General features: G+C 42.5%; 5 protein-coding genes and 2 long non-coding RNA genes across 9 annotated transcripts; 3 read left to right on the forward strand and 4 right to left on the reverse strand.

Moving 5' to 3' along the window:
* Nucleotides 1-12,623: 12,623 nt before the first annotated feature.
* On the reverse strand, nt 12,624-17,919 carry LOC138980648 (uncharacterized). Its single transcript, XM_070353556.1, has 2 exons — nt 17,781-17,919; nt 12,624-14,801 (listed from the first exon to the last, which is right to left on the reverse strand). The coding sequence occupies exon 2, from the start codon at nt 14,799-14,801 to the stop codon at nt 12,624-12,626; it is 2,178 nt and encodes a 725-aa protein (XP_070209657.1). The 5' UTR covers nt 17,781-17,919.
* A 3,948-nt stretch (nt 17,920-21,867) lies between these two features.
* On the forward strand, nt 21,868-24,541 carry LOC138979387 (uncharacterized). Its single transcript, XR_011460009.1, has 2 exons — nt 21,868-22,706; nt 23,083-24,541. It is a non-coding gene; the product is annotated as an uncharacterized lncRNA (long non-coding RNA).
* LOC138979386 (uncharacterized) lies at nt 23,807-28,759 on the reverse strand. Its single transcript, XR_011460008.1, has 2 exons — nt 27,688-28,759; nt 23,807-26,806 (listed from the first exon to the last, which is right to left on the reverse strand). It is a non-coding gene; the product is annotated as an uncharacterized lncRNA (long non-coding RNA).
* Nucleotides 28,760-30,207: 1,448 nt separating this feature from the next.
* LOC138979388 (gamma-interferon-inducible lysosomal thiol reductase-like) lies at nt 30,208-38,006 on the reverse strand. The gene is made up of 8 exons (XM_070352098.1): nt 37,710-38,006; nt 35,660-35,845; nt 34,019-34,093; nt 32,858-32,953; nt 31,989-32,135; nt 31,482-31,550; nt 30,666-30,760; nt 30,208-30,581 (listed from the first exon to the last, which is right to left on the reverse strand). The coding sequence occupies exons 1-7, from the start codon at nt 37,812-37,814 to the stop codon at nt 30,692-30,694; spliced, it is 747 nt and encodes a 248-aa protein (XP_070208199.1). The 5' UTR covers nt 37,815-38,006; the 3' UTR covers nt 30,208-30,581; nt 30,666-30,691.
* Nucleotides 38,007-38,989: 983 nt separating this feature from the next.
* LOC138979390 (ras-related protein Rab-20-like) lies at nt 38,990-49,963 on the reverse strand. 3 transcript variants are annotated; one of them, XR_011460010.1, is made up of 6 exons: nt 49,815-49,963; nt 49,036-49,129; nt 47,307-47,363; nt 45,182-45,294; nt 40,639-44,663; nt 38,990-40,514 (listed from the first exon to the last, which is right to left on the reverse strand). XR_011460010.1 is itself a non-coding variant. In XM_070352100.1 (5 exons), exons 1-5 carry the CDS (start codon nt 49,832-49,834, stop codon nt 44,306-44,308), a joined length of 642 nt encoding a protein of 213 aa, XP_070208201.1. In that variant the 5' UTR covers nt 49,835-49,963; the 3' UTR covers nt 38,990-44,305. The 3 variants fall into 3 exon arrangements, 2 of the variants coding, with proteins under 2 accessions (XP_070208201.1, XP_070208202.1); XM_070352100.1 differs by having other exon boundaries at nt 38,990-44,663; XM_070352101.1 differs by lacking the exon at nt 49,815-49,963 and adding an exon at nt 49,257-49,678 and having other exon boundaries at nt 38,990-44,663.
* A 219-nt stretch (nt 49,964-50,182) lies between these two features.
* LOC138979389 (mitochondrial nicotinamide adenine dinucleotide transporter SLC25A51-like) lies at nt 50,183-56,876 on the forward strand. Its single transcript, XM_070352099.1, has 2 exons — nt 50,183-50,306; nt 52,757-56,876. Exon 2 carries the CDS (start codon nt 52,797-52,799, stop codon nt 53,943-53,945), a length of 1,149 nt encoding a protein of 382 aa, XP_070208200.1. The 5' UTR covers nt 50,183-50,306; nt 52,757-52,796; the 3' UTR covers nt 53,946-56,876.
* Nucleotides 56,877-61,554: 4,678 nt separating this feature from the next.
* LOC138979391 (uncharacterized) lies at nt 61,555-69,419 on the forward strand. Its single transcript, XM_070352102.1, has 4 exons — nt 61,555-61,827; nt 62,462-62,543; nt 63,834-64,078; nt 68,643-69,419. Exons 1-4 carry the CDS (start codon nt 61,765-61,767, stop codon nt 68,904-68,906), a joined length of 654 nt encoding a protein of 217 aa, XP_070208203.1. The 5' UTR covers nt 61,555-61,764; the 3' UTR covers nt 68,907-69,419.
* The last annotated feature ends 2,297 nt before the right edge of the window (nt 69,420-71,716 follow it).

A 71,716-nucleotide genomic window follows, 5' to 3' on the forward strand; every position in this document is an offset into this window, starting at 1 on the left:
GAAGCTCTTCTACAACTGGCAAAATACCTTTTTAAATGCTAAACTTGAACAGCATCTCGGGAACCTTAAATTGCCACCCAGACCACATACAGGCCTGTATACCCCTGCCTCATTTTAGAACCTCGTCCCTCTCATTCGCTAGATCCAGCACTGTCTGTCTGTCAATGCATGGCCACGGTCAGTCAAACTAAAAGCTTTAGTTTTCCACATGACCCGGATATAACTGACTTGTTTTCCTTTGAATTACTGCCACGAAAAAGGCCTGGTTTACTAGTCTTCGGAGTCGAAAACATACTTTATACAAGAATGTACGCTTTGAGGGCCCCAAAGGGTTTAAAACCGTGATCGTGATTGGCGTTTTTTGACCTTTCTGTGACCGTGATTGCCGAAATTTCCATTTCTGTGATCGTGATGGGACTTTGCCCGTGATCCGTGATGACAAAAAAATCAAGTCTCGTGATCGTGATCGTCATTTGTTTTCGTGATCGTGATGGGCATTATTGCAAAGCATTTTATTTTCAACGTACATTTTTCACAGCTGTATTACACTCTATGATCCTCTAGTCTATTCGGTAAGGAGCCAACCCCGATTGAAGGGAAGCAACAACACATTCAGAAATATGATTTTGAGAGCGATTGCTTCCCTTTAAAAGAACCAATTACACACTGACAAAAAGAGATCCAATCAGAAGGCAAATTGCAAAAGTCTGCCAAACTTCATCCAATGGAAGGGCTTCGTGCAAAAGTTTTGAGTGCAATTCGAATTCGAAGATCAAAAATGGCGTGCAGCGGTACTGTCATCGAACTTCTGTTATATTTTGTGGATTCAAGCCAGACCAAAACAGGCGGCGAGAATGCCTTCCTTGGTGGAAAGGTCAGGCTACGGGTCGGTCTTTCTGAAGACGAAATATCAAGGTATGTTGATCTATGTTGCTCTATGACTGTTCTGAATGTAGGCAAAGATCTTGAAATTTGTTCAAGATCTTTGAGTTTGAGTGAGATCATTGACATTGTCGACATTGCCACGTCCGGCTGTCACTCGCTCAGTGTGACCTCGACTGGCTCGAGATCGAGTCTGCGTTTAGCCAAAACCGAAACTAGAAATGTGTTTTTCATCCCAGCAACGTGGACACGCTTGGCATAGATTCTAATTGTCGCTTCTTTGCATTAAGCTTGGATTTATTTTAGCGCCTGTAAACTTTAATATCAACAATGGGTTAAATTCAGAAACAATGGCGGGGAGACGCGCCAGTTTGGGTCACTTGATCCTCATGTCAAAGACGATCAAAGTCATGTTCGTTGGGGATTTTGTCAGGCATGCTACTTTTCCGGTAATTGCCGGAAATCCGATAAAGCCGTTTTCAAAATCCGGTAAAGTCAAATTTTTTCCGGTGAAGTTGAAACATTTCCGCAAAAACGATCCGTGTGAATATCGCGCAACGCGACCGGGCGCCGGTCTCAATGAAGCCAGCGCACAGTAGTGTTGTTTTCACCAGTTTGGAGGTGTGTTGAATGGTGGTGGGGGGAGGCTAAAATGGGATTTTTAACAAGATCACAACACTATTACAACCCCTAAAATGATGCCCAGAATGCACCAGATTGCACAGATTTTAACCGTTTTTTGAAAAAAATTCCGGGGGGGCATGCCCCCGGACCCCCCTAGTTGGCTCGCCTGCTTCGCAGGCTCAGGCTTGTGGCTTCGCTACTAGTACTGCGCGCTTCTTTCAGGTAAAATCGTTTTTGGCCTGTAGCATTCCTGTTTTTTATTCAAGGCCATGGAACCAGGCGATGGTGTACCTCAAATTGTACGGCAAAGTTGAAAATAAAGAACCCATCACACATACATGTACTTTAATTTCAATCCACCCAATAGTATTTGAGAAAATGGGTTTACAAGATTTAGCTCTGGAAATGTGAAATTGTGCAAGTATTTATTCATGTGTGTGAGTGAGGGTGTGGGGGTTGAATGTGTATGAGTGTAGAGAGAGAGAGAGAGAGAGAGAGAGAGAGAGAGAGAGAGAGAGAGAGAGAGAGAACGAGAGAGAGAGAGAGAGAGAGAGAGAGAGAGAGAGAGAGAGAGAGAGAGAGAGAGAGAGAGAAACCCCAATGAAAACAACATTCTTGTTACTGATTACAAATCATGATATGTATTTCTATGTGTGTATGAAAGAGAATTCAAAAAATAATTATAAAAAAGTGCAACAGTTGTCACTTTGTGTTGAATAAACAATAGATCCAGAGGAGCGAATTACTGTGTGGTTGTGTTTACTTTGACACGTGCTTTCTGTACATGCAACTTTTACCGTGACCGTGATTTGCCACTGGTGTTCGTGATCGTGAAAACAAAAATCAAGGTAACTGTGATCGTGAAAGCGAAAATTTCCCTTCCCGTGATCGTGATGATACCCCCCCTTTGGGGCCCTCCGCTTTGATCAGAAAATCTATATTTTACCTCAGAATGTAAGGTAAGCTTACCCTACGTCACGTTTTGATAAGAAAATCTATTGGAATCCAAATTTCCGCACGTAACAAGCGAATTTCTCTTTAAATATCGTCAGAAAATGTGAGCAACAAGATATTTTTCCTCGATTTCTCACCTCACATAATGGCATTCGCTTAACAAAATTGCTCCCACCCTCAAAACTTTGCAGTCTACGGTCAAAGGGAAATAACTACAAAGACATCACAAATATAGTCACAAAATGAAAAACAGTACAGTCCCCTGTTTTTGACCAAGAACGATAACCCTGGGTGAATTACGGAAAATACCGAACTTTGAATACGTCAGCCTCGGAAAAAAACCGAGAATTAATTAGTCAAGGGAAGTAACTCCTTTTACTACGGAGATGGCCGAAGTATTGCAAATCTCCTACGTCATCTTCGGCAAAACGAGAATTAATTAGTCAAGGGAAGTAACTCCTTTTACTACGGAGATGGCCGAAGTATTGCAAATCTCCTACGTCATCTTCGGCAAAACGAGAATTAATTAGCAAAGGGGAATAACTCTATGTTGTTTCGGAAATAGCCGAGTCCGAACATTTTAATGGGAAGCAACTCTGTTGATGTAGCTTGTTTTTTTTAATAACGAGTTGTTTCCCGTAGACCGTAAAACAACCCTAAACCCCACCATACTCTTTAGTGCAGAAGTACTTTTCTGTCCTACAGTTTAGCTATGGCAGACGTTCATAATGTCTTGGTCGTTTCGCAGGGATGTGCACGGGAATTGTTGACACTGACCGACAAACAACTATGCGGAATCAATATTAAAAAAAAGTGATGATGTGTCCTTTCTGCGGCATGTATTTCATTGGGAATATTGCAAGATGTAGAGACAGAGAGAGACCGGAAAGAAGACAGACGTGGAAATTCAAAGCACAGCTTGGCCGGAGACATGCGTCTGTCGGTAGGACGTGCCTATCTCACAATAACTCCATACTGTATACTGCCCTTCCCTCCGAAGTGCTTCTGGTGTCACGGTCTAAATCGTGGTGAAAAAAGGTATTTTGAATTAGAAATTTGGGTTAAAATCTATCGAATTTCATCGCAAATCTGCTTCACTTCTAAGAACTTGAATTTCTTTTCTCTAGATAATTGCATCGCTTGAAATTGGAAGCATTCAGTCTGTAGTTTATGTTGGCAGAAGCCCGGCTGATGTCCTACGTATATGCTTAGCGACATGTGCTTGGGAGTAGGCACTGCTGGAGATTAAATAAAGTGATTGCTATGTTGACCAACAAGCCACTAGAAGTAGAATTAAGGACTGCATTGGATCAAAGAAACTACCTTATGTACAGTGTTTGATTGGATCTGCATCAGTGAAGGCAAAGTATCAGCGGACCCAGAACCACAGTAAGTGAGTAACTACAACCAAAACAATTAAGTAGATGTGTACTGCCGGGCAGTACATACCCCAAGCGAAGTCGTCCATCTGTGTGTACATGATTCTCTCTCTCTCTCTCTCTCTCTCTCTCTCTCTCTCTCTGTCTTAAAATGTGTCATCGATGACGTGTTTTCATACTTGCTAATGCGGCAGGCTAATCATGACGTCAAATTGAAACTTCTTGAAGTCTCTCAGAAAGGGACATGAAAACCATGTGGGGGTTACTGGTTTGGGCTGAAAAAAAACCCAACTCCACCTAAAATTCAAGCGCCTATGGGGCTGAATTATGCAGCATAAATTGTGAAACATCAGGATATCTCACACTTTCAATTCTGCCATCATGTCAAATCTGGAAACCTTTATTTTATTTTTTTTTTACTGGAAGAACCTACCCTAAGTGATTGTATGATTGTTGTTCTTGCATGCAGAAAGAATTTTTTTGCACACATGGTTTGAAGACAAATTTTGCCAACGCATATAGGAATGCAACTTTCATTCAAATATGTCTAAAATATTGCTTCACAAATTATCACGAAAAGTATCATGATTTCAATGCAAGTTCACGAAGAAGTTTGTTTTCTTCAGTTGCATTCAAATATAAACGGAGGGATCTTTTAATTTTACGTGCGCCCAAAACACACACACACACACACACACAAACACACCTCCACACACACACACACACACACACACACACACACACACACACACACACACACACACAAATTATCCACCCAAAATGTGCACACATTTTATTCACAATAGTATTATTTCACAATAGCATTATCAACAAAGCATGTCATATCATTTAACATAGCCTAAATTATGATCTCTCTCTCTCTCTCTCTCTCTCTCTCTCTCTCTCTCTCTCTCTCTCTCTCTCTCTCTCTCTCTCAAATAGTCTCGGCGCCCTGACAGTCTCTTAAAATGTTACAATTGGAGTACAGCATGAAGTGTCGTCCAACATCTCATGCCACGAGTTTCACTGTGCACCAAGATTAAAAGTTTATTGGACGTAAAGAGATTCACTGTGAACCAAGATTATCTGATTATTAGAGGTGAATAGTGATGACATATATTCTATGAAATTCAGTACAGGACAACGGATCGACCCACAATCTTTCATAAAGATTGGTGAAGAAATGCCATTTAACTGTTTTTAACTGCCGACATGTAGGGGTTTTTTCTTGACATGTGGGTCATGAGATTCAGTTTTAAAGTACAACGGACATGTTCACAAAATTTCACAAAGATCGGTAAGGAAATGGAATGTAACGGTTTTTAACTGCCAAAATTATGTTTTTCTTCTGGAAAAGTATGGAGTGAAAATCAGTTGGGGACAACGAACCTACCCACAAAATTTCATAAATATCGATGAAGAATTGAGATTTAACGGTTTTTAACTGCCAAAAATAAGGTTTTTTGTCTGGAAAAGTATGTCTTAAAATTCAGTTTGGGACAACGGACCCACCCACTAAATGTCATAAAGATAGGTGAAGAATTGAAATTTAACGTTTTTTAACTGCCAAAATTATGTCTTTCTTCTGGAAAAGTATAGAGTGAAAATCAGTTGGGGACAACGAACCTACCCACAAAATTTCATAAATATCGGTGAAGAATTGAAATTTAACGGTTTTTAACTGCCAAAATTATGTTTTTCTTCTGGAAAAGTATGGAGTGAAAATAAGTTGGGGACAACAAACCTACCTTTAAAATTTCATAAGAATCAGTGAAGAAATAGGATTTAACGATTTTTTAACGGCCTTTAAATCATTGGTGATGTCATCATAACCCAGTCGTTGTAGTTGTCGTCGTAGTTGTTGGTGTTGTTGTTGTCATGTTCGTTGTCGTGATTGTTGTTGTTCTCGTGTTGTTGTTTTTGTTGTTGTTGTTGTTGTTGTTGTTGTTGTTGTTGTTGTCGTCGTCGTCGTCGATGTCATTTGTTGTTGTTGTTGTTATCGTCGTCGTCGTCGTCATCGTCGTCGTTGTCAGAGGTTATTTCTAAAGATTTCATTGATAGTCTTTGTTCTCGTCACCAAGACTTGCTAAGAACAAGCTTGGAACAGCAAGAGTTCCAAGAACAAGATTAGAACAACTCATTACATCATTACCAGTACGTCATTTGTATTTAGAACACACTTTAGAAAAAAACTCTTCAGCTACAAACCAGTCACCCTCACATGTCGGAGGTGTTTGTCTAAACCACTTACTGAAATGTTTTGAGGTTTAATGACCATACACATGTTGAACCGGTGAGTGTCTTCCGCTGCTTAATTCGCAAATAACTATTTTATTAAAGTCCGCTTGAAACGCTCAAAGATGAAATTCCATGTTAAAAAGTGACAAAGGTTTCACATTTTCCCGTTGTAACAGCTTCCGATGATATTATATGAAAATTCTGATCCTCTGAGAGGATTCCCCGAAACAAAATCAGTTTGTACGCCTAATTTTAATAGAATTGTCCAAACAGTGTCGCTAATATTGTGCTAAAAGATGAATTCTAGAACAATGTTCACAGACAGACACCACTTGGCAAAAAAATTTTCAGTGCTGGGAGATGAAAAAAAAAACTACCTCGCTACGCGCGGGCTTCGCCCGCGCTCCGCTTGGATTAAAGTATTATTGATACGAAAAAAACTTGCATAACTGATTATACACTCGGCCGGGTCACTGACGTTTCCTTTCTTTGGACCTTAGACTGTGCACGGTGTGTATCACATCACTGACGTTTCCTTTCTTTGGACCTTAGACTGTGTATCACATCACTGACGTTTCCTTTCTTTGGACCTTAGACTGTGTGTGTATCACATCACTGACGTTTCCTTTCTTTGGACCTTAGACTGTGTGTGTATCACATCACTGACGTTTCCTTTCTTTGGACCTTAGACTGTGTGTGTATCACATCACTGACGTTTCCTTTCTTTGGACCTTAGACTGTGTGTGTATCACATCACTGACGTTTCCTTTCTTTGGACATTAGACTGTGTGTGTATCACATCACTGACGTTTCCTTTCTTTGGACCTTAGACTGTGTGTGTATCACATCACTGACGTTTCCTTTCTTTGGACCTTAGACTGTGTGTGTATCACATCACTGACGTTTCCTTTCTTTGGACCTCAGACTGTGTGTATATCACATCACTGGTCACAGTTGCACTTGAAGCAGATAGTTGATATTGCCATGTTCACACAGTATAAGTTCTACGTGTAAAGAGTATGAGCGAACACACACATAGTAGAAATTGAACGCACACAAGTTGAAACGAATGCATAATAAGAATGAATGAACCCACAAAGATTGGAAAAAGTTTATAAGTGAACACACCAAGAGTATAAGTAAACATACACAAAGTATAATGTGTGTCTGTGTCTGTGTCTGTGTGTGTGTGTGTGTTCCAGAGAGAGAGAGAGGCGTTGCAAACACTCAGTCCAGGACTATTGTTGAAAACACTGAATAAGTACAAATGCCGTTTTATTCACAAACATAATTATCAAAGTTACAAAAATTAATCATAATGAGTGAAATACCTGGAATGTTCAAAATGAGTTAACGGTTGTGGTCACTGAACATACGCCAGGCCGGATTGTCGATCCTGCGTTATGAGCAAAGCGGACACACTTTTGATTTAGGCCCAAAATAATATTAATATTAAAATCATCAACATCAGAATCTGCAAATAATGTATAAAATATGCTTTCCGCATATTGCATACGAATGGAAATATTTACTCTATGATAATAATAATAATGAGGATACTTTGGCGCGAATCCTAAAACAGTTCTAAACATAAATAAATAAATTATTCTGCACACAATTCAAAATTAAATAATAATAAAATCAAAATATACTTTTACACTTTTCAAAGTTTTAACCCACATTATACCAAGTCAAATAATTATACACATCGAAATAAATTCATACACTTTAAGTTAACAAAGTTTTCAATACACATACGTAGCACACAAGTAAAAATATTCAGTTGACATGAATTTCTCAACCACTATCGCTGAAAACACACAAACACACACTTTGACCCATGAAACACACACACACACACACACACACAAACACACACAACCATGAAATACAGACACTCAGACACACACATACACACACCACCACCACCACGACCACCAGAGGAAATGTATGAGCACATACATATGACAAATGTTGCATAGTTTGCTTGAAAGCAATGAAGAGTAAACGTATTTGTAATATGATTGCCTACACTACGAGATTCCGACACAGCCCTGGGAAGTCTTGGGTGTAGACTTCTTTGCAGTGGACAACACCCAACACATCCTCGTCGCTGATTATTACAGCAAGTTCTTCGTCTGCAGGAAACTCCCAAACGACTACACCTGCAAGACCACCATCGCAGTGATGAAGCAGATATTTGCCGAGCACGGAATTCCCAAAACGCTCAAATCGGACAACGGGCCCCAGTTTTCGGCAAAAGCATTTCAAGAGTTCGCCAAGGAGTGGTGTTTTGACCATGTCACTTCTTCCCCCATCTACCCCAAGTCAAATGGCTTCATTGAGAGACAGGTGCAGACAGTAAAGCAAGCTCTCATCAAGGCAAAACAGGACGGCAGTGACCCTGACCTTACCCTATTGTGCCTTCGCACAACTCCAGTTTCCCCCAAAATTCCTAGTCCCTCAGAGCTGATCACCGGAAGAAAACCTCGTGGAAATCTTCCTACTCGACACACCGGAAACCCAACCGACGACCTCATTCGCGAAAGACTACAGCACCGCCAAGACAACCAGAAGTCATACCACGACACCAAGGCTAAGGACTTGCCACAACTGACCCCAGGCCAGCACGTCAGATTCTAAGACCAACCTTCAAGCAAATGGAAGGAAGCGGTGGTCAAAGAGAAATGTCAGGAACCAAGGTCATACCTGATAGAAACACCAACCGGAAGAATAATGAGAAGAAACAGAGTCAACATCAGAAACTCGCCACAGCAACAATTAACTGAAAACACAGACTCGCCGGTTGCTGATAAAACTCCGACTCCAGTCAACACTTCAGTCAACACTTCAGTCAACACCCCAGTCAGAGCCCCAGTAAATAACACAGCATCTCCAACCGTCAACACCCCAGCTGCACCCTCACCAGCAGCAGCACCAGAGCCATCTGCTGTGTTCACTCGTAGTGGTAGAAAGATCAACCAACCTGTTAGATATAAAGAATAAACCCATGGCCTGTGCACAAGTAGACAGCATGTGTAGCTATAGGCTGTTCTATTTGTCTAGTATCTGCCAAAGTATGAGCAGTTGTGTTTAAAGTTGGTAGAAGCATTAGTATGCTTTTAGTTGTGAAATTCATGGCCTGTTATAGGTGAACAGCATGTGTATGTAGGCTGTCACACCTGTATGTAGGACCGTGTAGCAGGTTACACATTATAGTGCATAGCAGCTGGATATTCCATATCTCTTTGTTATCTGACCACAGCGGAACAATCAGACCCCACCTCGAGTACGGCTCCACAGCGTGGTCAACCTCAGCCAAGACAAACCTGCAGACCCTTGACCGTGTGCAAAACCAGGCCCTCCGACTCATCACTGGTGCAATGAAATCCACGCCCATCAAGGAAATGGAGAAGCTTACCACCATCCAACCCCTCTGTCAGAGAAGAGAAGCCAAGACTATGGTACAGGCCGAGAAGCTCAAGTGCCTACCCGACCACCCCATGAAGCACAGACTGAGCAACCTCACCAAGAACCGGCTTAAACGGAGCAGTTTTGTACACGAGAGCAAGAGACTTTCTCGACAGTACAGGGAAGTCCTTCCACAGAACACTCTACCTCTGACTCAAGAAGAAGAGGAAACCCCCAAGGCAACAGAGAAACCAGGCATCCAGATCTGCACAAGTGTTCCACATGTTACCTCAGGAGAAGATCAGAATGACACAGCTCGACAGGCACTCACCTTAGCCCTGATCGACGAACAGTACCCAAAAGAGGCGTGGATCCATGTATACACCGATGGATCAGCAACTAACGCCGTGCTCAATGGAGGTGCAGGCATTCTCATCCAGTTCCCTGGGGGACATACAGCTACATCCAGCGTTGCCACTGGCAAACACTGCACAAACTATAAAGCAGAAGCAGAAGCTCTCATGCAGGCCGCCTCCTTCGTTCAGGACTCCGCAGACCCTTGCTACCAAGTTGTCTTCCTCTCAGACGCCCTTTCAGTCCTTCAGGCCCTAGAGAACGACAAACTCCCACAGCTGGCCAAAGCATTACAGATGGTCAGACAAACCAGAAGAGTTGTCCTCCAGTGGATACCAGCACACTGTGGGATACCAGGAAATGAAAGGGCAGATGAGCTGGCAAAAGAAGGAGCCGTGGAAGACCAACCTGAAAACAGTGTCAGCTCTAGTGAGCAGAAGACAATCATCAAGGCATTGATGAGGCCAAGGACAAACAGAGATGACTACCACACAATGTCCAGAGAGCAGCAAGTCAACCTCATCAGGCTGCGTACTGGCCACAACAGGCTCAATGCTCACATGAACCGAAAGTTCAAGCTGGCGCCATCACCAACCTGTGCCTGCGGTCAAGAGGACCAAACAGCGGAACACATCTTACAGCGATGTCCCTTACTAGATGAGGAACGAAAAGAAGTGTGGCCGTCACCAACTCCCTTGCAGACCAAACTATACGGCAGTCGACAGGAGTTGGAGAAAACGACAACATTTATCACCAGTGCTGGACTGATTGTGTAACCTCTGCGAACGCCAAGAAGAAGAAGAAGATCTGACCACAGCCAGCTGAACAATCCAAAGACAGTTCCAGAAGATGTCATCATATGTGCCAAAGACAATTTTAGTCAAATCGTGTTTCCAGCATTTTTACCTGAAGCAACTATGTAATGTTAATAATACAAACTTGTAACATGAACACTCCAAAGCTGAAAACAGACTCAGAAATGTTCAACAATATTGTGTGCTCTTGATGTATGAACATTGAAATAGGAAAGACATTTGTTTGAAACAATCCAGCATAACTCCCTGTATGGAATTTTTATCTTGGAAAGGGAGATGTAATATGATTGCCTACACTACGATCGAGTATACGAAACCATAACATAAGTAAACCTAAATGTCGCATAGCTCTGTATCGTATAATGCACGCGCATGCGCTATGCCTTCCTACGCTTGCGGCTTCCTGAATAAACCACTGAAAACATGAACAACATGTTTTGCCTTTGTGTCAACAAATAACATTATAGTATTGATTTTCAGTTAAGTCTTAACAGAAGTGAAAGATGGAGCATGTCTGATGGGAGACGGGGGGGGGGGGGGGGGGGGGGGGGAATTCCAGATCACGGCAGCAAAGAATGAGAAAGAGCGACAGCCTCGGGTCTTGCATTTGTATGTTGGAATAGTGAGAGTGAGGGGATAATCAGAGGAGCGTATGCCAAACGAGTTAAATGCCCGATGACAGTTTGTTTGTTTGCTTAACGCCCAGTCCGCCACGAAGAGTGATATCAGGGCGGCAGTGCTGCTTTGACAGTTAACGTGCGCCACACACAAGACAGAAGTCGCAGCACAGGCTTCATGTCTCACCCAGTCACATTATTCTGACACCGGATCAACCAGTCCCAGCACTAACCCCCATAATGCCAGACGCCAGGCGGAGCAGCGACTAGATTGCCAATTTTAAAGTCTTATGTATGACCCGGCCGGGGTTCGAACCCACGACCTCCCGATGACAGTGCTGCTGCAGTAGGAGGACGAGGTCTGGTCCGACTGTCAGTGAGCGAGTTTTAGCGTCAACTAAGGTGACTCGAGTCGAACCGGAGGTCGCAAAAACTCGGTCCGGTACGACTGGAGTGACGTCACCGGTTAACCAACTTTCAACCTTGCTTCCTGCGTAGGGTCTCTCCAGTTCCAAGATGGCTGCCAAGGCGAGGTGAGAAACTTCTGCAAATATTTTTTGACAAAGTTACGGATTGTGAGAAGACATTTGTTGTAAATCACTTAGCCTTTCAAAAATTAAGGATACTGGGTTGGATACTGTCTTGGTTTTAATGCATTTTATTTTAGCAGTGATGTTTATTTTGGGAAGAAATGAGGTCAACAGGAGTTTGGGTGCGATTTCGGCTCAAATGTACTTTAGCGCCCTGAACTTTTATCCGGCTGTTTTGCGCTCGATTTTCACGCTCACTTCTTCATTGACGTTCGAATCGATAGTTCGATGTTTTGGCATTACATTCACATCAACAATAAAACAGTACTGCTTGTTCATCATCGTCGTCCATCAACTCTCCACAACAGTAAATCCGTAACGCGCTTGTCGCCATCTTGTTGCAAGGGACGCGACTGGACACAACCCAACAGCGTTTCCGCGAAGAAAAAAACCAGACATGCGCAGTGACCCTACCGTAGCTCAACCCTGTTCCTCGCGAAAACTCGCTCAACGTGACCAACGCCAGTCCATCAAACCGGTCTCTGTTCCATCTCTCCAGGTCGACCGGAACCGGCCAGCCAGGACATACAAGTCTCGGTGAAGAATGGCCAAGTTCAGTTCCGTTTCCGTCTTTTAACCAGATAAATGGAATATATTTCTTAGTATAATCGCTTTCGTCAACTTGCTTATAAATCTTAAATTCCTCAAGCATCGATCTTTACTAACGGAGGAAAATAAAACAAATGTGAACCGCCTGCCTTGCTCATAGCGTATCAACACTTTACGTCCCAAATAGTCACTAGACAGAAATATCAAATATCAATAGTCAGTCGTCCTCCTTCTCTTGGGTCGTTGATCACGTGTGTAAGTTGTTTCATCGGTTGAAACATCGTTGTCGTCCGACTGAGTGGTTTGGTCGGCCACACTCACCCCTAATTCGTTTACATTATGAATATTGTTGTCGTCATGAATTTCTTCGCCCGTGCCAGCCGGCGTCCTGTCCGCACGCAAAGGAATTATGCCTGTGGTGGCATGCATTCCACCAGTATTCTCTGTAGAGTTGCCTTGAGGTGTTTGTTGTCTGTCGTCAGTCACTGGCAGTGTAGAGTTGCCTTGAGGTGTTTGTTGTCTGTCGTCAGTCACTGGCAGTGTAGAGTTGCCTTGAGGTGTTTGTTGTCTGTCGTCAGTCACTGGCAGTGTAGAGTTGCCTTGAGATGTTTGTTGTCTGTCGTCAGTCATTGGCACTGTAGAGTTGCCTTGAGGTGTTTGTTGTCTGTCGTCAGTCACTGGCAGTGTAGAGTTGCCTTGAGGTGTTTGTTGTCTGTCGTCAGTCACTGGCAGTGTAGAGTTGCCTTGAGGTGTTTGTTGTCTGTCGTCAGTCACTGGCAGTGTAGAGTTGCCTTGAGGTGTTTGTTGTCTGTCGTCAGTCACTGGCAGTGTAGAGTTGCCTTGAGGTGTTTGTTGTCTGTCGTCAGTCACTGGCAGTGTAGAGTTGCCTTGAGGTGTTTGTTGTCTGTCGTCAGTCACTGGCAGTGTAGAGTTGCCTTGAGGTGTTTGTTGTCTGTCGTCAGTCACTGGCAGTGTAGAGTTGCCTTGAGGTGTTTGTTGTCTGTCGTCAGTCACTGGCAGTGTAGAGTTGCCTTGAGGTGTTTGATGTCTGACATCAGTCACTGGTATTGGAGAGTAACCTTGGGATGTTTGATGTCTGACATCAGTCACTGGTATTGGAGAGTAACCTTGGGATGTTTGATGTCTGACATCAGTCACTGGTATTGGAGAGTAACCTTGGGATGTTTGATGTCTGACATCAGTCACTGGTATTGGAGAGTAACCTTGGGATGTTTGATGTCTGACATCAGTCACTGGTATTGGAGAGTAACCTTGGGATGTTTGATGTCTGACATCAGTCACTGGTATTGGAGAGTAACCTTGGGATGTTTGATGTCTGACATCAGTCATGGAAGCGTTGTCTCTGAGACGTCGGAGTTTCCAGAAGACGAAACAACAAACTAACACAACAATAATCAGCAGGAAAGATACGATCCCAAGACCCACGGAGAGTCCTACTACAAGACCGGTGCTAACACAATTGCAATCACTATCTTCTGGAGTTGCCATGTGACTTTTGGATTCTCTGTTGCAATCATTGCCGGACACTTGGCACGAATACCTCCAGAGTGGGGAACTGAGCGTGTCCTTCTTCACGACCAGTCGGACTTTACTCAGTCCTGTAGTGTCTGGACCGGACTTGGTGACCAAAAGTGTTCCGTGGTTTTCATACTGCACGGGTTTGTCTTTGACTGTCCTGAAAAGAATGTATGAAGCTTCATTGTCCAACGGCTGTCCTTCTTTGTCCACAAAGGTCCGCTCCACGCTTACCTCCCCTGATCCAGAGCTCTGCATGAGCCTGTCATTCCACGTGATGTTAACTTCGTCAGCTCTGATGCTTTTCACTGCCAGAGTGCCGTTCACCTGCGTTAGAGAACTCGCAACGAATTGTTCATCCACAAGAGTTGTGTAGATAGCACGACTGTTCTTGCCCGTACTCTTTGCCTCGCAGGAATAATACCCGTAGTACTGCGGCCCGGACAATGCCATCAGCACACGTATCTCTCTGCAGCTGTCACATCCCTCGCCGGACTCTGGAAGCTGCACACTCGTGGCGGTGAAAATGTCTGCATTTCTGAAGCGTCCGTACGTCGCCGGCTTCGTGTTTCTGGACGTCAAGTTCGCTACCACTTCCGGTTTGTCGTTAAGGTATCTGCCTTGGTAGAGAATCTGTAATTCTGCAAAGGGAATTTCCCACCCTTCCATCCACGCAGTGTGGTAAGGCACACGACACTCGATGCTGAGGACGTCGATGTCTTTTCGCTCCAGTCGAGGCTGTGTGGAGGGTGGTAGTGTTGAGCCCTGTGCTGTCAGGACAATTACCACCAACAGCAGAAGCGTCTTCGCTGCTCCTCGCAGAAGACTGTGCATTGCCGTGTGGGGGTCCATCTGGAACAACAAAGCGTCTTGTGCATGAGAAACGACAAGGAAACAACAAGGCGGTGGGTGGTGAAGAGCGAATTTTGAACAAACTGATGATCCACACTCTAAATTGTATCATTTCTAAACATAATTAGGGGCGGACATGCAGTGGACCAAAGAGTAACCATCTCAGTTCAGAGCAAATAACGACGCCGAAGAGCACTCATGGCAAAACAGATAATTCGCCACAGTTACCCTCTCTTGGTAACTTGTGCCTTGCTGGGCCAGCAGGGGATGCATTAACTACAAACCTGTTATTATTTTTTTTCTAACTGACTTGCATAGTTTGTACAAAAATGCAACCCACAAAAATGCTAATATTAACTTGTTGGCCGAATTACTTCATATTTGGTACAATCACTGTATCACTGTAATGATAAGGTCATGTTTTGTTCGCATTTGTTTTACTTTAAATGGGGTATTTAAACAGTGCAAGGAAATGGATTCATTCTTGGTATTGAAGCAGAGTTGTTCAATCACCAGTAGGCCTACAATACTGCTAGTGTACAATAACACACACGACGGTACTGAGCGGCAGATATATAACCGCTATATGTCTGCTTTACATAGTACATAAACCTACACTGAGCCAATGCTTGGGAGGAGTGGCCCTTTTTAGTCGAGAACAGTTTAAAAACCAGTCAATGTTAAAACATTTAGTCATAACTTGACTAAAAACAAGTCGCGTAAGGCGAAAATACAATATTTAGTCAAGTAGCTGTCGAACTCACAGAATGAAACTGAACGCAATGCAATTTTTCAGCAAGACCGTATACTCATAGCATCGTCAGTCCACCGTTCAGGCAGTGAAATTGACAAGAAGAGCGGTTTAGTAGTTGCGCTGAGAAGGATAGCACGCTTTTCTATACCTCTCTTCGTTTTAACTTTCTGAGCGTGTTTTTAATCCAAACATATCATATCTATATGTTTTTGGAATCAGGAACCGACAAGGAATAAGATGAAAGTGTTTTTAAATTGATTTCCACAATTTAATTTTGATAATAATTTTTATATTTTTAATTTTCAGAGCTTGTTTTTAATTCAAATATAACATATTTATATGTTTTTGGAATCAGAAAATAATGGAGAATAAGATAAACGTAAATTTGGATCGTTTTATAATTTTTTATTTTTTTTTACAATTTTCAGATTTTTAATGACCAAAGTCATTAATTAATTTTTAAGCCATCACGCTGAAATGCAATACCGAAGTCCGGGCTTCGTCGAACATTACTTGACCAAAATTTCAACCAATTTGGTTGAAAAATGAGAGCGTGACAGTGCCGCCTCAACTTTCACGAAAAGCCGGATATGACGTCATCAAAGACATTTATCGAAAAAAGGAGAAAAACGTTCGGGGATATCAATCCCAGGAACTCTCATGTAAAATTTCATAAAGATCGGCCCAGTAGTTTGGTCTGAATCGCTCTACACGCACGCACGCACGCACGCACACACACACACACACACACACACACACATACACCACGACCCTCGTTTCGATTCCCCCTCGATGTTAAAACATTTAGTCATAACTTGATTAAAAAAAAAAGGGGAAGAAAGGCTTGACGGAGTGGAATTTATTAGAACATCTGAGCAACAACACCCTAGTATGCTTACACAGGAGCTTTCTAACATTCGCCCTCTTTCTTTTTTTAAAGGTACGTTTCAGTTTCAAATTACACAGGCTATGCTCGATCCTTAGCCCGTTCTTTTAGGGTGTTGCCACACCGCAAAGCGAAGCGGGCGGGATGGTTTTATTGTTCTCTTGTGACGTTCTCTTTATGTGACAACGAAACGAAACGACTCGCGTGATATATTATGCCGCGACAGCATAAAGCAACACTCCTTGAAAATAAAATCCTGAGTAGCGGCTATCCGGCCTTGAACTAGTTCTTTCATTCAGTCAGGACTGATTTGCACAAATGCAGGTGAGGCTGACTCATAAGCATTACATTATTATTTTTTAAATCACACACACAAACAGAAAGCCGGCGACTCCGACCCTTGAAAGAAACTACTGAATGCTACGAGCAGTAAGATACAAAGTAGGCCTACTGAGTAGTTTCAAAACGCAAGATCAAATATTACAACGAAGACAAAAGCTACCGTGAAAACCCATGAGATGGTAAAGTACTGTGATTATGTGCACGCACACGAACAGGTCGACACAGAGGAACAAACACAAACGGCACACACACACACACACACACACACACACACACACACACACACACACACACACTATCTGTTACACACATGCACACACACACACTACCGCCGGTGTGACGATTTCATCTTTCGCCGTGGTCATATTTCGATTCTCGGCCTCGTTGATCTAGTATAAACTCCACACTGAACAAAAAAAAACACCCTTCGATAGTACTGATGAGCGACCTTGTGTACCTTACATTCATGGGGCCAAATTTGTCCAACCAATTTTTTTTATTTAACTTAGAAATTTGAGTCATCCTAAAATGTTTCCCTTCTTACTCAAGGGACGTAACCACTCGGTACACGCTTTCGAAGAATTCGATTTTGGGGGTGAAATCTATAAAAAAAAAAATAAAAAAAATGTACCACCAATTTTCTTCACATGCAAGAAACTGACATGCTTTTCGTCCATAAATAATTTCACTTCTTAATTTTACCAGGAAACAACATTTCAGTCTTGAGTATATAATGTCGAGGGGGAAATATGTACACAGGCGAAAGATGAAGTCGTGACACCGGCACACACACACTGACATTGACTAACACTGTTACACAGTGACACACACACAACGGGCACACATACAGGCGTGGCACACGTACACTGTGACACACACTGACACACACACACACACACACGTGGTACACACACACACACACACACGTGGCACACACACACACACACAACTTTGACACGCACTCGGCTGACACACACACAGACACAGACACACTTACCTCGATTTTTAGTCACAACAACGATGGCGACTGAGCAGAGATCGAGCGGGTTGACTGAGGAGCACTAAGTCGTTTTACAAGTTCAAACTGCTTCACACTGCTGGCGTAGTCACCAAAATACAACCCACGAAGACCAGATCATCTTTTTATAACGTGTCTCACACCGGTGACACTGTGACGGTTCCCCTACGCTTTGTGTTCGGTGCCCTGACCCTTTGTTTTCGGTTCCCACTCGGTTCCCACACGCCAAAATTCGCGGACAAAACATCCATTTATGGTAGTATTACGCAATGTTGCTCTCTGAGAATGGTCTTGTTAGATCTGTGAGTGTTTACACTACATGCCTAGGTGCTGTTGGATTGAAGGTTTTTGATATTTTAGCCGTTATTAGGTAGAATGCCTTCCACTTTACTGCAAAACTGCATAATTCGTAGCATCGGCAAGAAATATCCTACCAAAAAATGCCTGCTTGGAACTGTCGTTGGTCCAGCAAAAAGTTCAACATGTCTGTAGCAGACAGCCCAAGTTTCAAGATTGTAGGGCCATCCAAACAGCCGTAATAATAAAAACAACAAAAGTAGTCAGTGAAATTGGCTGTGTTCGGTCCCCACACACTTTTGTGACGTAGGCGTGACGGTTCCCATAATTCATTGTGTCGGTCCCCACTTTCTGTGTCGGACCCCACTTTCGACCTAATTTCTCTGTGACGGACCCCACAACCAGCCTATTTTGTGTCGGTCCCCACACCTTCTTGGATTTATGACTTGCCGGTTATTTGTATCATTGTATTCATTGAATCTAATTGTCTCGGAGTTATTTTTCAGCAACAACCGGCAAGGCAGCACCTTTTGTGATACCAAGTAAGTCAGATGACATCAGTATGTGTGTGTATGTGTGTGAGAGAGAGAGAGAGAGAGAGAGAGAGAGAGAGAGAGAGAGAGAGAGAGAGAGAGAGAGAGAGAGAGAGAGAGAGAGACTAACTTTATTAGTTTATGCCACAAATAATATATAACATTATTTATCTCTGGGACGGTTCCCAGTATACCAGCAAATTATGTGTTGATCCACCCACACCTTCTTGAACTGGCCTTCCCAATATCTACTCTTAGTCTTACGGCCTTGGAGATATGCAATTTGGCACATTTTTAAAATAAAAGATCCACCTATCGTATGTGAGATTCAGTTTTCAGAGCAAAATGCTGCCCAGGGACTTCTAGTGGTGATTGAAAAAAAAAGAGTACTTGCCTGTGTCAAGTATGTGTCTTTATCCACGCTTGTTGTAAGAGGCAACTTTTCCCAGCTCCTTGTGTTCATGACTGCTTTCTCTTAAAATTAATTACTTTATGACAGTCAGAATACAATGGAACAAGGCTACATAAACCCTGACAGCCTACGACAACGGCCCGACTTAGGCTCAACACCGCGCCAATAAATTCAGCATTGGGCCAATGTTGGGCCATGATTGCTCCGTTTTCGTAGGCTATCAGGGTCAAAGATACATATTGGTAAACTAGTAAAATACATGTTCAGCATCATCAGCAATACCACAAAAGGATTAAAACAAGAAATTCCTCCGATAGGAACTACACCCCCGTCAAAGGGAAATAACCTTCTCAGTTGGTGGCAGTGAGAATGGTTATTTCCCTTTGACCAACGGGGGGGGGGGGGGGGGGGGGGTCCGTCTATACCAGGCCTTGTATAATTTTAATCCACCAATAACTCCCTAACCGTGTGTTTGACTGGTCCCAATTTTTGTAAGGACCGTCTCAGAAATGTATAGAACCTGTTCACCAAGTTTGGTGACGATCGGTCCGTTCATTCTCGAGATCTACTTGCGAACACAAACACATCGAGTGAAACCTATACACACCCCTATACCGGGGGTGTAAAAATCCTATTAGCTGTATGTCAGCGGCACAATGCAACCAGAACCAGCGTTTATGTGGAGTGATCGGGTGCTGGTCACTACCGCGAGCGTCACTACCGCGAGTACCACTACCGCGTCTCACACTAAAGTTGTGTTTCCGTACCCGCGATAGCGTTTTTCCAGCGGTGCGACGAAAATCAAGCACATAGAAAATGACCAGGAGTGTTTCCACACGCGCGACGCGTTAGCGGCGCGACAAGCGGCAGGCGACGCGATTTTTTTGAAAGGGTCCTGGAGCGATTTTTTTGCGTTGTCGCGCGGCAACGCGGGAGTTTACAGATTTTACCGCATGTTTAAAACGCAAGTACGGAAACACGTCACGCGTTTGCGCGCGTTTTCTTTTGTCGCTGCCGCTGTCGCGGGTACGGAAACAGAACTTACCGCGAGTACGACACTACCGCGAGTACGACACTACCGCGAGTATAACACTACCGCGTGTCACACTACCGCGAGTATAACATTACCGCGTGTCATTTTATGACTTCCATGGCTGAAGGCAAAGGTTGAAATGTTTCCTTGAAATATAAAACAAAAAGGCCTGGTCTGTTCTCTGAACACTAATTCAATGTTTGTCATGCTAACCAAGAACTCAAAACGATCAGAACACACTATCAGAATACATATAGAATGGGTTGCTTCCAATCAAAGCCGTTAGAACACAAACTCACAAGAAGTAAGTTTGCATGCGTTCTCTCTACGGTTATGGTACTCGCGGTTGTGGTACGCGCGGTAGTGTGACACGCGGCAGTGTTATACTCGCGGTAGTGTCGTACTCGCGGTAGTGTGACACGCGGTAGTGTTACACGCGGTAGTGTCGTACTCGCCGTAGTGTTACACGCGGTAGTGACGCTCGCGGTAGTGTCGCATAACCGGAGTCAGTGATCTGGAAAGGTGTCAATCTCTCTCTCTCTCTCTCTCTCTCTCTCACACACACACACACACACACACACACACACACACACACACACACACACACACACACACACACACACACACACATACTGATGTCATCTGACTTACTTGGTATCACAAAAGGTGCTGCCTTGCCGGTTTTTGCTGAAAAATAACTCCGAGACAATTAGATTCAATGAATACAATGATACAAGTAACCGGCAAGTCATAAATCCAAGAAGGTGTGGGGACCGACACAAAATAGGCTGGTTGTGGGGTCCGTCACAGAGAAATTAGGTCGAAAGTGGGGTCCGACACAGAAAGTGGGGACCGACACAATGAATTATGGGAACCGTCACGCCTACGTCACAAAAGTGTGTGGGGACCGAACACAGCCAATTTCACTGACTACTTTTGTTGTTTTTATTATTACGGCTGTTTGGATGGCCCTACAATCTTGAAACTTGGGCTGTCTGCTACAGACATGTTGAACTTTTTGCTGGACCAACGACAGTTCCAAGCAGGCATTTTTTGGTAGGATATTTCTTGCCGATGCTACGAATTATGCAGTTTTGCAGTAAAGTGGAAGGCATTCTACCTAATAACGGCTAAAATATCCAAAACCTTCAATCCAACAGCACCTAGGCATGTAGTGTAAACACTCACAGATCTAACAAGACCATTCTCAGAGAGCAACATTGCGTAATACTACCATAAATGGATGTTTTGTCCGCGAATTTTGGCGTGTGGGAACCGAGTGGGAACCGAACACAAAGGGTCAGGGCACCGAACACAAAGCGTAGGGGAACCGTCACAGTGTCACCGGTGTGTGTCTGCGGCTTTGATTCACGGCTCCTGCTTCTTTGCCGGTATCCGTGGGTCGGGAAGTGAAATCCGCGGCTAACCGAGTTACGTGGGCTTGGCTGCTTTTGACAAATCTTGGAAAAACACTATGGCATTCCGTTTGTCAAATAATTATTTGGATACTTTTTCATGTTTTTTTCACCAGTTTTAGCTAAATAATCATTATTTAGAAGCACATGTGCTAAATAAGTAATTGTTTATAAACAATGTAAAACAATTCTAAATAATTTTTTGTTTACGTAAACAATTCATTATTTACCTAAACAATTTATTGTTTACGTAAATAATTCATTGTTTACGTAAATAATGATTTATTTACGTAAACAATATATTATTTAGACTTATGTTACATTGTTTATAAAGAATCAGCAATGTTGCTAAATAAATAATTATTTACGTAAACAATGAATTATTTACGTAAACAATGAATTGTTTAGCCAACACATTTTCCATTATTTAGGGGTTTCTAGGATTCGCTTCTGAACTAAGTTTTATGTCTTTCAGTGATTACTATAATTGAATACAAGGTCTCTCCACACACTCTTATCTTAAAATAGCTGTTGTTTGGATATTATTTTATTTATTTTACAAGCCGAGTACGAAAATAACTGATCTCATACACAGTCAACGGTCAAGGTCAATTAAGGTGTTTTCCTGCCGGGAGTGTTTAGTGTTTGCATTTTCTTGCTTGAAGTTGTTGAAACACAGTTTTTTTCCCCTTATGTTCTCTGTTCTGTTTATGTCCCAACAACATGCCTGTCTTTCCATTTCTCTTCCTTTCATCGTTTCATTTCAAAGAGAAAAGTAAAAACAGCTGTGAACCGTTGAAAAACGGGAAACAATGCCTCCGACGCGTTCCGAGAAGAATCTGGAGTGACTTCCCTTGCCTCATGCACAGGCCTCATGCAAAACATTGCGATCGGGCGAGAAGCGAAAATATTCTGAGCGATTGTTACCAGAGGAGAGGCGGCGATACCACCAGAAGATTTTGGAGATTGACGGGAATGATCCGTATGACATTCTCAACCAGGTGCTGGTCAGCAAATCCGGACGATCTGCCAGAGCTGAGTTACATCAACATCGTAAATTATTTTGTGCTTGGCAAGAGTGCATACAGATACACATGTGAGCAGCTGAAAAGCTTACAACAGTTTTGATTCCTACCGACTTTTTGTCTCTGGCTGGGTGAGGGATGTCAAGTGCTACAGCCCTGATGGCTGTCAGAACTCTGTCATTCTGCAAAGGTAAGAATGTGCTTTCAGTTTATAATGAATGAACGTGAGTGTTCTCTGTCTTGTGTTGCTGATATCACAAGTTGCAGTTCAGGATATTGTGTTGAGAGGCTTTGTCTTTGATATATTCTTCGCTTCAGTTTGTATTCTGGACTACGACAAAAGCTGTAGATAGTCTTGAATATATTTATATTTTGAAATAGCTTGCAAAATATTATATAAATTTATAATGAGCTTCATGTTCATATTCAGTTAAAAATCTGTTGTTTACTTTTCATTGTTATTATGTTAAGGTTATTGTAAAGCACATTATGTGCGTCTTAGAGTTATATTCATTCGAATGACCTAGCTGAATGCTGATTTGTGCGACCTTCAATTTATTTTTCAGATTCTTCATTCACAACGCCTTAATGAACCAGCACTTTCTCCTTGGATCATCGCCACTTCTGATGGCAACATACTGGCAGCACACTGTACCTGCATGGCCGGAGTTGGAGAAACCGGCATGGCCGGAGTTGAAGAAACCTGCACACACGTCCCTTCACCTTCAAGGAGTCAGCTGTTGAGTGTGCTGTGGCAGACCGCCATTTCTGTTTGGAATCTAACAGTGAGGGGATGCTTTGTCTGCGCAAAGACCACCCATACTTTAGTCAAGTACAGTGCCAGATTGTTATGACCAGTTCCTCCTACTGCGATTTCATGGTGTGGACTACTGTGGATAAAGTTATTGTCCGAGTATTGCCTGACTGTGATTTTTGGGCAATGTGTGTGGAGAAAGCTTTGAAAGTGTTCAGACTCGCAGTTCTTCCAGAGCTAGTTGGAAACTGGCTGGACAGAGAAGCTGAGCCTCTACAAGCAGTGGATGTGAACCAGGAGCAGCTGCAAACACCAGCCGTGAAACGCAGCAAGAAACAGTGACAATGCCAGACTCGCTTGCTCATGTGTGTGGGAAAACAAACATCATGTATGACTGTACACATAGAAAGTGGCAGTAGTAAAGTTGTAGAGAGGGAGAGAATACATTGAACGCAGAAGAAGAGAGGGAGAGAAAAGAGAGCATGTAATGTTTTAAATCACAGTTCACACTCACAGAGAAGTCATCAATTGTTCCATTCTTGTTTCATTTTATTCTTAAAGTAAAATCATGCACAGATGTAGACATACATTTTGTTTAGGATCACCGACCACAATACAAAATCAAGTGCTACAAGTATAAATTATGATGCATACAGGACCTTATTTTGTGATTGTTTTACATCCACTGCTGTGAATAACAAAGAATCATGAGCAGTTTGATTATCAACTTATTCAGCCAGGTATATTGTTCATTCTCCTTGTTCAATGTTTCCAGTGACACGGATTGGCTGCTTGATTTAGGGAACAAATAAGAGTGTGTGGTCCAGCGTAGTTCTGCATCAGTACAGTCAAGTAATACAGTGTTTAAATTGGCAGTGGAACTGAAAGTTAGTTTCTATTATCAACTAGTTCTGTTTTGATGACAACAAAATTGAACACACTTATTTCTGCAAAAAAGCGCACAGGTCTATTGATCATAATGAATAGTTAATGACTCACATACCCACAGTATGTTATTTCAATTTTGAACATTTAGTGAAAGTGTTCTCTTCACTTTGGCTTCATACCTGCAATACTGGTAGTGGTATGTTCAGCGTTGCTTGCAGTTGCATGTTATTGGTAGTTTAAATGTGTGCTCGCATTTCAAGTGTAGGCCATTTAATTTTTCAATGCTCCTTATCTTGTTTCCTGTGTAGAGCTATTTTGAGGTTAATCAGCATAATTCAACCTTTGTCAGTTGTGTCAATACATGTCACATTTATGCAAAATGATTTCAAAGTGTATGTTAAAGTGGTTGGTGTGTGTGTGTGTGTGTGTGTGTGTGTGTGTGTGATAGAAAGAGTGAAATCTGCTCTTGAATTGGAAGGAAATAGCAGCAGGTCAGATCATATACACATGTATATTCAAATTCAAGATTCCATCCAGTGAAAACATGATAACAGAAAAACTGTTGCTACTGCTCATGTGAGACACCTGAATCAGATACAATACACCACAGTTTAATTAACACATTCTTTCAACAATGCCTTCATCTTCAAATTCAAGATTCCGTCCAGTGAAAACATAACAGAAAGACTATTGCTACTGATCATGCGAGACATCAGAATCAGATACAATACACCACAGTTAATTAACATATTCTCTAGTCTAAACAATGCCTTCAGTTCACGAGGCTGTGTTTATGCAGCGTCACAGCAAGAATCACATGATACCAGTGCAAACATTGACAAGCCCAGATGATACAGTGACTATTTTGTCCAGTGTTACCACTTCTTCCTCTTCCCTTGCAAACAAAAGATCAGTCAGAATATCAGAGTTCAGAATTTTGTACTTTCCACAAAGAATACCGATAACTCGTTCAACATAAATTCTCAGATTAGCTAGTTTGCGTGTTGACTATCTCATAAGCTGTAAGCTGACTCTTCCCTCTTGTAAAGGCAGGGATTTTCACTTGTGCACCTCTCATAGCCACTAGTTCATTAATGTCAAATCCCCTATCGGCCAAAATCACATCATTTTGTACAATATTGTCTAGATACCCACTATTTGCAGTGATGTGCTTGTCACTTGAAAGCCCACCCCACCCTTTAGAAATAAAAGAATTATGGCCTCGAGGTGTAATTGATATTAGGTATTTAATTGTATTGTTGTGCTTGTAGTTTGACCAGGTGAGTGCACTAGCATCAACACTGGAGGGTCTCTCAATGAATATATTTCAAAACAGTCAATAATGGACACTACTCTGCATCTTGAACACACACGGCCAGTACATGTACTGTGCAACTGACCTTGCCACGGAACGATCCAAGGGGGGCAATCTCAGTCATCTCAAAGAGGGAAATCCAAACGCAATCCGCTTTGTTCAATTTTACGGGCTTGGACAATAGAGAAAAATAAGAAAAGCAAAAGCTGGAGTCCAGTCTGGACGAAACTGCTATCAAGAACGCAGAATTAATTTCTTCTGAGTTTTTTTTAGCCGTAAGCGCCATGTTTAACTGCTGTTCACAATGCGGCCGCAGTGAAACCAACAAAGGGGCCTCACTATGGAAGAGTTTCCTGCTCCGATAAACATGGTGCTTACGGCTAAAAAAAAACTCAGAAAAAGCAATTCTGCGTTCTTGATAGCAGTTTCGTCCAGACTGGACTCCAGCTTTTGCTTTTCTTATTTTTCTCTATCGTCCAAGCCCATAAAATCGAACAAAGCGGATTGCGTTTGGATTTCCCTCTTTGAGATGACTGAGATTGCCCCCCTTGGATTGTTCCGTGCCAAGGCCAGTTACACGGTACTGGCCGTGTGTGTTCAAGATGACTACTCTGTTCCGTGGATAGGGAAGGAATTGTGGTGGTAGACTTGTCTTTATACTTCGCCTGTCTGTCCAGAAAACAAGTGGCTGCAGTCTGTGGTACATGATATGCACAGTCTCGTGAAAAACTTTGCTGGCAGTTGTTCTTGACACAGAAAAGATGTATGCCAGGTGTTGCAGAGGTGTGTTAAGGCGTATATATGCATGAATGAGAGCTTGAAACTGTGTCAGTGCTCTGCGCGAGTGTGTTGGCAAATGCCATGCAAGAAAATCAAATAATGTAACAAGTGTGAAGAAATTAGAAATCCCAGAAAAATATCGTACAGTATCGTCATTGTCCCTCAAAGAATCAAGTGTCATTTTTTTTCTTGGCAAGTTCGTCTTTAAGTTCCCGAGTTTCTAGCACCAGCCTGTTTAGTTCATCCCGTTGCTGCTTTTCTTCATCTTTAGAAATCCAGGCAAAATTGTCATAGGTTTCAGTCTGGCAGTAAGTACCGCCACAGTCACCTCTCTCGGGAAGAGGAGCAGCCAGTTCTGCTGTATACGAAGTACCTTCACTTTCGCCATCAACAGCATCCTCTGCTAAATTAGGGTGAGAAGGAGTTGACTCACTCCCCACAAGCTTCTTCCTCTCCTTGAGTCTCTGGTACTGTCCTTGTTGGGCTGTCAGGCTGTGTCCCTGCACCATACCCAAGTTTCAAAGTAGGTGTTTACTTCCCACAGATGGTTGCCCTGCAGAAAAAATCAAAGGCAAATGTATTGTAAATTATGGATTGGGAGTTATTTTAAAAATAAGTCACCCAAACAAAATGAATGAGTAAATCTAGACACAGATCTACCCTTTAAAACTGAACTATAAAGTTGTATCAACAATGACCATTTAGTGTTCAAATAAATTCTGATTATCAAATCCAAGTATTTCTCCGCAGTGGGGCACTGCGGTTATGAAATTAAAAGCCCCTCCTGTTTTTGGAACCGCAGGAGCTTTCTAGTTTGCTGTTAGGTAGATTTTTGGTTCCTCTTTCCTGTCATGCTCTCTTTTTCTTCATGAATTCTTTTCTTTTTTCTGCCTTCTTGCTCATTCACCTGTATTTTTTCCAAAAATCTCTTCACTTGCCGCTTGTCTCGCGATTCATGTATAGTTTAATCTGTTAGTGTTCTGATGTAAGTCCAGCAGTAGATAGGTTAAGCCTATTTCAACATACTGGAAACTGGTAATCTTCCAGTAGGTATTAATTTAGTTTTACTAAAGCCTGCTGGGACACAAGTAATGGGTTAGTGCATTTGTAAACAGGAATCGCTTGACAAGTGGCCCCCTTCATACCCCCCTTCCTCGTCCTGATATGGCTCTGCGTAGTCGGCTGGACGTTAAGCAACAAATAAACAAACAAACAAATCCAAGTATTTCACACCTATGGCATTCTCACAAGTCATGGTTTTGGGCAACCATGATAAGTTGTTATACTGAGAGTAAGTGTAAGACTGACTCACTCAGTCATACATAGACTGCACTCGGTGCAGGACTGACCGACTGTCCGCACACTACCATCACAACACAGCTTGCATAAAACACAGACTAACCAAGGCAGGTGAACAAAAGCATGAGTACTTACCATTGACAAAATGATCAGAGCACACGTATCTCCTAGCTGTTGATTCAAAGTTGAAATTCTTCAGCTGAAGCTGTGCCAACCATTCTCGCCCGCGTCGTGCAGTCAAATCCCTTGTCTCTTTGCCCTTTCCGTTGACAACAAATGGAACAGAAAAGAATCTTCTGTCCCTATCTCTATCTTGTCTGTTATGGCAATGTTTAACACTACAACTAGAGACCATGTCGATAAATGCGGAAGATTCAGAGTGCAGATTTCGCGTGTTGCCTTCTCGCGAGTTCCGCCGGAATGCCAGAGGCAAGGCCGGTGTCACGGCGTGAGTTTACACTGTCCTGAGTTTACGCAGTGGCCCCAATGCGCGTGCGTCGAAATATGCGTCACTTCCTGACCAAATTCACGACGCCTACAGCGTCGTGAGTTTATGATGATGTGAATTTACCAAAGCATTTTTGAGGTTGCCACGGTGACCGTCTTTGTTTCGCCGATCGCGTTCGCCACTGTATCAAAGAATTCAGTGGGAAATCGATGGGTTTGTGTTTGTCAGTGGTCTGCGAGTGTTGAAAGAAAAGGTGTAGATTTTTTTCTCAACAAATTTAGATAAGATTTGAAATTTAGAATAGTGGGAATCGATGGTTTTGTGTTTGTTACCTTGGACTATTTATAACTATATGCTCCCTCGTAGAGATTGTTTTAGTCACCTTTTTCATGTTTGTGTTTAAAAAAACCCCACATAAAGCTGGATATGTTCGGAATCAGAAATGCTTCCTCTAGTTGCCAAAATCAAAATGCGCCCCAGTGTGGTGGGTGTTTTTGGGTGGGGTTCTGTTCTGTTTTCTTCTGTTCTGTATTTTTGTTTGTATTTTGTTTCTGCCTCGGTGCGTGTGATTTCGGAGAAAATGTTTCAAAGAAAGCATCTGATCAGCGAACTGTTCCATCGTGCGGGTTATGATCACTAAAAACGTGATTGACACCTTCCTTACTCAAAGTGAAAACAACCGGCTTCAAGTTCGGCAAATTCACGATGGCGGAAGTGACGCATATTTCGACGCACGCGCATTGGGGCCACTGCGTAAACTCAGGACAGTGTAAACTCACGCCGTGACACCGGACAACTCTGCACACGACTGTGTGACGTCATCGCGTCGGAGCTCATACCAAGTTGTGTTGTGTTGTGTAACCTACAGATAAAAAAAAAAGTGTAATCATGCAGTAAGAGAAATGGAAAGAGAAAGTTTTTGTTGAGACAGAACAGAAAACTTAGGACGGAAAACTTTTTTTCAACAACTTCAAGGGAGAGAATGCAAACACTAAACACTCCCGGTTATGACCTTGACCTTTTGTTTGTTTTCGCATTCAGTTCTTTTCGTACGGCAATTTCAGCTTGTAAAATAAACAAATTTACGAACATTTTCTGATAAATAATGTTTGGAGATACCTTGTATTGAATTATAGTATATACACAAAGAAAAAAAATGAAGCTTAGAAGTCAATTCTTGATTCCCCTAAATAATGAAAACTGCTTTCCCTAAACAATTCATTGTTTACGTAAATAATTCATTGTTTACGTAAATAATGATTTATTTAGCAACATTGCTGATTCTTTATAAACAATGTAATATAAGTCTAAATAATATATTGTTTACGTAAATAAATCATTATTTACGTAAACAATGAATTATTTACGTAAACAATGAATTGTTTAGGTAAACAATGAATTGTTTAGGTAAATAATGAATTGTTTACGTAAACAAAAAATTATTTAGAATTGTTTTACATTGTTTATAAACAATTATTTATTTAGCACATGAGCTTCTAAATAATGATTATTTAGCTAAAACTGGTGAAAAAAACATGAAAAAGTATCCAAATAATTATTTGACAAACGGAATGCCATAAAACACTGCGTTCCCGTCAGAGGGCTGTATTGTTCGTGTCTTTCTGTGTCATATACAACCTTTTGCCGTAGGCAAACACTTGAACTTCTGACACACCTTTCAGTGTCAATTAAAGCATGCACACAGTCAAAAAAAGCAAACGGGGTTTTCCGATTTTAAATAATTCACTGAGAGGCAGGGTTTCGTGAATCAGTAATGACTGGGAACGCGGTAATTTGAGCCCGCGAAAGGGCTCGGGTTTCTGTTGTCTGTGTTGCCTAGGTAGCCGTTCAAGGGAGTGGTATGTGCGTTTAATTGTTGATGTGTGTGTGTGGAGAACCAATAGATGTCTTTCACTTAATTACAATTCACATGTATTGGCGTACAGACAAACGCAGGGGCACACACACAAACACACCCAGGCACACATACACGTACACAGACACACACACACACAGACTGATCGACACATACACACAGGCACACACACACACACACACAGACTGATCGACACACACACACACATACTGATCGACACACACACACAGACCGATCGACACACACACACAGACTTGCTCGGACAAGATCAGAAACACACACTCTGTAATATTTCCAAGCTGTGTAAAGAAATATGTCAAAAATACAAATCCACAATTGTTCCATGGAACACCAAAATTTATTAGCTGTTACGCGATCAACACACGCACTCACACACACTTACTCTCCATGTCAAAAAGTTGTTCATAGCTCTATACATGTATATATAAATTTTAAAAAAAAGCCATTTTCAGACATATATAATTGTATATCTAGTTAAAACCAAGAAGACAAATTGGTGAAAGGACAGAGCATCACAGACCCTGAAAAGCAGTCAATTCTTTCTCCACCTCCTATAGACAACAGCTTTCACATTTATAAAATCTCAAATCTTTTGTTTTACACAACCCCTCCATCACCCCCCCCCCCCCCAAAAACAAAAAAAAAAGAAGAAAGAAAAAAAGGCCTTCAGAGGGGCATGGGGTGTAGCTGACTCTCATGGCTAACTAGCTGACTCTCATGGCTAACTAGCTGACTCTCATGGCTAACTAGCTGACTCTCATGGCTAACTAGCTGACTCTCATGGCTAACTAAGGTCAGAGATCAGATTGTGCACATCCTGTGAGCTGCGCTCTAGTCGCTGTACATGCTGAAGGTTTGGTACCCTGGAAATAAAATAAAAAGGCCATTAATCCTAATCATGTGTGACACAAATCCAAAAGCAGATTGACTGCTAACGTTCCAAGTTCCAAGTTCCACGTTCCATGTTCCATGTTCCAAAATTCAAAATGGAAAACCAAGAATAGTCCATTATTGAAAGGTTTATCAATGCACGAAATACCGATGCAATAATGATCAATGCAATCATGCTTTAAATTTGTTGATGGGGTACTTTTAAAAACTCTTAATAATGCCCGAACATAACTCTCACTTATTTCACTGCACTGCACGTCCTTTGCATTTAAAGCGCTTACTTCCCTTTGTTTCTCAGATCATCAACAAACAGGTATTTGACTATAACATAAAAAGGAAAAATGCTGCATAATTATATCAAAGTGTTTTGAAAATATAATTACTGCGTAAGAAGGAAAACTAGGTCACAGTGCTGTTCACAACCAGAACAGGGAACAAGATTACTCCTAATCCAAAATGAACGTATAACAAATGAAGTGGAACACTATTTTAAAATCTGAGAAACAAAGGGAAGTAAGCGGTCTAGATGCATACTTCCAAATTGTTTCTCAAAATAAAAGCAGTCAAAAGACAATATCAAGAAGTAAGAACAAACATGTTGTAAAAGATAGGTTAACACAAAGTGTATAAGTGAATTAGAAAAAAGAACAATTACGTAAATGCACAAAGAGTAGAAATGAAGGCATCACTCACAGTGTATGTGTCACAGACCAACTTCAGCAGATCTCTGGCCGCCTCATCGTTAATCTTCTCTGTGTGAACCTGAAACACAAAGCATCTTCAACATTATCCCAAAACAAACTGATTCTAATATCTTGGATACCACTGCGGTTAGGACGAGATTGATGCATGTGGTGTTAGAAATACAGTACACCTCTACACAGACAGAGCGTACCAAACAAGCACACACATAAATGCATGCAATTTAAGAACACACTCAGACATGCATGCTTACACAAATGCACACTGGCTAACACACACACACACACACACACCCACCCACCCACCCACACACACTCTCTCTCTCACTTGCGAATTGCACACACACACTCTCTCTCTCTTACACACACACACACTCTCTCTCTCCCTCTCTCTCTCTCTCTCTCTCTCTCTCTCTCTCTCTCTCTCTCTCTCTCTCTCTCTCTCTCTCTCTCACACACACACACACCCACACACATGAACACAATGTCTCTCACTCACCCCATTGAGTACAACCCAAGGTACATATTTGTGAGGAGGGTTGAGGGCCTCAGTTTTCTGCGCCATCTTGTGTTCCAGAGTGTTGCCCACAGTACTGTTGTAACAAAACATGATGGGGTCCAGGGGCACGCTCAGCTGCTGGGAACACTGAAACAGGCACAGACAGAGGAATGACTAAACTGTATCCACTCTTTTCTGTGTGAGCATGAAAACGATGAAAACCTCAATGTTTGTTGAGTGACACTAGACAGGTTGTGTGCATGTGTGTTGTATGTGTGTGCGTACCAGTGTGCATGAACGTGGATATATGTGTGTGTGTGTGTGTGTGTGTGTGTGTGTGTGTGTGTGTGTGTGTGTGTGTGTGTGTGTGTGTGTGTGTGTGTGTGTGTACATGTGCTTGTGTGTGCATGCATGTCTGACTGCCTGTTTGTATGTTTGTGTGTCCATGGGAGTCTTGTATTTCTGTCTGTGAGTGTGAGCACATGTATGCAAGTACAAGCAGCTCAGCCAGTAAACAGGTGTTTAAATCTCCATGTTCGCCTGTATAGATATGTACATGAAGCTGGTAGGACATAGCAAAGGCTGTCCATGATGCTTGCTTGTGCATGAGATTTTCAAAACAATTCCCATCTCTGTGTCCTCGGTCATAACTCATAATCCCTAACTCCTCAACTTTCTTGGTCTGCTCAGCCCATCCCATCCCCACTCAACTTTAGTTTGTCATTTCAGAACGAGAAAACTTTTTTTGTTGCTTTTGAAATGTACACAGTGAGATTTAGGTAGATGAAAAATGTTTCAGCACAAGAAAACAATGACATCATCATATTTGGCTAGATGAGAAATGTTTGAGTACTAGACACACAACTCACGGACTGCACGGACTGCAGGGGGTACTCGGACAGCTCCATACAGTGGATGAACGGCATGATCCTGTCAATACTCTTCAGCGTGTGGATGGCGCACGTCTGCAAAATCCATAACATGTAATATATATATGATATACTGTATATATATATATATAACATATATGATAGAATGTGATGAGAGAATGCTAACATTGTGATTAAAAAATAATTTAAAAAAATAAAAAGATGCAGTAAATAATAAGATGCTCCCCCATTTACCCCTCCCCCCCCCCCCCCCCCAATCTAAAGACCTCTGTCTCTTTCTCATATGTTCTGTTCATAATCTGTGTAAATGTTACTGCATGTTAAAGGCATATGTACGCGCTCCCGTGTTTACAAAGTGTAGTTTGCCCATAATCGATGTCAAACGCACCATAAGACCATATAATGACGATATGTCACCATGCGCGGACCATAATACATGCATTACAGCTTGTTCTAGCCTCTGAAAAAGTGAGGATGTCAACAAAGCCGCGGTGTTAGCTCCCTTGCATCAACGTTACATGTGTTGCCAAATCTATAAATAGGACGATCCAGATCAAAATGAAAATTAACATATCTCAACATTGAAGGGGTCCTAGACCACAATATTTTGCAGGGAACTTAATTTAGCATGTCTCCAGCTGTTGGTAAAGCAATTAGCGTGTATAGTCATCGAGTACATATGCCTTTAACTATTACTCCCTCCTCTACTGTACTAGAATAAACTTAGCAACCATACAAAGTCTTCTTTGCATACATCACAGTTTCAACTCGGAATTCTGTTGAAAATCACATAGATCTTTCAAACAAAGGTGATGCGTACAATTTCAAAATCCCCTTATTAAAGAGAAAGACAAACATTACAAACATGTCAATTCGTACTTCAAGTTTAAAGCAGTAACAGTAAAAATCCCTATAAGGCAAAAAAAAAAAATAGGTCTGTTTACGGTAACATAGGCCAAAAAAATAGGGTCGGTAGGTCGGGATTTTTTTTTTCTTCCAAAAAAACATATTTTTACGTTATTTTAAAAAAAAAATTGTTTTCCCAAATGCCAAAAAAAAAAGTCTAGGGTCGCGCGAAAAAAATAGGGTCGGTCGGGTTACCGCAAACAGACTATTTTTTTTTTGTGCCTAATAACTTACCTCCAACAGGTTACCGATGCATTCCTGCTCCCCGTGCTGACAGGTAAACACCCACCTGTCCCCAGACTGTTTCTCCTGCACAGGTAAACAGTGTATGCTCGTTACTATGAGTGTGACTTTTGTGTATGTCATCAACCTTCAGAAATCTCTCAGTCTTCTCTCGCCTTGTTTATCTACAGGTGGCACGTACTGATCAGCTCTGTGGAATCAAACTGACCCAAACCCTAACCCTGTATCTCAGTCATAAAACATCATGAGTTGTATGTTTGTGCACAGTCAAACTATTTCATAACAGCCACCTAAGAGACCATTTGTTTCATGGATTTTAATACTATAGACTTTTTTGAGTGGTAAATGTTGAAGGATGAAAGAAAATATATTGTGAGTGGACGGATGCATGTTATTCATCAAAAGCCCCACAATGATGTGCTTGGCAAAAAAACCGAAAAAAAACCCCAAAAAAACCTAAGAGATGAATCAAAAGTGGTTGTTATACAAGGGTGGTCTCTATGGAAAGGGGAATTATAAGAGAGAAAAAAAGTCCGGATTTTTTGGATCCTTGATATATTTATCTTGCCAAAAATATCAAACTTGTTTTACACTGGTTATATCTTAAAAAACACAACAACAAAAACAACAACAAAACACACACACCATATTGAAGTCCTTTGTGGCACTGTTATAAATGAAACCACCTCTTACAAAATGTTCTGTGCCTTAAAGATTCTAAACTCAGAGCACAATTATTTTGCCACTGTGATAATATCATGATGTATCGTACAGGTATCTTTGACAGCTCATTGCGATGACAGCTGTACTTCTCACCCTGGCGTTGCCGTAAGGAACGAGAGTGATGTTCATGATGTTACTCACCCTGGCGTTGCCGTAAGGAACGAGAGTGATGTTCATGATGCTACTCACCCTGGCGTTGCCGTAAGGAACGAGAGTGATGTTCATGATGCTACTCACCCTGGCGTTGCCGTAAGGAACGAGAGTGATGTTCATGATGCTACTCACCCTGGCGTTGCCGTAAGGAACGAGAGTGATGTTCATGATGCTACTCACCCTGGCGTTGCCGTAAGGAACGAGAGTGATGTTCATGATGCTACTCACCCTGGCGTTGCCGTAAGGAACGAGAGTGATGTTAATGATGCTACTCACCATGGCGTTGCCGTAAGGAACGAGAGTGATGTTCATGATGCTACTCACCCTGGCGTTGCCGTAAGGAACAAGGGTGATGTTCATGATGTTACTCACCCTGGCGTTGCCGTAAGGAACGAGAGTGATGTTCATGATGATACTCACCCTGGCGTTGCCGTAAGGAACGAGAGTGATGTTCATGATGATACTCACCCTGGCGTTGCCGTAAGGAACGAGAGTGATGTTCATGATGTTACTCACCCTGGCGTTGCCGTAAGGAACGAGAGTGATGTTCATGATGCTACTCACCCTGGCGTTGCCGTAAGGAACGAGAGTGATGTTCATGATGCTACTCACCCTGGCGTTGCCGTAAGGAACGAGAGTGATGTTCATGATGATACTCACCATGGCGTTGCCGTAAGGAACGAGAGTGATGTTCATGATGCTACTCACCCTGGCGTTGCCGTAAGGAACGAGAGTGATGTTAATGATGCTACTCACCCTGGCGTTGCCGTAAGGAACGAGAGTGATGTTCATGATGCTGCCCACTTTGGTGTAGGTGGGGAAGAGCTGTGTCTTGATGAAGTTCCTGCAGTCTGGGCACAGAGACTCAAAGTACAGCTCAAACTCCACTAGGGCTGCGTTGGTCTTCACTGTCCACACGCTCTCTTTGCACTGCTGGTACACCTGCAAATAGACAACATTTATTTGTCTTTACAAAGCTTTGGGAAAAACAAAAGTAATGTAAAACAATGTAATAATTTTGCTCACCAATACACAGACACCACAAGCATGTTTATGTGAGAGTTTACGGTACCTTGTATTGGTGAGTACACAATTCTTTTGTTTGTTAACTTTGTTCCTCTCACCCTAAAAGTCATTTTGTTGATGAGAAATAAACCCACACATATTATATGTTGCAAAAAAAAACCCACCCCAAAACAGCAATGACCTGATTTAGCCCCTGGTGGGGGTCAAGGTCCAAGGTGAGTGAATCTCAAGCGGTTGCACTTCTCTCAATATGCAGCATCATTTCCACAGAGTTAATCTGTTACTTGTGCTCTAGAACAACACCACAATTGAGACATCATTGTTATCTGTCTGAGCATACTGCATGGCAGACTCTAACCAGTGAAAAAGGAGAGGGTAAGAAATTATCCTTGGTTACAATTAAATAGGTATGTACCCTAATAGTAAACATGTGACAAGTGTGACAAGTGTGTGTGTGTGTGTGTGTGTGTGTGTGAATGTGTGTATACATGTATGTGTGTATGTGTGTGTGTGTGTGTGTATACATGTGTGTGTGTATGTGTATGTGCGAGTGTGTGTGTGTGGTGTGTGTGTGTGTGTGTGTGCAGGTGTATGTGTGAATGTGTGTGTGTGGTGTGTGTGTGTGTGTGTATGTGTGAGGTGTGTGTATCACACCAGTATTCATGTGACAAGTGTGTGTATGTGTGTGTGTGTGTGTGTACGTGTGCGTGTGGGTGTCGTGTGTGTACCACGACAGTATACATGTGACAAGTGTCTGTGTGTGTGTAACTAATCTTTGTGTGTGTGTTTGCATGTGTGTGTGTGTGTGTGTGTTTCTTTATTTGGTGTTTAACGTCGTTTTCAACCACGAAGGTTATATCGCGACGAGGGAAAGGGGGAGATGGGATAGGGGAAATGGGGGGGGGGGGGGGGGGGGGGGAGATGGGATAGAGCCACTTGTTAAGTGTTTCTTGTTCACAAAAGCACTAATCAAAAAATTGCTCCAGGGGCTTGCAACGTAGTACAATATATGACCTTACTGGGAGAATGCAAGTTTCCAGTACAAAGGACTAAACATTTCTTACATACTGCTTGACTAAAATCTTTACAAACATTGACTATATTCTATACAAGAACCACTTAACAAGGGTAAAAGGAGAAACAGAATCCGTTAGTCGCCTCATACGACATGCGGGGTGCAGAGAAATAAGGATGTGGAAAAGAAGACTTTTGGTAAGTGAAATAAAGGTGATGGATCCAGTCAGGTAGAAATAAGACAAGAAAAGAATTGGAAAACTGCAGGGAATAGTAGGGAGAGTTTTCTTGGAAGGAAATATAGGTGAAAGGACTGGTAAGGCAGAAATAAGACAAAAGAAGAGAAGAAACAGAACCGTTAGTCGCCTCTTACGACATGCTGGGTAGCATCGGGTAAATTCTTTCTAGTCCCAACCAATATGGGACTCCCCCTAACCCGCGGGGTGTGTGTGTGTGTGTGTGTGTGAGAGAGAGAGTCTGTCCCTCAACGATAGTATCAGTGTATCCCGCCTGCACAAAAGACAGTCCATGTGCATGAGTCGAGTCAAGTCATGAGTATGTGAATAGACAACATTGTAACTGTGCAAGCAAGAGCTATAATAATTGGTGTACTTGATTTTGAAACAATCCAAAGATTTTAAATACATGTGCGTAATTTGAGTTTCATTTTATCAGCCTTCCTCAAAACAGGGTGCATCTGAACCACACAAAAATTGAAGTGGACGGTTAAATGCCATTTTTGGGAGTACTTAGATAAAACTAATACCTTGCACTGAATGGCGATTTCCTCGGAGCTGCACCAGAGTTGTGGTGGAAATCTACAGGTACCAGCCGCCCCGGCCACAGCGATAAGTAGTAGAAAGGTCTTCATCGTGTCAGTCTTCCGTTTCTGTTCACTCGTTTTTTCTGTGTCTGATTGTTTTTGCAGTATAAACAATGACTCAGTTGAATGGTTTTAGTCCGTTTGCCGTCTGAATCCTCTACGCCCCCATTTTGTTGTGTAAGTCACATGACATGTCGCGTGACCCATCACATGATGCTCTTACGGGCCTACTTTCGTTTTCGCCTTTGCCTATGGATCGGATCCTGTGGCAAGCACATCTATGTTTCGCTGTGAAACAGCTTGTCGAGTCAGGGGCCAGGGGCGGACGAGGGGGGGGCACAGGGGCACGTGCCACCCCCCCCCCCCCCCGAAAAAAAAAAAAGAAGAAAAAAAAAAGATGTTTCTATGCTGATTCTATTACCATTTCTAAGTTCAAATGGCACCAGATGGCACCATTTTGCTTCTTTGGTCAAATTTTTTTTCCGGGGGGGCATGCCCCCGGACCCCCCTAGCAAATTCGGGCGCTTTGCGCCCATCACATTCACTTTCGATTTAAAGTGCCCCCCCCCCCCCCTTACAAAGCAACTGATCCGCCCCTGCGAGTGAAGCGACAATCAGCACCACAATCAAACGTATAATGTCATCTGTCAGGGGAAAAAAAGGAATGAAGTGTAAACAGTCTACTGCATGGTTGTCACGTGAATATGAGTGAAGCTATCACAGATTGACAGTGAAGATAGAGTGTTGAGTACTGAGTCACTCTGAGTCATGCCGCACATGACTTTGTTTTGACGGACATTATCTTTTAGCATCCTGTTTAGTTTTTATGTGTGTGTTAGTGTGGACGGCGGACGTGAGTCTGTGTGTGTGGTGTATGTGTGTGTTATACATGTGTGTGTGTGAAATGTGTGTGCGATTTGTGTATGTGTGTGCAGATAGACGGAGGGAGGGAGGGGGGGGGGGGGGAGGAGAGCGAGCGGGCAAAAGAGAGACAGACAGAAGGAGAGAGGGAATCAATGTGTTAGTGTACGTGTTTGAGGTAGAGATTGAGCTGAGAGGCTGACAGACAAAAAGCAGAACCAAGGGACTTGCTCACAAATCATCTATACCCTCTCTCTCTCTCTCTCTCTCTCTCTCTCTCTCTCTCTCTCTCTCTCTCTCTCTGTCTCTCTCTCTCTCTAACACCCACACACACACTTAAAAACAGATATAGCACAAGTAAATTAGTTGTCAATCTTTTTTTTTAATTTGTTTTGCAAACACACAGAAAAATATATTTTCACCGCTCAAACTGTACCATCATTTATTCTACCAACATTACCATGGCATATAAAAAAAAAACCATGACATGGTAGTATGGAATAGTTCTCCAACAAAACCAGATGAACATCTCATCAAATACAAACTGTCTCTAATTTCCTTCCTTTGGTATTCCCATACACTTCTCTTGATCAAAACAAATTAACCTTTCACAGATGAACAGAAGAATTAATGTACAACTACTGCAAACATGTTCGAAAAATGTCAGCATGACACTAAACGCATCACATGTTTGACAAACCCTATCACATGACTTTGGTCATTTGCATAAATCTTACTTCACTGTCATGTCTAAAATGTGTATGCCAAAAAAGGATTCAAAAAGGCCAATCTCAAAACAATATTGCACACATTCAAATACAACTGGATACAAGAACATGTGCAAAAGAACATTAGTGCAGTTTAGTATTGTTGCTATTTGATAATTGGTAAAGCAAAAAAAGAGTGCACAAGAGTCAAAGCTGGTCTTCAGTACCAAATGAGTTCAAATCATCATTGCTTATTACAATGTTGTATATCTATTTGTAGTACATGACATAAAAAGCACTACAACTATTAAAAAAAAAATTAAAAAATAAAAATCACAGCTTAACAAAATAAATCATAGCTGAAAATTCTGTCCTAAAATTCCTAGACACTCTGGTAAAAACACAACACATTCAAGTGCAAACAGTTAAAAGATGTTGGCAAGAAAACAACTTCTTAACCGGTGTTCATACACGAACAACATTTGCCATCAATCACATACCACAAAGTATCCAACAAGAGATGTTTTCAGCTGCAGAAATGTTCTCTGTCACAGTTGTGTGCAGATTCCCAAATAACGATAATTGCCGTACAAAAAATATGATTCAAAGCCAGAACTGGTTGTTGCCATAGCTCTTTGTGTCTATGGAATCCCACACACAAAAACACACTAAACCCCCCCCCCCCCCCCAAAAAAAAAGTATACAGAAAAACGCACAAATAACCACCCAGCAAAAAAAGAAAGAAAAAAAGAAGATATTAAACAAAAAATCATTCTTCACACACATGATAAAATTCCTGGGCTCTCAAACAGTTAGACAACATTACTTAAAACAGTTTTGACACAACTGGCTCTCACACACACACACACACAAACACAGGACTCCACACAGTTAAATGTTAACCCTTCAATCGTGTGCCATTTCCGGAAACCAATGAAAAGAGCATCACTAATTTAATCAAATTATTCACTAAAATACAACCTGAAAAAGCGTTTGTGAAAGTGTTTAAAGCCTGTGAACTATGTTTCAATGATATCAAAGAACTATACACACACCTGTAAAGCTCACTCACTCATTCAACAGTACATAAGGTAGCACCCATGCAGTCTTTGTGCTGCAATGATGTATACAATCAAACAAGTCTGTCATTCTGTGTATTCACACACAGCTAGTACATCACCTGACAACAAATCAACAAACAAGTCTGTCATTCTGTGTATTCACACACAGCTAGTACATCACCTGACAACAAATCAACAAACAAGTCTGTCATTCTGTGTATTCACACACAGCTAGTACATCACCTGACAACAAATCAACAAACAAACAACTACAATTAAACAACCTCCCTCCTCTCTCCCAAATCCAACACAATTTTGTTTTCCTCAGAAAGATGACATGATCACATTCTGTTTTAATACACACTGTTTTCATTCCATGCGCTAGGCTGTCAACAACTACCTGTACCAAAACAGGTAACGTCGTCAACAACTACCTGTACCAAAACAGGTAACGTCGTCAACAACTACCTGTACCAAAACAGGTAACGTTGTCAACAACTACCTGTACCAAAACAGGTAACGTCGTCAACAACTACCTGTACCAAAACAGGTAACGTCGTCAACAACTACCTGTACCAAGACAGGTAACGTCGTCAACAAAGAAATAAAAACATAAGGAAAGCTAACTGGAATGGTGAAGGAATGGTGAAACAGGTACATGTATATTCATATAATATAAGGTCACTCTTTTCAATAAGCAGTAAATGATTCTGGTTTTCACTGTAACTTTTTGCTTAACTTTCTATGTTCTATTCTGACCTTTTCTTTTTCTTCTCCTTTGAAAAAAATAATGTTTGACTCTATTTTTTTTTTTTTTTTTAACATTGAAAACCCATTTTTTTTCAAGTACCACTACATTCAAAGGCAAATACACACATCCTCTCAGCTCGATCTCTACCTCAAATAGATTCCGTTTTAGTTTGTTTCCCTGTTCTTTTGAGCACACTGTCAAAAGGCACGTATGCCGCTTCCTGTCTCCCTTCCTTGTCGTACTGTAACAAAGGACACAAGACACTGTATCCTGTATCCAGCGTTAATAATGCTTCTTCTTTGTCATAAAATCGTGTTTACTTCTTCTATGGGCTAAAACTCCCATGTTCACTCATGTTTTTATGTTTTTTCTCCACCATTCAGGCAGCTATACCCCGCAGGATTTCAGGGGGAAGCCTGCTGGGTATTTTCGTGTTTCTGTAACCCACCAAACTCTGACATGGATTGCAGCATATTTTCTGTGCGCACTTTGTCTTGTGCTTGCGTGTACACACGAAGGGGGATAAGGCATTAGTGGGTCTGCACATAAGTTGACCTGGGAGATCCGAAAAATATCCACCCTTAGCCCACCAGGCGGCTGGGATTCGAACCCGCAACCTTCCGCACAGGAGGCTGATGTCTTATCCACTAGGCTACTTGCTGTTTATTTTATCTTTGATGCCTCACAGAGTCTTTGTCACACATTTCCCACAGCATAGGTGTTGCTTTGGACGGCTCGACTGAATAGATTTTACTCAGCACAGAATTAAGGCTGAAATGGATCTATAAACTAGTTGAACAAATCACCTGCTTCCTTTTCTGTATCTGAAATAGATGTGAAATTCACTGGTAATTTCAAGCATTACGTACCAGTATACGAATGAAAATAATAGAAATAAAACCTATCAACTGAACTTTCTTCGAGTTTAAATGGCACTTGTGAGGTTTTCTTTACAATATAGTAACAAAGTGATCGCCTTAATAACAGGCCTCCGTTTGACTGGTGGGTCTGACCAGATGACCAGTGTAGGTGGGAACTACTCTCCCTCCTTAACAGGTAGTAATTGTTAAAAAAAACACCTCAGGCAATCACTGAGTTACAGTGAATATTTCACTTGCTGTTCTACTTTTTTGTGTTGCAAGCACCCTGACAAGTGAATGTGTGCCTCAACCTATCAACACATTACCAACAGGCACATGGACACATTGGTGCCCTTCCTGTGAACACATTACCAACAGGCACATGGACACATTGGTGCCCTTCCTGTGAACACATTACCAACAGGCACATGGACACATTGGTGCCCTTCCTGTCAACACATTACCAACAGGCACATGGACACATTGGTGCCCTTCCGGTGAACACATTACCAACAGGCACATGGACACATTGGTGCCCTTCCTAACCAGGGAAAATAGCGGGCAGTAAGTAAGAATCATTAGTTATGTGTTCATGTTTTTGTTAGTGTTCCTTCAGCAGGTGTTTTGTCCTCACCTGCTGTTGTTGTTCAACAAGGTAAGTGAGGTACAAGGTACACAGGACATTCCTGCACCGGTACGCTTCTTGTGACGGTTCATAATTCTTCAGGAATCAGTGTGCAGCAGAACCCCATTTTTTAAGACCCCCCATTTAAGTCTTCCTCCTTTTTAAGACCTTGTTTTTCTGTTCAGAACCTCTTAAATCTACCTCCATTTTAAGACTCCCTCCTTTTTAATTAACACTTTCTACCCCACCTATGTTGACCAAGTTTGTTTTTTTAGCCAAGACCAGCTGTGCTGCAGCAGGTCACTCAGAATTATAGTAACTGTGTAGTAACTGTGTATCAACACGCTGGAATGCAGGCATTGGATGAACGTTACAGGAAGCGACTGAAGCTAACAGTCTGAGTGGATATATCCGTACCTGGTCAGATAGAGCCATATGAGTGGGTACGGATATATATCTGTACCTGGGAGAAAATGTCAATGAGTTAAGATTTCTCCGATTTTTGAAAGTCTTAAAAGGATGATTCCACTGTACTCTCTTTCCAGGTCGACACACAGATATGTCTGCTTCCATTGAAACAGCTATAAAGCTTCATATTGATTGATTGAATGATATGTCTGCTTCCATTGAAACACCTGTAACCGTGTGCCGAAACACTACGATCACCTCGGGAAGCGAAGTGCAATCAAACAGGATTGAAAATGTTAGGGCTAATTTCTTAGCCCTATAAAAACTGTTATGCAAACCCGAAGGTTTCCATGAACATACAGACAATCGGAAACCACCAGACCCCATCACAAACAGAATTCTACAAACCACGGGTGTTGACCTAAAGGCCAACAACTCGGGTGCAGAGTCTGCTGTGAAAGGAGCGGTAGCCTCCCCTGTCACACACCTATAAAGCTTCAAAAATAATTGGACGAAGTCTACTTCGTGAAGCAGTCTGCACGACATGTCGGCACTGCATTTTGGCTAAAAATAAACGGTTGGGAAGTTCGTGAAGTCGACTTCGAGCTCAATCAATCAATCAATGAGGCTTATATCGCGCATATTCCGTGGGTACAGTTCTAGGCGCTCTGCAGTGATGCCGTGTGAGATGAAATTTTATACGGCCAGTAGATTGCAGCCATTTCGGCGCATATTTACCTTTCACGGCCTATTATTCCAAGTCACACGGGTATAGGTAGACAATTATTAACTGTGCCTAAGCAATTTTGCCAGGAAAGACCCTTTTGTCAATCGTGGGATCTTTAACGTGCACACCCAATGTAGTGTACACGGGGGGAGGTTCGGACACCGAAGAGAGTCTGCACACAAAGTTGACTCTGTGAAATAAATTTCCGCCGAACCTGGGATCGAACTCACGCTGACAGCGGCCAACTGAATACAAATCCAGCGCGCTACCAACTGAGCTACATCCCCGCCCAGCTCAGTTAAGGACAGCCTTTAAACACTCGAAGTTTACTTCGCAAAGCTGGCTGCACGACACTTCGCCACACCATCCCACACCATCCCACAGCATCCCACAGCATCCCACATCATCCCACACCATTTTTGGTAAAAAAACAACTGGAGAAGTCTTTGATAAGTCGACTTGGGGCTCAATTAAGGACATTGGAATAGCGAATTTGATAGCTTGTGGCACGTTTTCCTTTCCTCTAGTTGAACACGTTATCAACAGCCACACTTCCCTTTCTGGTTTTTGTGAACACAGCTGTCGTCCATCAAGTCGATCGTACTGCGGCTCACTTTGCTCTGACTCTTCCTTTGGTCGTCGCTCAGCGGCAGACAGTACTGGAAGATATAGTCAAACACGTCCTGCACCCCCCGTCCATCCTTGCTCGAAGTCTCGAAGTACGGCTCGAACGGCGTTTTACTGATGTCTATATGCTCGTTGAATTCTCGCGCCAGTCTCTTGCCATCCTCCACAGTGATCTCCCTTGTCTCGGGCGTCACCGTGTCCATCTTGGTGCCGACGACCACACGTAGACAGTTTTCGTTTGCTGCACCAAGCATTGGGGTGAAACGAGCCCTGCAACCAACATTGCGTTTTGAGAGGACATATGCAACAGAATAATGTATCTGCTTTATCATTGTTTCGCTTCGTCACCAAGATCCTGCGTAATTCTGGATTCTATAGTGCTGTCTGTATTCAACAGGATTGCCCTACAAAATGTCTTTAAATTGTTCAAGGCCTTAATAGAGCCCAAGGTTGACTTTGGGAAGACTTCGCTAAGTCTTTTTACCCAAAATTATGTGCTAAAGCTCTGTGCAGCGAGCTTCTTGAAGTAGACTATGCAACTAATATCAGGCTTTACCCTCTTTTCTAAATCTGCATAACACATCACCTGTTGCCTCCTCTCTGGGTGGGGGTGTGAGGGGTGGAAGGAGAGGTGTGGTGCTGAAGGGGGAGGGGGAGAGAGATGGGGGTGGGGTGCCACTGTAGTTGACCATTACCAGACGATCAAAGAATCTCCAAGAATTTACACACGAGCATTTGTCTCAACCAATCGATCTTCCCACATTAAAAGAAATGTCAGCACCACTCACCAGAGAGACTCAAATGTCTTGGGATCGTTCATGTCAAAAGCCAAGATGGCGGCACCAGCACTGCGGCAATAGAACTGTGACAGTCCGGCGTACTTCTCGTCTCCCGCCGTGTCCTGAAGCAAAATGTTATATTTGACAAAATCCTACAAGCAACAAACATGACAGGTAGACGTCATGAAATCACAAACACACACACACGCACACGTGACACAATGCCTGCTTGGATACTAGTATCCACCTCCGAAAAACACACATAAACACACACACACAAACATGCACATGCAGTGATGCACACACACACACACCACACACACTTAAGTGACACTGAATTGCATACATATATTTCAATAAACTCTTCTCCCGTTATAATATCAAAATATGAAATTTAAGTATAACAAATACACTTTGTTCACAAGGTGGTGAGAAGTGTGTATGATCGAGGGATCAGAACTTAATTGTTTTAAGCTGTAATAATATAGACTGCACTAGGTGCGAGAAATGACTAAACTGTCAGAGTGTACAGACCCAGACAGCACTAGGTGCGAGAAATGACTAAACTGTTAGAGTGTACAGACCCAGACAGCACTAGGTGTGAGAAATGACTAAACTGTTAGAGTGTACAGACCCAGACAGCACTAGGTGCGAGAAATGACTAAACTGTTAGAGTGTACAGACCCAGACAGCACTAGGTGCGAGAAATGACTAAACTGTTGGAGTGTACAGACCCAGACAGCACTAGGTGCGAGAAATGACTAAACTGTTGGAGTGTACAGACCCAGACAGCACTAGGTGCGAGAAATGACTAAACTGTCAGAGTGTACAGACCCAGACAGCACTAGGTGCGAGAAATGACTAAACTGTTAGAGTGTACAGACCCAGACAGCACTAGGTGTGAGAAATGACTAAACTGTTAGAGTGTACAGACCCAGACAGCACTAGGTGCGAGAAATGACTAAACTGTTAGAGTGTACAGACCCAGACAGCACTAGGTGCGAGAAATGACTAAACTGTTGGAGTGTACAGACCCAGACAGCACTAGGTGTGAGAAATGACTAAACTGTTGGAGTGTACAGACCCAGACAGCACTAGGTGCGAGAAATGACTAAACTGTCAGAGTGTACAGACCCAGACAGCACTAGGTGCGAGAAATGACTAAACTGTTGGAGTGTACAGACCCAGACAGCACTAGGTGTGAGAAATGACTAAACTGTTGGAGTGTACAGACCCAGACAGCACTAGGTGTGAGAAATGACTAAACTGTTGGAGTGTACAGACCCAGACAGCACTAGGTGTGAGAAATGACTAAACTGTTGGAGTGTACAGACCCAGACAGCACTAGGTGTGAGAAATGACTAAACTGTTGGAATGTACAGACCCAGACAGCACTAGGTGTGAGAAATGACTAAACTGTTGGAATGTACATACCCAGACAGCACTAGGTGTGAGAAATGACTAAACTGTTGGAATGTACAGACCCAGACAGCACTAGGTGTGAGAAATGACTAAACTGTTGGAATGTACATACCCAGACTGCACTAGGTGCGAGAAATGACTAAACTGTTAGAGTGTACAGACCCAGACAGCACTAGGTGCGAGAAATGACTAAACTGTTGGAGTGTACAGACCCAGACAGCACTAGGTGTGAGAAATGACTAAACTGTTGGAGTGTACAGACCCAGACAGCACTAGGTGTGAGAAATGACTAAACTGTTGGAGTGTACAGACCCAGACAGCACTAGGTGTGAGAAATGACTAAACTGTTGGAGTGTACAGACCCAGACAGCACTAGGTGTGAGAAATGACTAAACTGTTGGAATGTACAGACCCAGACAGCACTAGGTGTGAGAAATGACTAAACTGTTGGAATGTACATACCCAGACAGCACTAGGTGTGAGAAATGACTAAACTGTTGGAATGTACAGACCCAGACAGCACTAGGTGTGAGAAATGACTAAACTGTTGGAATGTACATACCCAGACTGCACTAGGTGCGAGAAATGACTAAACTGTTAGAGTGTACAGACCCAGACAGCACTAGGTGCGAGAAATGACTAAACTGTTGGAATGTACATACCCAGACTGCACTAGGTGTGAGAAATGACTAAACTGTTAGAGTGTACAGACCCAGACAGCAACGTTGTATGGACCCCACTGCTTGAGGAAGAACGCTGCACCAATAGTCTGCAAAAGTAATGCAATATAACCTTAGGCCTAAAAAAAAAATGTGTGGTTACGGTAACCCGACCTACCCTATTTTTAGGGGCCGATCCTATAACTTTTTATTACATTTGTCAAAACAAAAAAAACACAAAAAAACGAGTGCAAAAAACGCAATGAAAGCGAAAGCGCCCGTGTCGCACACTTATTTCCCTGTCAAGTAGGTTTAATTTGTACACATTATAAAACAAAAGTAAAAAAATAAAAAAAAGTGATTGCCTACCTACCTACCCTATTTTTTTTGGCTATGTTACCGTAACCACACCTATTTTTTGTTTTGGCCTTAGACATAATCACTTCGTCATAATTAGCATTCCATTAAACCTCAATAAGGATCATCTGATGGGAGGGCACCTACAAAAAAGAGAGAGAGAGAGAGAGAGAGAGAGAGAGAGAGAGAGAGAGAGAGAGAGAGAGAGAGAGAGAGAGAGAGAGAGAGAGAGAGAGAGAGAGAATGACAATTCTTTATTTAACGAGGGTACGTAATAGATAGTGATCAGCTTTTTTACATCTTACCTCACCCTAAAGAGGGACTAACTAAAAACAAACAAAACACTTCTACATTTTAACAGTTAACTGAAGTAAGAACATTATACATGTATACGTACACAAAATGCATTGCATAGGAGGAAATTGCGAGTTCATCGGTGTGAATTTAGGGTTACAGAGCAGAATATTGCACGCAGCACTGACACAACAAAGTTTAAAACACTATGTTCTTAGCCATGAGAGAGAGAGAGAGAGAGAGAGAGAGAGAGAGAGAGAGAGAGAGAGAGAGAGAGAGAGAGAGAGAGAGAGAGAGAGAGAGAGAGAGAGAGAGAGAGAGAGAAACTGAAACTGAAACTGAACTTTATTACCAAAGGATAGAGGTTTTAGGCAAAGCCTAATCTTACAACCTGTCCCTTATACAAACACTTAATACAGACGCACATAATATAGATAGTAAAATTGACAAGGTTATTGTTACTTACAGACGTACATAATGTAAATAGGAATAAGAAAAGGGTTATGGTTTTGTATACACATTCAAAAATGGGAAAAACAATATAGTTTGGAAATTGCAGCATAGTTGCAATAATGCATTGCATATAAACATCCAAAACAACTAATAACAAAAGGGAGAAAACAAATGTGGGGAGGAATTGTCCCAATCATTTGCATGTATATCATTATCAATACATACACATAAAGAACAAATCAAAATACAAACATAACTTGACTAAGTGTAAAAAGCACTAAAATATCAGACATGAAAAGTGTTCTATTTACCCATTAAGCGGGAATGAAACTGGCGCCTAAACGTTTTCACAGAAGAGGCATTTCGGAGGGGTAGGGGTATGGAATTCCCTGGAATGTGTGGAAGAGAGAGAGAGAGAGAGAGAGAGAGAGAGAGAGAGTTCTTCACTGAAAACATGCATGCACCAATGTGTTCATTTAAATTGGTACAAAGTACAAGAAAGATCTTTCCACAAAATCCACAGACTACTTGTAACAGAATGAAAAAGGTGGGAAAAACAATCCACAAACTTCATCAGGATTCAGATGCAATGAATCCTTCATTGTTTAAAAATGCAACACATTTCTTCAAAGTACTACGATTCTTTGACAAAGTCACAGTCTGCTCTATAAGTCTTACCGGTTCTTGTTGCTTGAACTTGCCCTCTATGTAGCGACAGATGAGCGACGTCTTTCCAACGTTGAAATCCCCCATGATGATCACCTTCAGGTCCCTGGCAAATTGAATAGAAGGATTATAACTATTACATTTTCTTTTGTTGTTTGCAACTAAAACTATAACATACTTTTAGTGAAGGAATGCAACATATGTTTTCAAGATGTCTTTGTGTGGTTACTTACTTGTTTGTGTGAGACATGCTTTAAACAGAATTACAATTTCTAGTAGAAAGCCTTCTTCCTGTAACTTGTGTAAGTGTAAGTTAGCTTCCCAGTTACAACTTCTATTGTTCAAACTGACTGACTAATTAAACTGCATTTTTCACAGGGGGAAGTAATTGTCTTAGTTTCATTTCCCTGTACACTCGAAATCTAGAGCAGCTGCTATTTTTACAAGAGACATGCCGCTACTGATCATAGTGACTCTGAGAGGCTTTTGGGGGGAGGTTTTTTTTTCCAGAGTTAAATTTTTATAAATTGTATTTTTGTAGCACACACGCAACATTTGATGGTGGAAACATAACAGCTTTAGAAACGCTGTATTCCAATGCGATGCATATAGCAGTTTCAGACATTTTTTAGTCAAGGCGATGGCAGTTTTAAGATCATGTTCCCACTTTCTGCCCTGAGGAGACATCCTTCAAATGAGTCATTTCCGTGGGGCTTTGAAAACAGAGCAGACGAACTTTTCCTTGTATTCCATGTACCACAATTTCAACTTCAAATTACCAGATCACTTACGCTTTTTGTTTTGTAGACATTTTTTAATTAATCAAACAACAAAGTAGTCTAGCTCATGACTGTTCAAGGCCTGTGTCAGTTTGAATGAAGATTACTGAAGATAAAACTCCGCAAACTTTCTGGACCTCCCACATCAAGTTTCCTGTGCCACTTCCGTAACGGGAGTGATCATTGCGAAAGTACCAATGACTTGACACTTTCTACCTACTGCGAAAGAAATGTCATTTTGCCCCTGTCAGTTGAATTAAGAACAGTTTCAAAGCCTTCAACTAGTATTTCAGTTTGCAAATAAAAGGAAATGTTGTTGTGAAAGGGTTCGAGCGTATTACAAACAAAGAATTCTCAAAGATCAAAGGTCATTAGGTAGGGAGATCACTGTGCTGTGTAACCCACCCTTACGTCCCTTTGCATAATGGACAACCTGAACACGAAATCATTTTCAAGATCATCGAAATGGCATTTGAGGATGCAGCGTCTAAAATCTACTTGCAGGTGCGCAAGGCAAGAATTTTCAAAATGTCTCTTACTGTCGTTTGTTTGAGGAGCAGTCAATAGCCGTGTGCGAAGTTTCTGATGACATTTTCCCTAGACAGATTTGACCTGGTTGTGAGGACAAACTCGACGTAAACTTTGCCTTCAGGTTTCTGCATACGGTGAAGATAGGTAAAACTTAATACACACAATATACAAAGCATGTATTTAACGTAAGCAGCTAGATTTCTCAAGGTTCTATTGCGCATTTTGAAGCCGTTTCTGTGGGATTGACCATAAGAAACGTGCATTTGATTTTGAACGCACCACGGACTGGAGGACTGGCGTGTTGCCGCAAGTGTCTACAAGTCAAGTTTACTTTAAAAAGAGAACAAAATGTCTCCAAAATGTATGAGAATAAGAAAATCATGAGACCACAATTGAAACCTGTAATGAGTACCAAATAAACATTCCTTTGTTTAATACTGTGGCTCATTAATTATAAATTAAATTATATGGAAAAACTTTAGTCAGGGATGCTTTTGGCGTTGTTATGGGCAGGTTAATTGTCATCATCGAGAAGTGGTCGCAAAGGCACTTTCAACCCTATCTTTGCATCACATTAGGAGAAACATCTGTTTTAAGGCAACAATTAAACTTGCATTTATGTGGATTTCATTGAAATCTGGTACAGTGGCCAAAAGGCTGAGAAGGAACATAACTCTGCTCTATACAGTACTCCTCGGATAAGGTGACCCCCCTTGGGACCAAAAAAAATCGTGATCTTATCCGAGGGACACGTTAACCGATCCTCGGATAAGATCAATTTCAGTAGAGATCAGAATTTAGTTTGGGGCCCCATAAAGACTTCCCGCCAATTGAAAGTCAATGACGTAATAATGGGCAGATCCAGAGAGAGACATGTACACTGACATACATACTGACACTGACACAGAGACCATCAGCTGCATTAGAGAGAGAGAGAGAGGTAGAGAGAGAGAGAGAGAGGATGTGAGGTAAGACAGACAGACATAGAAAGAGAGACACAGACAAACTGATCATGACAGACAGAGATAAAGAGAGGAGACGGAGAGAGAGAGAGACATAGAGTTAAAAAAGAGAGAGAGAGAGAGAGAGAGAGAGAGAGAGTAGGGGGGGGGGGAATTGAAAGGAAGAGAGAGAGAGAGAAAGAGACATGATAGAAGAGAGAGAGATGGCCAGAGGGACAAAGATAGAGAGAAAGAGAGAGAGGAGAGGGGTCGGAGACAGAGAGTGACAGACAGACAGACAGACAGAAACAGAGACCATGAGAGAAGAGAGAGAGGGGGAACGAAAGAGAGAGACTGACTGACTATTAGGGTTTAACGTCCTCTTAGACCAACTGGTCTATATTGGGACAGGTATTGGTAATACGTTGAAGATATGGTGTGATACTTTGATTTGAACAAGCCCGCTGTGGCTGTCTTCTTTGACACATCAGCATTGGGTTTGTCTCGTCAAAGTATCGAAATACGATCATGATAATCGGAGACGAGAGATGATGCATGCGTGTCTTCGTGTTTTCCAAGCCCTGAGACTTTCGCTGTGAACGTGGGATCTTTTTCGTGCGCATGTGTGCACACGGGGGTGTTCGGACACCGAAGAGAGTCTGCACAAAGTTGACTCCGAGAAATAAATCTCTCGCCGAACGTGGGGATCGAACCCACGCTGATAGCGACCAACTGGCTACAAAGCCAGCGCACTACCAACTGAGCTACGTCCCCGCCCCAAAGAGAGAGAGAGAGAGAGAGCTTCCAAATATCTCAAATCTTCAACAATGTCTTTTATTTTGGCCTAAAATTGGCACTACTCAGCAGCACACGGAAACCGGCAGGAAAACAAGCAGACGTGACATGACGAACTGGCAATTTGATTGGTTCAACAACTTTTTTGGCGGGAACTATTTTCCAAGTTTTATTTGCGAAAGATTTCCTCATCCTTCTCTTTGGGGTAAAATAATCGGGCCAAATAATCTGATTTGTGCGTCACTTCTCTTTTGACGTCATATGGAGAAAAAACCTGTCAAGGCCGCAAAATTGGGAGATGTTTTTCCGTTTCAGTTTCGCTTGATCTTAAACGGTGGTCTTCTGCATTTAGAGACCAGAACGGGGGTCACCTAAAAAGAGGTGTTCCCGTATCCGAGGTCACGCTAAGCGAGGTTTTCTTAGTCATACAAAGAAGGCTTTAGGTCGGGACCAACACCCTGATTGATGTTATCAGAGGTGTGACCTTAAACGGTAGTGACGTTAACCGGGGGGTACTGTAGATCTTTAGGGTGGAGGTAGACACAATATATGATAAGTGTGTGAGGCGTGTTCACAATTTTTCAGATCCGTGGTCAGTTATCACTTATTGTGTTAATGTTATGCAACATAATATTTACCCAGAAAAAGCAGGTTTTAAATTTAACGAAATGTTCCCCATCCTTTCAGTTTCAGGTAGTGAAGGAATGGTAGCACCAGCAGCTCAAGGATGGTCAGAGATGCTGAAGCCCACCCCACGTCGGGAGAAGGGCGTCTCAGCGCAGAGACCAAATCTTGCCACAATGCTGCTGTCTTGGATCCCAATGGTGAGAAGCTGGGAGCCATCTTGAAAGACAAGCAGAGTGCAGGGTTCGATTCAATGTTGAAGTCTGTGGATCTGTTTGACAAAGACGCTGCCCACTTGGAGAAGGCCGCTCCATGTGACGCCCAGGCAGAGCTAGTGCGCAGCCCCATCACCGACAGACTTCAAGATTTTATTTCAAAATATGACAAACCCTGGCTGCCAGAAATCCAGTTTCCGGACATTGAGGAGGAGTTTATATGTGGGTGGGGGGCAGCGTTTATCAACATCACCTCCACCTTCCCCATCAACAAAGCCATTTTCAGACAGCAACTGCAAGGTGTGAGTGTCTACGTGGCGTTGAAACAGCTGAAGCATGAAGGACTCCGATACCTGTACCGCGGTCTACTGCCGCCCCTGTTGCAGAAGACCACCTCTTTGTCCATCATGTTCGGGTCCTACCACAAGTTTCAGCTGGAGCTGGACAAAACCTTTCCCGCAGTGCCTCGCCCGGTCAACCACGCCGCCGCCGGTATGATGGCCGGCACGCTTGAAATGACGCTGTCGCCTTTTGAGCGGATTCAGACGCTGTTGCAAGACGAGCGCTATCAGAAACGATTCAACAACTCGTTCCACACAGCCAGGGAACTCTGGGCTTTTGGCATTCGCGAGTATTACAGAGGGGGGACGATAATCTTTATGCGTAACGGACCGAGCAACGTGTTTTTCTTCCTGGGAAGGGAGTTCTTGAACGAGCAAATCCCCAAACTAGAGAACGCCTCCAGTCGTTTTGTGAAGGACTTTCTCTGCGGAGCGTGCCTGGGGGCGTTGATCAGTACGGGGTTCTTCCCCTTGAACGTTGTGAAAACTCGCATGCAGTCGCGACTGGGCGGGCCGTTTCACGGAGTGGTGTTCACCTTCCATGAGGTGTGGGCGGAGCGGAAGAGCATGTCCAACCTGTTCCGGGGATTCCATCTCAACTACACGCGCTCCTTCCTCTCCTGGGGAATCATCAACGCCACCTATGAGCTACTCATGCGATTCTTCCGTGGCCAGAAAGAGGACAGGCGCTTATAGCCAAACTTTGCCGCGTGTGACTTGGACAGTGTGTGGCGTCGCTTGATGACAGCGCCTGTGGGAGTCAAGTTGTGTTGTGAAAACTGTGTCAGTAATATCAGCATTAGTTATTGGTTATAACTCGTTAAGGCATACATTTAGTTAGGTGTGCTTGAGGTTTTTCATGCAATGAAATGGTCTCACATCTGGCATTTTGATTTTATTGTTTTAAAACATGTGTGGGTGTGTTGTGTATGCTCATATTTCAGTAGGGCAAGGGTTAGCTCCCCTAGATTGCTGAGAAAATCTGTTTTAGTGCGTGTGTGTGTGTGTGAACAGGGTTACCAGTGGTAAAGTACAGCTATAACAGATGCTAGTTTTGCAGTATGCTGGTGTGTGTGTACATGTATACATGTGTGTGTGTGCATGACTTTGGGTAGTCTGATAGTCTGTGTGTTGCATGATTTATTTAAATCAGGATGCTTCGCCTTCCTGATCACAGTGTCAAGTGAGCAGAACACAGTCAAGATGTATTTGAAGACCAGTCTAGTCTGGATTTGGGATGGTGTCATGAGTCTAACCACTAGTTTATGTTCAGTCATAGAGAGCACTGTGAGTGTGACTTTTCACCTGTTTGGTTTGAACTCTGAATTGCTTTTTACAACTTCATCCGTTGAACTGACGTGGATACACTGTTTGTTCGTTCATGGGCTGAAACTCCCACGGCTTTTACGTGTATGACCGTTTTTACCCCGCCATTTAGGCAGCCATACGCCGCTTTCGGAGGAACGTGGATACACTCTTACCAAAGTCCTTCTAATTTCAGGTGATAATTTGTCACAAAATAGAAAATGACAAAAGGAAGATGTTATTGTATAAATGAGGTCACGAATTAGGAGTTAGGTGTGAAGGAGGTCTCGGGGTGGGTTCCACTGTACTTCGTGAATTCTAGTTACTTCCCCTGCTTTGTGACGTCATTTCGCTTCAGTCATTCAAGGACCCTTATCTCACAGTCACAGACACAGTCACAGACACAGTCACAGACACAGTCACACAGTCACAGTCACAGACACAGTCACAGTTACAGACACAGTTACAGACACAGACACAGTCACAGACACAGTCACAGTCACAGACACAGTCACACAGTCACAGACACAGTCACAGACACAGTCACAGTCACAGACACAGTCACAGTCACACAGTCACAGACACAGTCACAGTCACACAGTCACAGTCACAGACACAGTCACAGACACAGTCGCACAGTCACAGACACAGTCGCACAGTCACAGACACAGTCACACAGTCACAGACACAGTCACAGTCACAGTCACAGACACAGTCACAGACACAGTCACAGTCACAGACACAGTCACAGTCACACAGACACAGTCACAGACACAGTCACAGTCACAGTCAGTCACAGTCACAGTCACAGACACAGTCACAGTCACAGTCACAGTGGTAAAGTGCATTGTTCAGGCTGAGGGAGACCATGTAACCTTTACAATTTATTTCATATTTGAGGAACTTGACAGTGAATACTTTTGATTTGTTCTCTTTGAATAACAAGAACTTATGTGTACAGTATGGTGTTTCCTTTTAGAATTAGATGTAGTATTACTTGTTTTCTCAGGAAGAAAAAAGTGCATCTTATCTTTTATGTCTGTTCTGTGTTAACAACGGTACATCTCATGCTCTCTGCAATACTTTATATGGAAAGTGTATCAACATTGGTTTACATGTAGCATCTTATCAAACATTGAAAGTGCTTAAACATTGGTTTACAGCCCTGTTGACCCCCATATGATAGCATCATGTGTGTTTGTGTGTGCGGCTGTGGTTGTGTGTATGTGTGTAATGCTCTGTCTGTCAAATTCATGTTTATTTTGAAAGTTTGAGGTAATTTAAGTGTGCATTAAAGGCAGAGTAAGCCTCCCGTAAACCATCACAGATACGGTCAGGCTTTTACACACAGTACAAACACCCTTTCATTTAAACACTCACCAATTGAGAACATCCTAGGTGCCCTCCGTAAAGAGCGAACAATTTTCAAAGAATTTATTTTTGCGTGGTTTATCTTACCCCTGAGCCATCGTGAACCCGTGTGATCCAGTTTTCCCTTTTCACAATGCAGTCGTCATAGTTAGTCATTTGAATGCGACTCGACGTGAGCTTATCTACAATAGCACGTTTTTTTTTATGCACGAAACAACGGCTGTGGTTCACAAGAACTCTAGCGATGGCTTTTGACTGTTGAGAGGAACGGCGATTTGCACTGATAAACCGGCCGTCGTCTGCTACGACCCTTGCGTGACCCTGCTTCCGGGCTTTTCTTTTTTTAAACTTTCACAACTTCGAATTGTTCTGATCTTGTCTTGATGAAAAACGAATTCTTTTATGATTAAAGAATGTTTGTGTAACAAGCTGTCAATTTATTATTTAGATTTTAAAAGTTAGGTCTAGCGCAAAAACGAGGCGCCGTTGTTGTTAACGGAACAAGTCTACGAAAATAAATTCTTGGAAAATGTCTCACGCTCGACAGAAAGCAGCCAGGATGTTCCCGTTCGGTGAGCGTTCAAATGGAAGTATGCTTGTACTGTATTTAGACGCTCGGGGAGCTCTGTGATGGTTTACGGGAGGCTTACTGTGCCTTTAACTTAGTTGATGTTCAAAAAAAAAAAAGTCTTGATTGGTTTTGGCTTTAATTCTGTGCTTGTTTTTTGCTGAATACATTTCATTGTTGAATAGTGTACAACATGATAAATTATTATTGCTCGATGTACTCCAGACGTTTTTGTGTGTGAGAAGGTAGTGATAATGTAAAAATGAGAAATACTCATTAAGTTGTAACTAATTAGATCAACTGTTGGTGTGATATTGGCATGTATTGATCACAAGAGAATTGTATGATATATAAGTAAAATGACATGACACTACAACAATCAATTCAAATTGTTTGTTTGTGTGTGTGTGTGTCTGTGTGTGTGTGTCTGTGTGTGTGTCTGTGTGTGTGTCTGTGTGTCTGTGTGTGTGTCTCTGTGTGTGTGTCTGTCTGTGTGTGTGTGTGTGTGTGTGTGTGTGTGTGTGTGCTTGTGTGTGTGTGTGTGTGTGTTTGAGTAAGAGAGAGAGAGTGTGTGTGAATATGCGCCGTTAGTCTTTTGAATCATTTTCCCTGCCAAGGGAAGCAACCACTCTTGAATTAACAACATCTGCTTCATCAGGTTGTCGGACTTCCCAATAGAACTCTCCTGCAGTGACAAATGAAGGGAAAAGTGGCTACTAAGCTTGGAGGATGGCCGCTGGGAGTGCTTGCTTTCAGCCAGGCCTTTTGTTCTGTGGGAAACTATCCTGCCACAATCCAGGCGGAGGGTGACACCCGATCTAACTTCGGCTTTGTATTGGGTAATTTGATTGTCACCCCTCCGCCAAGAGACACCTCCTCCTCCACAGCCAACGAGGATGAAACGAAGTCGATGATCTTTAATCCCTCACCTTTTGGTCTTGCCGGTGTCACGATTTCATCTTTCGCCTGTGTACATATTTCCCCCTCGACATTATACTTAAGACTGAAATGTTGTTTCCTGGTAAAATTAAGAAGTGAAATTATTTATGGACGAAAAGCATGTCAGTTTCTTGCATGTGAAGAAAATTGGTGGTAAAATTTAATAGATTTCACCCCCAAAATCGAATTCTTCGAAAACGTGTACTGAGTGGTTACGTCCCTTGAGTAAGAAGGAAAACATTTTAGGATGAATCAAATTTCTAAGTTAAATAAAACAAATTGGTTGGACAAATTTGGCCCCATGAATGTAAGGTACACAAGGTCGCTCATCAGTACTGTCGAAGGGTGATTTTGGTTCAGTGTACAGTTTATACTAGATCAACGAGGCCGAGAAGCGAAATATCAACACGGCGAAAGATGAAAACGTCACACCGGCGTCACTGGCGAACCGTCCATGTTGAGTCGCCCCAGCAATTCCGCCAAACCACTGGCATCTCTCCGGCGGTGTCGTTGCTCATGGGGCCTCCCCCATCTTTTGCTTGCAGGGTTTTAATCCCTGCCCGAAGCAGGGCAAGATGCCCCCTTTTTACACCCCCGGTATAGGGGTGTGTATAGGATTCGCTCCATGTGTTTGTTTGTTTGTGTTCGCATATAGATCTCAAGAATGAATGGACCGATCGTCACCAAACTTGGTGAACAGGTTCTATACATTCCTGAGACGGTCCTTACAAAACCTAGGACCAGTCAAACACACGGTTAGGGAGTTATTGGTGGATTAAGATTAAGATTAGGATTCGCTCCATGTGTTTGTTTGTTTGTTTGTTTGTGTTCGCATATACATCTCAAGAATGAACAGACCGATCGTCACCAAGCTTGGTGAACAGGTTCTATACATTCCTGAGACGGTTCTTACCAAAATTGTGACCAGTCAAACACACGGTTAGGGAGTTATTGGTGGATTAAGATTCTACAAGGACTTATAGAGGGAGATATTAATGGTCAAAGGGAAATAACCTTCTCAGTTGGTGGCAGTGAGAATGGTTATTTCCCTTTGACCAACGGGGGTGTTTTCCTACCTCGGAGGAATTTCTTGTTATGTTGGCACTCAGAGAGTCCAAATCCTCCGGCTCGACACATTTGAGGGCCGCCAACGAATCGAACCCCTCTTTGACGAGGACGCTGATCACCGCTGAAGGAAGGTTTGACTCCTTACACCATTGTTCTATTTCGGACATGATCTCACAAATAATGTTCACTTGCTGACGTGCGCACTTCAATGCTGCTGCTGCTGCTGCTGCTGCTTTGCCGCTAATGCAAGAGCGTGTATCCTCTGGCACTCACTTGCCAGAACGTTTGGCGCCAAAACCTCCACTACAACACCCTCCCCCCTCCCTCCTTACTTCTAGGTCCCGCCCACATCCGCTATCTCTATTCCTTCCCCCTCTCTCTCCATCCTTGTCCAGTCCTAAATACCATCGCATCACCTTCAGTTTAAAAACAATGTATCGTTCCTCTAAACTGACACTTAAACATAAGCTCAGACTGTCTTCTCATTGAACTACTAACCGAGGAGACTGTTTCTTGCCGTTAAACCGATAACAAACTCAGCCAATCAAGAAACAAATCATTTCTTTTGATTAAACCAATACAAATACAGAGTGTTTCTATCGAATTAAGCGATAAACAAACATACGTTTTCTTTCCCTTTAATTGATAGAGAAAAACCCAGTGTTTGACCAATTTCACTTTAATTGATAGAGAAAAACCCAGTGTTTGACCAATTTCACTTTAATTGATAGAGAAAAACCCAGTGTTTGACCAATTTTACCAAAGCATTTTCATACCTTTTCTTCAAATTTAGCTATTAAAGAAAAAAGGAAAAATGACAATAGTAAATTAAAAATACTGTCTCTTGCAGTTTAACCTATACACAAACGGACAGTTTCTTCTCATTTGACTACCGATGAACAAATAAACGCTTTCTTCCCATTTAAGTAACGAATAAAGAGACCGTACATTTCATTCGATTTAAAGGCATATGTACGCGCTCCCGTGTTTTCAAAGTGTAGTTTGCCCACAATCGATGTCAAATGCATCATAAGGCCATATAATGACGATATGTCGCAATGCGCGGACCATATACATGCATTACAGCTTGTTCTAGCCTCTGAAAAAGTGAGGATGTCAACAAAGACGCGGAGTTATTTCCCTTGCGTCAACGTTCCCTCTGTTGGCAAATCTATAAATAGGACGATCTAGATCAAAATAAAAATTCAAATATCTCAACATTTAAGGGGTCCTAGACCACAATATCTTGCAGGGAACTTAATTTAGCATGTCTCCAGCTGTGGGTAAAGCAATTAGCGTGTATAGTCATCGAGTACATATGGCTTTAAGAGATACATTTACAGACTATTTTTCTCAACAAACTTTCGGAATGTTAAATCATCCATAGGCAAAATGACAAAGTTACAGCTACGTCGAACCACTAACATACGTCATCTGACAACGTGGAAATTAACAGACTGGTTCTGTAACAACTTTGTAAAACGATGACTCCCTTGGACTCATAGACAAAACCAATCATTGACAGGTACGTCGACCCACAGATATAAATTATATCGGATACATGTCTATGGTCGACCTTCTTGTCCTTGAAGTGTTGCAACAAGAGAAACAGCTCGCGTGAAGCGATATCAACACCCTCAGTCAATCTGTCGGCCTGAAACTAAAAAATCTGCAGTGAAAAATACAACAACACCGAGACAACATGTATGCCTACTAAGGCTTTGCTAGCCTAAACCCGAAGATTAAGACATGTCCAGCTCGTATACACGAAGCATGTGAACGTACGTAGTGCCTAATCAACTTTTTTTTTCTCTTAATTCTGAGTACATGTTTTAAACATGGTAAACATGGCATATCTTTATAATTTTGGATTCAGGAAATGATGCAGTATAAGATGAAGTCTTTTTTTTAATCGAATGCCAAATTTGTAATGTTGATCATAATTTTGCATAATTAACTTATTTTCTTTAGTCAAGTTGTGAGCACATTTTAAGACTAAACATGGCAAATCTGTTATATTTTTGGATTCAGGAGATAATAAAGAGGATGAAATCATTTTTGCATAAAAACGTTCTCACATAGGCCTACAATTCTCACGTGCTAAACCGCGTTGGAAATATATTTCGTCCTTTCCGGTTATTATTACCGCAGAGACAGCGACAGATTACCAATCACTTTTACCTTAGGGAAAAACGAGAAGCAATTACGTCCCTTTGTTTAAAAATATCACGTAATGATACATTGACGCAGCTGTGACAATACTTTTCTTAATTCTTGTTTAAAAGAAGCGCTAGTTTGAGTCCCCCCACCCCCCTCCCCCAAATAGGAAAGCCGATGGAGACTACAAATGGCGGCCACCATGCGCTAAGTCCCAAACCTTACCACAAGTCGTGAATTTGGTCGAAACATGAGGTCGTGTCAGCTAGTGCCGCCTCAACTATCACTTAAAGCCGGATATGACGTCATCAAAGACATTTATTGAAAAAAGGGAAAACAGTTTGGGCGTATCATCTGGCAGAATTTTCCCCCGAAAGCGGCGTATGGCTGCCTAAATGGCGGGGTAAAAACGGTCATACACGTAAAATTCCACTCGTGCAAAAAACACGTAGTGTACGTGGGAGTTTCAGCCCACGAACGCAGAAGAAGACAGAAGAATCTGGCAGAATTTGCATGTACAGCTTCACGAAGATCGGTCTAACAGTTTTCACACACACACACACACACACACACACACCACAACCCTCGTCTCGTTTCCCAGTCTATATTAAAACATTTAGTCAAAACTGTACTTAATTTAAAAAAGAAGGGTGTTGCCTAAGAAGGCGTTGAATTCAACTCTTGCTTTCTAGATAGTTTTCGTGCACGTGCCACCCACAGCATGGACATACATTCCCCCTTCAGACGCTTTATTTGTCACACGGTGAAGGCTCATTTGGCACGGCACCGCCCCCGCCACGCCCCCAGCCAATCGACAGCTATGTTGCCCTAAAGTGAACGATAGATTCAATTTAATTGCAAATGTTATAAATAGCGTTAAAATACATTTGACGAAAAAAAGCAAACAATCTGTTTCACCTCGCCTCCAGCCTATGAGCAGCACTGTTGTCCAAAAGTGAACTATAGATTCAATTCAATAGCAAACAGTTTGGAAGTGGAATTACTGACTTTTTACTTATATATATACATAGATTTGAGGCAAAACAACAACACATCTGTGTAACCAGGCACTTTTCACGTGAGCTCGTCATCAATAGCGTTGAAAAGATGAGTGGTGCCAATAATTTGAGCCGTTTACAAATTCCATGGCTGTTTTGTATCAACAGCACGGTACGATGCCCATTTCAAATCATTGCACTTGTAGGCTGCTTTCGTTAACATCTGATTTGGTATGCATATGTTACAGTTAATTTATAAAACCAGGACATTTGTAATTGTACTGTTTCACTCGGGGATTTTATATATTTCTTGAACATTGTACGAAATTTGTAAACTCCCTGAATCTAGCATGTTTTTTTTATGTTTTTTTATGAATCTACTGAATAGAAAAAAAAGAATTTCAGTAAATTTATCAATTTTTTCAGATTCAGAGGAATTATGTGAATTTCCTAAAAACTGCCTGGTGATATTTTGGTGAATTTACTAAAAACAGAGAATTGCTTTCTCTAAATTTATGAAATTCTTTATTTCTATGAAATTACTCTTCCTGAATTTAGCATGTTATGGTTTTGATGAGATAAATAAACGGTAAGCTTGATGCTAGTATATTGGTTGATGTTAAACCACATCAGTGTATGCTGCTGCTGCTGATGATGATGACGACGGCGATGACGACGACGACGACGATGATGATGGTGATGATGATGATGTTGATTATGATGACGACGACGATGATGACGACGACGACGATAATGACGATGATGATGTCGACGACGACGATGCTGATAGTAATTGTAATTTCCAGGAAATAAAGTGGGCTATGAATCTCATCAACATCACCTGTCTCCTTCTGGTTGTCTTCCCCGCTATCTCCCAGTGTCTTGCCGGTAAGCTTGCACACCTGCCTACCTACCTACCTACCCACAACGTTCCTATTTACCAATCCACTTACCTAAACTCTACCTACCTACCTACTTACCTACCCACAACGTTCCTATTTACCAACCCACTTACCTAAACTCTACCTACCTACCTACTTACCTACCCACAACGTTCCTATTTACCAACCCACTTACCTAAACTGTACCTACCTACCTACTTACCTACCCACAACGTTCCTATTTACCAACCCACTTACCTAAACTGTACCTACCTACCTACTTACCTTCCCACAACCTTCCTATTTACCAACCCACTTACCTAAACTGTACCTACCTACCTACCTACCTTCCCACAACGTTCCTATTTACCAACCCACTTACCTAAACTGTACCTACCTACCTACCTACCTTCCCACAACCTTCCTATTTACCAACCCACTTACCTAAACTGCACCTACCTACCTACTTACCTTCCCACAACGTTCCTATTTACCAACCCACTTACCTAAACTGTACCTACCTACCTACTTACCTTCCCACAACCTTCATATTTACCAACCCACTTACCTAAACTCTACCTACCTACCTACTTACCTTCCCACAACCTTCCTATTTACCAACCCACTTACCTAAACTGTACCTACCTACCTACTTACCTACCCACAACCTTCCTATTTACCAACCCACTTACCTAAACTGTACCTACCTACCTACTTACCTACCCACAACCTTCCTATTTACCAACCCACTTACCTAAACTCTACCTACCTACCTACTTACCTACCCACAACCTTCCTATTTACCAACCCACTTACCTAAACTGTACCTACCTACCTACTTACCTACCCACAACCTTCCTATTTACCAACCCACTTACCTAAACTGTACCTACCTACCTACTTACCTACCCACAACCTTCCTATTTACCAACCCACTTACCTAAACTGTACCTACCTACCTACTTACCTACCCACAACCTTCCTATTTACCAACCCACTTACCTAAACTGTACCTACTTACCTACCCACAACCTTCCTATTTACCAACCCACTTACCTAAACTGTACCTACCTACCTACTTACCTACCCACAACCTTCCTATTTACCAACCCACTTACCTAAACTGTACCTACCTACCTACTTACCTACCCACAACGTTCCTATTTACCAACCCACTTACCTAAACTGTACCTACCTACTTACTGTCCTACCCACCTACATACCTACCTACCTACCTACCTACCTACCTACCTACCCACCTACATACCTACCTACCTACCTACCAATGTGTTTTCAGTGCCCCCCGAAAGGTTCACCGTGTCGGGGGCTGAGTGTGCCTCTGACCATGACTGCGGCCTGCACGACACTGACCGCTACTGGTGTTACATTGACCATGCCGACCCGGCCAAGCGACTTTTGACCTTCCGTCTGTGGGAACGTTGCTGTGCCCCCTCTGACCCCTGCCAGAACGAGACAGGGTTTTGTGTGGTCACGACGGACGCTGGAGGAAGCTTGCATATGCCGTGTACAGAACCATTGGAAGTAAGTTGTGCAACACACACGCATGCACGCACGGTACTACCAACCGTATGCACGCGCCCGCATGCACTGGCACACACACGTACCTAAAGTGTGGATGGTTACCTAAGAGGCGGCACTGGGTGTAGTGCCTTTCTAGTGCACTTGCACTACAACAGCACTGGGTGCAGTACTCGCTCCGGCATCGAAGAATTTTGCACTAAAAAATGCACAAAATTTGACCTACACATGTGGTAAGATTGTGGGGGTGAGACAGGAAGGACTGACTGTGCTGTATGAACGACGTGTGGTGCGAAAGGCCCGCTGCATCATCCAGGATAGTAGTCATGTGCTCGCTCACCACTTTGAGGTCCTGCCCTCAGGACGTCGCCTCCGCACTCCCAGATTCCGCACGCTCAGAACTAAGAACAGTTTTATTCCAAAGTCAATTGGCTTTTTAAATACCTAAGTTAATTAAAACTAGTATGTGTGCCGGTGAACATATGCACTGATTTCTGTGATGAATATTTTTTATATTCTTTGATGTGCACCCTTATGCTGAGTGTGATAACCCTCGAATGACTAGTCCTGTGATAAATATTGTTCAATGACATATCTAGTCCTGTGATAATGATAGTTTTTAGCGGTAAACTTTTAGCTAAAGCTGACGGCAATTTACCTATTTGGAATCATGTTACTATTCCTGTTAGTGTACATATGCGTGCGCGAGTGTAGTATGCTTCGTATGGTATTTTTATCTGTTGTCTTATTATTTGTTTTGTCTTTTAATGTGCACCACACTGAAATTTCTCTGTATGAGATAATAAAGTATTCGTATTCGTATTCGTATTCGTATTCTATTTCGTCGCCTATAGAGGACGGAAAGAATGTCATTTTGAACATTGTTATGACATTCTTTCCGTCAAAAAAGTCAATTTAACGGTGTTAAATGAAGCGACCATCCACACAATTAGGTTGCCATCCAGAGTTTAGGTTGCCATCCACGTGTGGATGGTTGCCTTATGGTGATTTAGGCAACCAAACCTGTGGAAACATGGGTACACACACACACACACACACACACACACACACACACACACACACACACACGCACGCACGCGCGCGCGCACAGGCACTCGCATACGCGTGTGCGCACGTACACACTCACATGCTTATGCACCCACGGACGCACACGCACACATTTTGTCAATTTCTCGCCGGATAAGATAACTACAGCGTGTTTTGTTGTCATAACACAAAAGCAATGGTCCTCATAACATGAAGAAGGGTAGTCTTTGATCACGGGCACTGTGAGCTATATTTTCAATGATCACTTTCAAGCAGCAAAAGGAGGAATATATGAGGTACAATCATGTTAGATACCAACTTTAGTTACATCATGCAATTTTGGGAAGCTGTTTAAGTGATATTGCTAAACCTAATACCATTCTTCGTGTTATGAGGACCATAGCTTTAATGTTATGACGCCTAGCGTATAACCACGCCATGTCCCAAATAGACACTAGTTCTGCCTAGCGTATAACCACGCCATGTCCCAAATAGACACTAGTTCTGCCTAGCGTATAACCACGCCATGTCCCAAATAGACACTAGTTCTGCCTAGCGTATAACCACGCCATGTCCCAAATAGACACTAGTTCTGCCTAGCGTATAACCACGCCATGTCCCAAATAGACACTAGTTCTGCCTAGCGTATAACCACGCCATGTCCCAAATAGACACTAGTTCTGCCTAGCGTATAACCACGCCATGTCCCAAATAGATACTAGTTCTGCCTAGCGTATAACCACGCCATGTCCCAAATAGACACTAGTTCTGCCTAGCGTATAACCACGCCATGTCCCAAATAGACACTAGTTCTGCCTAGCGTATAACCACGCCATGTCCCAAATAGACACTAGTTCTGCCTAGCGTATAACCACGCCATGTCCCAAATAGACACTAGTTCTGCCTAGCGTATAACCACGCCATGTCCCAAATAGACACTAGTTCTGCCTAGCGTATCACCACGCCATGTCCCAAATAGACACTAGTTCTGCCTAGCGTATCACCACGCCATGTCCCAAATAGACACTAGTTCTGCCTAGCGTATAACCACGCCATGTCCCAAATAGACACTAGTTCTGCCTAGCGTATAACCACGCCATGTCCCAAATAGACACTAGTTCTGCCTAGCGTATAACCACGCCATGTCCCAAATAGACACTAGTTCTGCCTAGCGTATAACCACGCCATGTCCCAAATAGACACTAATTCTGCCTAGCGTATAACCACGCCATGTCCCAAATAGACACTAGTTCTGCCTAGCGTATAACCACGCCATGTCCCAAATAGACACTAGTTCTGCCTAGCGTATAACCACGCCATGTCCCAAATAGACACTAGTTCTGCCTAGCGTATAACCACGCCATGTCCCAAATAGACACTAGTTCTGCCTAGCGTATAACCACGCCATGTCCCAAATAGACACTAGTTCTGCCTAGCGTATCACCACGCCATGTCCCAAATAGACACTAGTTCTGCCTAGCGTATAACCACGCCATGTCCCAAATAGACACTAGTTCTGCCTAGCGTATAACCACGCCATGTCCCAAATAGACACTAGTTCTGCCTAGCGTATAACCACGCCATGTCCCAAATAGACACTAGTTCTGCCTAGCGTATAACCACGCCATGTCCCAAATAGACACTAGTTCTGCCTAGCGTATAACCACGCCATGTCCCAAATAGACACTAGTTCTGCCTAGCGTATAACCACGCCATGTCCCAAATAGACACTAGTTCTGCCTAGCGTATAACCACGCCATGTCCCAAATAGACACTAGTTCTGCCTAGCGTATAACCACGCCATGTCCCAAATAGACACTAGTTCTGCCTAGCGTATAACCACGCCATGTCCCAAATAGACACTAGTTCTGCCTAGCGTATAACCACGCCATGTCCCAAATAGACACTAGTTCTGCCTAGCGTATAACCACGCCATGTCCCAAATAGACACTAGTTCTGCCTAGCGTATAACCACGCCATGTCCCAAATAGACACTAGTTCTGCCTAGCGTATAACCACGCCATGTCCCAAATAGACACTAGTTCTGCCTAGCGTATAACCACGCCATGTCCCAAATAGACACTAGTTCTGCCTAGCGTATAACCACGCCATGTCCCAAATAGACACTAGTTCTGCCTAGCGTATAACCACGCCATGTCCCAAATAGACACTAGTTCTGCCTAGCGTATAACCACGCCATGTCCCAAATAGACACTAGGTCTGGGGACAGAAACACCAAGTTAGCATAGCGGTGCTATGACAACAAATACGCTGTAGCGAAGTATCCGGCGTCAATTTGCTGCATTATTATGATCGGTTTTCGACTTGAAGTGACAATGCCTCACTGCAGAGAAAACTTCCATTGTCACTGTAAAAGTATAGACGCAGACGACGCGGTCCTGGGAGCTTGGTACACATGTTTTACACATTTCTTTTAAACTAGAAGTCAGGACCCGGTTTCCCCTGGGATTTAGCAAAGGCATTTGCTTTAATAACCATAATGGACAAGATTTCTGAATTCATTATCAAAAGAGGCCGACTATGAAAGAAAAACTACAAAAACAAACAACGGGCGCAAATGAGGATGATTTTTGTTTGTAGAACCCTGTACCACATTATATGAGTGTTTCTTGAAGAATAAGTACGCAAACACCGTATAGTAACTATATATTTTTATGTGTTTAAATTTTCACTTTTCTAATTATTTATCTATTTTTGAGTCACTTGAGAAAAAGTGACTCTATGTAATCGGTCAGTGTTAGTCTGTCCGGCCGGCCGTCCGGCCGGCCGTCCGGCCGGCCGTCCGTAGACACCACCTTAACGTTGGACTTTTCTCGGAAACTATCAAAGCGATCGGGCTCATATTTTGTTTAGTCGTGACCTCCAATGACCTCTACACTTTAACGATGGTTTCGTTGACCTTTGACCTTTTTCAAGGTCACAGGTCAGCGTCAAAGGAAAAATTAGACATTTTATATCTTTGACAAAGTTCATCGGATGTGATTGAAACTTTGTAGGATTATTCTTTACATCAAAGTATTTACATCTGTAGCCTTTTACGAACGTTATCAGAAAAACAAGGGAGATAACTAGCCTTTTCTGTTCGGCAACACACAACTTAACGTTGGGCTTTTCTCGGAAACTATAAAAGTGACCGGGCTCAAATTTTATGTGAACGTGACTCATTGTGTTGTGAATAGCAATTTCTTCCTGTCCATCTGATGCCTCATATAATATTCAGAACTGCGAAAGTGACTCGATCGAGCGTTTGCTCTTCTTGTTTTATCTTCTTTTATTTTTTTAAATCTATCTATTCATTGATTCATAATTTATTTATGTAGTTATTTAACTATTTATTAATTCATTCTTTTATTCCGCCATTCAATTTGTGCATGTAATAATGTATTTATTGAGTATTTTTTTATTCATTGAAATGTTTGTTCGTTCATTTATTCATTCATTTCTTAATGCATTTAGTTATGTATTTATTTACATATTGAGGGTTTCTATGTGTTTACAGCCAAAAAAGGAGACATTGCTGGGCACGCCCTGCCTGGAGAACCACCCGTGTGGCCGGCACGACGAGACTTACTATTGGTGCAAAACCGACCACGACGGCACCTGGGACTACTGCTGTGAGCCTGGCCACGAGTGCAAGCAACATCCGGGCTATTTGCTCACGTGGTGCTACGTCGGCGACTACAAGGACGGGACCGAGTTTGTCCACATGAAAGCCGAATGCGTTCCAGATCTGGAGGAGCTAGTAAGACTGTACTGGCTGTAGGGTATCCCCCACTCTTGTCCACAACATATCCCTTGTATCTGACGGACAGCTGATCTTTAGAAGTCTGTCACAGAATAGACTTGCAGCGTATTCCCCAACTCATGTCCGGAAAAGATTGCGTGTGTCTGGACGGACAGTAGATCTTTAGTAGTCTGTCACAACTGATAAGCGTGTGGGGTATCCCCCGCTCATGTCCGAAACAGATCGCTTGTATCTGACGGACAGTAGATCTTTAGTAGTCTGTCACAACTGATAAGCGTGTAGGGTATCCCCCGCTCATGTCCGAAACAGATCGCTTGTATCTGACGGACAGTAGATCTTTAGTAGTCTGTCACAACTGATAAGCATGTGGGGTATCCCCCGCTCATGTCCGAAACAGATCGCTTGTATCTGACGGACAGTAGATCTTTAGTAGTCTGTCACAACTGATTAGCGTGTAGGGTATTCCCCGCTCATGTCCGAAACAGATCGCTTGTATCTGACGGACAGTAGATCTTTAGTAGTCTGTCACAACTGATTAGCGTGTAGGGTATCCCCCGCTCATGTCCGAAACAGATCGCTTGTATCTTACGGACAGTAGATAGCTTGTATCTGACGGACAGTAGATCGCTTGTATCTGACGGACAGTAGATTGCTTGTATCTGACGGACAGTAGATCGCTTGTATCTGACGGACAGTAGATCGCTTGTATCTGACGGACAGTAGATTGCTTGTATCTGACTGACAGTAGATCGCTTGTATCTGACGGACAGTAGATGGCTTGTATCTGACGGACAGTAGATGGCTTGTATCTTACGGACAGTAGATCGCTTGTATCTGACGGACAGTAGATCGCTTGTATCTGACGGACAGTAGATCGCTTGTATCTGACGGACAGTAGATGGCTTGTATCTGACGGACAGTAGATTGCTTGTATCTGACGGACAGTAGATCGCTTGTATCTGACGGACAGTAGATGGCTTGTATCTGACGGACAGTAGATGGCTTGTATCTTACGGACAGTAGATCGCTTGTATCTGACGGACAGTAGATCGCTTGTATCTGACGGACAGTAGATGGCTTGTATCTGACGGACAGTAGATTGCTTGTATCTGACGGACAGTAGATCGCTTGTATCTGACGGACAGTAGATGGCTTGTATCTGACGGACAGTAGATGGCTTGTATCTTACGGACAGTAGATCGCTTGTATCTGACGGACAGTAGATCGCTTGTATCTGACGGACAGTAGATCGCTTGTATCTGACGGACAGTAGATGGCTTGTATCTGACGGACAGTAGATTGCTTGTATCTGACGGACAGTAGATCGCTTGTATCTGACGGACAGTAGATGGCTTGTATCTGACGGACAGTAGATGGCTTGTATCTTACGGACAGTAGATCGCTTGTATCTGACGGACAGTAGATAGCTTGTATCTGACGGACAGTAGATCGCTTGTATCTGACGGACAGTAGATTGCTTGTATCTGACGGACAGTAGATCGCTTGTATCTGACGGACAGTAGATCGCTTGTATCTGACGGACAGTAGATCGCATGTATCTGACGGACAGTAGATCGCTTGTATCTGACGGACAGTAGATCGCTTGTATCTGACGGACAGTAGATCGCTTGTATCTGACGGACAGTAGATCGCTTGTATCTGACGGACAGTAGATCGCTTGTATCTGACGGACAGTAGATCGCTTGTATCTGACGGACAGTATATCTCTGGTAGTCTGTCACAGAAGTAGGCCGCGTTATAACCCACACGCGACCCTCTGGTACCTGTACTTTCCATCTTTCCCTTGATTTGAAAATGATGTGTCTCGTATTTTCCTATTCAATTCAATTTGAGGCGATCGAAGAGTTGAAATAAGTGTAAGGCATTGTAGTTAGTGATAGCTTCATAATCACTACTTAGCCTACAAATGTAAAAATTCTACACCTCGGCAAGGCCTCTTCTCTTGCTTGGTTGGCTACATTCATTGCCAGCGCATATTTCATGTTTGCAAACGAAATGAACGGGGTGACATGAACAATTTCAAGTGTCTACCTGCAGACCAACAAGCCCGTTGTGACCCTCCACCACGAAATGAGTCACATGTCACCTTTGCATGATTTTCATATTTTTACATTTTCCTAAAGAGTTGTTTATGCTCTATCCAGTGGTGAAACCCGTTTTAGAAAAGAGCAAAAACTGTTTGAGTTATAAGCCTGTGACTAAGGTGACCCTCACACTGTTACCAGACACTCCCCGGACTTATATTAAGCCCAGCGCAGAACCGCGCGAGGTGACATGCGACTCATTTCGTGGTGGAGGGTCACCGTTGGGCTTTTTAAGGGGTAGGTTTGCCTTGAAATTTAGTGTTTTTAAATGATGGCCTCATTAATAAAGGCCTTCCTGATGTGAATGGTCACCGTTTCAGAAACCGGTTTAGCACAAGAAACAGGCGATTGAACGGTTGCACGGTTTTGAAATGAATACAAAAAATGAAGTAGCACTTAAGATGCCTCAAATTATCTATAGATATCTTTTTGCACGAATCACGAAATGCGAAGTCTAAGCCAGGCTTTCCCCACTTCTTTGCACGACTAGAAACCGAAACCTTTACATAGAGATAATCTATGTTTTCTTTTGCACACATTTGAAGAAATCATACTCGAATCTAAAACGTCAACAAAAGGTGGGCCATGTTTTTCCTTTTGCACAAATCTGAAGGACATTTTCCGGCAGTATGACAAAACAACAACCATTATATCGACTGTACGACAACAAAAGTAAAAGGTAAGAAGAAGGCTTGTTCATCGCAAAACTGACGTCTTTCATAT

This window comes from Littorina saxatilis, linkage group LG11 (assembly GCF_037325665.1).
Source record: "Littorina saxatilis isolate snail1 linkage group LG11, US_GU_Lsax_2.0, whole genome shotgun sequence".
NCBI lineage: Eukaryota > Metazoa > Mollusca > Gastropoda > Littorinimorpha > Littorinidae > Littorina > Littorina saxatilis.

Coding starts and splice junctions, on each gene's coding strand:
- LOC138979389 (XM_070352099.1), top strand. CDS start 52,797: ATGGTCAGAGATGCTGAAGCCCACCCCACGTCGGGAGAAGGGCGTCTC.
- LOC138979391 (XM_070352102.1), top strand. CDS start 61,765: ATGAGTGGTGCCAATAATTTGAGCCGTTTACAAATTCCATGGCTGTTT. Junction 61,828..62,461: donor TGTTTTGTATCAACAGCACG/GTACGATGCCCA, acceptor TGTAATTTCCAG/GAAATAAAGTGGGCTATGAA. Junction 64,079..68,642: donor CGTGTACAGAACCATTGGAA/GTAAGTTGTGCA, acceptor ATGTGTTTACAG/CCAAAAAAGGAGACATTGCT.
- LOC138979390 (XM_070352100.1), bottom strand. CDS start 49,834: ATGTCTACAAAACAAAAAGC. Junction 45,295..47,306: donor CATACAACGTTGCTGTCTGG/GTCTGTACACTC, acceptor ATTTTGCTTCAG/GACACGGCGGGAGACGAGAA. Junction 44,664..45,181: donor AAGACATTTGAGTCTCTCTG/GTGAGTGGTGCT, acceptor TGTTGGTTGCAG/GGCTCGTTTCACCCCAATGC.
- LOC138980648 (XM_070353556.1), bottom strand. CDS start 14,801: ATGGACCCCCACACGGCAATGCACAGTCTTCTGCGAGGAGCAGCGAAG.
- LOC138979388 (XM_070352098.1), bottom strand. CDS start 37,814: ATGAAGACCTTTCTACTACTTATCGCTGTGGCCGGGGCGGCTGGTACC. Junction 35,846..37,709: donor AAATCGCCATTCAGTGCAAG/GTATTAGTTTTA, acceptor GTCTATTTGCAG/GTGTACCAGCAGTGCAAAGA. Junction 31,551..31,988: donor CTTGGGTTGTACTCAATGGG/GTGAGTGAGAGA, acceptor TTTGTGTTTCAG/GTTCACACAGAGAAGATTAA.